Raw genomic sequence first — 72,089 nt, forward strand, 5'->3', positions numbered from 1 at the left:
CTTGAAGCTTAAATCAAGAGGAAGACACCTACTTTGATCAACCAAGTTTAGATCTAAGGTTAGTAAGTTGTTTCCTCTTGTTTCTTGCTTTGAATCTTTGGTTTTTATGGTTGAAAAGTTTGGTTTCCCTTAGGGCAAGGTGCTGGAAGAAATTAATAAGAGTTAAGGGAGGATGATTTTGATGTTAAACTTGGTTAGAACACATTGATTAAAGGTTGTTTCAAGTGGATCTATGTGGAAATTAGAAGAATTATGTGATAATTTGATGCCTGTTTCGAATAAGTTACTCTTTGTATATGATTCTGAAATTTGGCATGCTTAAAGTACACTCTGTAAGCTTTAAATCTATGGATAGAACATTTCATTTGGATATGTGTACGATTTATGGTGATTTTTCAAAGTTAGGGTTTGAAATCTGGAAACAGTGTTGAACTTTTGGAAGAGTGTCGAGTTCCGTACAATTCTGGTACTGTTCGGCATGGAATTGGTTCCTAAAACTATTTTTCCTTTAAATTTAACTTAAGGAGCTTTCAGTGGGACTTGGAACCACTCATTTTTTATTTTTCTAAAATTAATTATGAATTTTCAAAGTTGAGCAAAAATTCTGGAGTTTTTGCGTGAATAGTACCCGCGAACCAAAATTTCCAGATTTGATATTCTTGAATCTAAGGCCATCTAAAGTGGTCCTGATTGATAAAAAATAGATCTTAAGGATGGGAAATGATGAGATTTATGTTAGAAAAGTTAGAAAGAAAACCCTAAGACTAAGAGAAAGGGTTGAGGTTCAAGAGAGCTAGTCTTGAACTTTATGCAATCTAGTGGTCCTAATGGATTGTATGGTCATTATGGTTATGTTTAGGATCTTTGGAATATCCAAGAGGATGTTTGGTGATGTTAACCGAATGCCCACATGGTTGGAAAGTCAAGGGATTCAAAGGAAAAGCAAGAGGAAAGCTTGAGATGCAAGGTAGTGAACTTACCTATTTGTCATTGCTTGATGTTGTATGCTTGTGTGTTGCCGTGTACATGTTATTGAATGTTATTGTGACATGTTTTAGCTACTGTAATTGCTATTCATGATGAGTAGACTATGTCTCCATGTCCATGCATCAAGAAGTTAGCCTTGAGCATGCTAATATGTCACTAATTAACAAGAGAATAAACAAGTTACGTGTAGTGCATTAACATCCATCTAGCATGATTAATATAGTATTGTTTGCTACTGAGATTCCCCCGAATCTCAGCCCTCCCTAACCAACCATTTAGGTCAATCAACGATGGGCACTAATGGCATGAGAAGCAAGGAGAAGAAAGCGGACCATTATTGATGTTAATGATTGAGATTATGTTCAATGTATAATTCTCCTATGTTGTAAATTTATGTTATGAATGACATCAATTCAATGTATGTGTTTAGAATATTTATGGCATGAATAAAAGTGTATGGGTATGAATGGGAAAGAGTAAACCCATGTTATATGTCAAAGAAATTAAAAGAATTAATGCAAAAGTTAGTTAAGGGATAAAACGTAGGTCCTGCAGCAGTTAGTTTTGGACTTCAGTTTGACCTATCAAATGAATGAGTTAAGTCACAAGTTTTGGCAGATTCACATTACATATCCCAAGATTTAAAATGAGAGGTAAATCACCTCTTTTGGATGTGTACATAAGGAGATATGAATTTCCAAAGTTTAGGCACAAAATCTGGAAAGTCCAGATTTTACCAAATAAACAGTAATATTCATTGATTAAACTATATGAATTGGGAAAAGATAAGTCCAATTGGATATTTTTCCCTTAAAGAGAATTGAAAGATCTTTCCATAGAATTTTGGAACACCTCCATATGATTTTTTTAGAATTAGTTATGATTTTTCAAAGTTTGACCTGTCATCTAAAATTTGCACAGTGAATAGTAATTTCAGAAAAGTAACGTCCTAAAGGAGATTTTGAGCTCAAGACCATCCAATATAGTCAAAAAAGATTCTAAATGGATTCTAAGATATTATATAAGTAAGGTGTGATAATGTGAGACCTTCAACAGCAACAAAAAATGTCACCACTGAATGTCTTTAGAGGGCATACATTTAGTGGTGACATTTTTTGTCACTGTTGAAAAGCATACTTTTAGCAATGACTTTTTAGGGTTGTTACTAAAAGTCTTTGTGGTCTTTATTCTGCCTTAGACTTTTAGTGGCGACTTTAGAAAATCACCGTTGAAAATCGAACCACTACAACATATTTCTTAATATTTGAAGTTATTTCTACTCGTATTTGACAGTTCTGAACCGTCAAATAAGGACCTGTCATGTTTGCTATGTATAATATTTGATCGCTTTTAACTGTTAAATAAGGCTACTCTTACTTGACAGTTGTTCATAAGAACTATCAAGTAAGGGTACCTTTACTTCATAGTTCTAAAGGTACTACTTGACAGTTCTTATGAACAACCGTTAAGTAAGGGTAGCCTTATTTAACAGTTGTTAAAAAGAATAGTCAAATAAAATGATTTAATATTTTTTATTTGTAATATTTATTATAACATGCATTATAATCAGAATGATGGCAAGAGAACAATATAAAATCAAAATGTTATATTTATGGAATTCAAAATCCAATACATCACTGATAAACACTATATAATTCAAAAGATATTAATCATTTAAGCACTCCCTATATAAAAATATTGTCCAATAAATTATTTGAAATAAAAAAAAACTTATCCTAAAAAAATTTCCTAAATATTGTTGTTGATCAAATATCATAATCCAAGCTCCTCTATTTTCATATGCATATATCCATAACTATCTGAAGAAATCTGACTTCTCTTGCCTAAAACTCCAAAAACAAAGAATTCCTAAAAATCATCACAAATATAATTAACCGCTATGTGGCTAAATATAAGGAACAAATTTTGACTGAAACAAACTACTAATTTTATTTTTTTAATCAGCAAATAATTCCTAAAAATATGTAACTAAATGAAATGTTGCTGCTGCTGCTGCTAATGTGTCATATCTCAACAAACTAACTAAATGAAATTGAAAATCAAATTTGATAGTCCATGAAGGATAAACGAAAAATCAGCATGTGATCCAGCCTTGTATAAAGATCTTGTTCTTCAAACATTAGGTTTATCAATATCTGAAGCAAATATCAACATCAATAGGTGATTTTTTAAGTTCAAGTATTAAATTTGATTCACAATTCATGATATAAAAATAATAGTATGCAAATTAACTAGTCTAAAATTATTTCAACTGACAGACTTTGCGGCACAACAAATGATTGGTGATAAATATATGCAAAAATCACCATCAACATCTGCAAATTGAAAATAAAATAAAATCAAGTTTAATCTCCACCAAAATATGATAACAAGATGAAAATTTGGGTTGATGAATATCTATCAACAGCTAAAACACTCTGTCAAAGCATAAGGAAAAAAAAAAAGAATTAGTTTTGCTATCGAAGTATATATAAGCGCATCACACCCACTCTGCTATATATAGATTCTAGCTCTACGATAAGGAGCAAGACAAATTAATAACATGTCAATCATGCAATATTTAATTTCAACACTAAGTTTATTTCAACATAAGTCGTGCTATTCTTTTGTGCTCTTGATGTTTTACTTCTCTGGTTAGATAAAGAAATAGAATGATGAACCAAACATATAAAATTCAATGAATATAGGATCGACGCTATAATTTGCTTAGAAGTATTTAAAGTTCAAATGAAAGCAGTGGTAATGTTATTAAATACCTATGTAGTAGGTATGCAAATGCAGAAATAGTTTAGTGCAATTTACTTCTTCCAATAATTGTCCCTATCTCTTGTGTGGCTTTAAGCAACTCTAGTGCAGTTTCTCAGACTTGGTTTATCCTTGCAAAGCAGTACAATCCTATCAAAAAATATTTATGACAGTTTTATGTTTAAGCAATAAGAACTCTTCTTATAATAGATATCCAATTATTCTCCAAAGGAGAAAAATAGTTCATATTAGCACATATCAGCAAATGAAAGAGCAATATCCCAGACAAGTCCCACCAAGGTACCAATTCGATAAAGGTCCTGCACATAAAAGATAGTGTCCAGTGAAGAAAAGCTTAGGAAACACTACAAGCATGAGTTAAGGAGTAAACTTATGCAAGAACTCTAGAATAGCATATTAGAAAAAAGTTTCAAAATAAAAATTAACAGCAAAATTTAATAGCACACTACTACAAAATTAGAAATACTTGACGGTCACTACTACAAAATTAGAAATACTTGACGGTTATTTTTATTCATATTTGACCGTTTAGAACCGTCAAATAAAAAGGCATCAAATATTCACAATTGACGGTTCTGAATGGTTAAATATTCTAGGAATATTTGACGGTTCTTAGTGAAGAACAGTCAAATAAGGTCACTTTATTTGACAATTGTTAGCAAAGAACTGTCAAATAAGGTCACCTTGGTGAATAACTGTCAAATAAGGTGACCTTATTTGACTGTTCTTTAGCAAAGAACTGTCAAATAAGGTCAACTTATTTGACAGTTATTCATTAATAACCGTCAAGTAGGGGTAAAAAAGTGTCAAATAAAGTGATTTTATTTAATTCTATATAATTATTTTCAACTATTTGTTTCTATTTATTTTTTACTCTTAATATTTATTATGATACACAATAGAATTATTGAATAATAACAAGAGAATAATATTAAATAAAAATTATATTTATAGAATTTAAAATCCAATACATTATATATAAACATCATACAATTTGAAAGAAATCAATTACTTGAGCACTCCCTATACAAAAGAACATTCTCTTACAAATTTTTTGAATTCTAAATTAAAATTCTATTAATAAAAAATTTCTAAAAATTTGTTCTTGATCAAACACCATAGTCCAACCTCCACTCTACCCATCACTGCAACATTAAATATAAAAGCAGTGAATGCAATGCCCAAAGAAATCTGCCTTCTGTTGCCTCCATCTACCTGAAAGAAATAAATTGGATGCATGAGAAATAAAATATATTACAATAAGTTGAGTGAAATACTTGAAAAAGCAATACAACAAAACGTATTTGCATTACTAATAGACAAAGCAATACAACAACACAAAACAACAAAACATGGTATAAAAGCAAACTGACAATGCCAAAGGGATGAGAACAAAATGCTAACATCACAAACAACACCTAGAAGCTACAATTGAAATCGGCTAACAGGTTGCTTTATTCAGTTGAAAAACCACACATGAAAACTGCTAAAAAAAGGGAATAAACCACAATCTCCATAGGTTGCTTAATTTTTCAAGACTCTGATGAAGAGGTCCTCCAAGATGATTATCTTCCAAGACCCTATGTAGTTCCATGCAAGACCAAACTTTGGGACAAGGTAAGATCATGGTTTTTAATGTAGTTCATGATGCTTTGTGTTGCAAAGGTTGGCTATGATTTTTGATGAGTTTTGAAAGCATGAAACCCTAAGGAAAGATGCTATTCAATATTGTTTAAGCCATGAAAAAGATTGATTGATGTTACATTAATGATTAAGAGGAAGAAAAGAGTTGCAATCAAGTGGTTTTGTGATGAAATTGGAAAGAATCCAAGTTCCCCTTATGTTGTGTATATTTTCAACCAAGACTAGGGATGGTTTTAGGGTTGAATTTTGATAATTTTGACGGTTCCAATGTGTTTAGAATGAAAAATTGTGGGATTAAACTAAGAGAGCAAGTTTGAAAGCATTAGAATTGGAAATGAAAACTTTGGACCCTAAGACTCTAGTATTTGACCACATTGAGTTCATAGGAAAAGAGTTAGATTTTGTTTAATTTTTGCTTTAAAATAGATTCTACATGCAAAATTACAGGAGAATGACATGTGAAATTAATTTTAGAAGGATTGGATTCAAAACTCAAAAGTTAAGGTTAAAAGGTTAGAGTATATTCAAGGGAGCTATGTATGAATGTTGTTTGTTACAATCACTCTAATGAATGAATAACAATGATGTGTTGATGTATCAAGGGCTGCAAGACATTAAGGAAGAGAAATGAAAAGGTCGATCAAGCAACCTTGATGGTTGGAAATAAAAGTGGTTAACTTATCTTTATTATGTGCTTGATGTCTATGCTTGTGTGTTAATGTGTATGATGTTAATTGATAATGAAATGAGATATATGTGAATGAATGATGCTCTATTTCTAGTTGTGTCATGGCCATGCATGAAAGTATAAAATATTAAGTATAAGCCATGAGATTTAGCAAACTAAGAGTGCTCACAGTAAGCTTCAAATAAAGTGGTAGCTCACCCAATTTGGAGCTACACATGAAAATTTGAATTTCTGAATTTATAACAAAAATGTGAAAAGCAAAAAATTCACCAAATAAACAGTACTTTTTCTACAAGATATGGAACTCAAGTGGCAAAGTAATGAAATCAATGAATATTTTTCCCGTGTAGAAAATTAAAAGATCTTCAAATAAAACTTGGAACTACTTTGTTTAAATTTTTTTAGAATTAGTTATGAATTTTTAAAATTGCCCAAAATCTTAGGGTTACCAAATAAATAGTATCCTGGGAAGAAAATTTTTGAAAATTTGATTTTCTAATCTTAAAGCCATGAAATGTGGTTCTTTTGCTTCTATTTGATAACTTATATGGCAAAAAGTAGAGATGTTACATTAGACGTGGCTGAGCTTCCATTCTCTTGAAGATGGGTTAATTGGCATGATTCCAAAAGCTAAAAAAGAGAGTGCCACTCATCCATAGTTCTAGCTATTTTATTATGATTTTCTAGTTCTTAGATGTTATAATTTGTCGTTGAACTACTTTGGCTATGGTTGTAATCTTTGTTAGATGATTAACTTGTGTATTGGATTAGTTAATATTAAATTTGAACTTCAATATATGTAGTTACATATATGTTTCTATGCAACTCTCTTGATTCTATACTTTCTTGCTTCGTATTTCTTGATTGTTGAGTTGAACTTGATTACATTGAACCAACTGTATTAATTAATCCTAATATACATACTAATTGAGCTTAATAGGATTTTATGAGGTCGGTGGTTATTGATTAAAATCCTAGACTTAAAAGGTAATTTAAAGTTTCTCGTTTGGAAAACTTAGTGATTTTCACTTCCAAAATTGTTTTGAATTATGATTTCCAAAGATCCATTTTCAAGAGGTTTTATCATCTATTTTCAACTTGTTTTGCATCCACTCACTTATTTCCCCAGAAATCTGGAAAAAAAAATACTTACCTTGAATTTCATTTCAATTCATAGTTTCTACATTTTCCCTAGTCAATTTACATTTTAATGGTATTAGTTAATTTAGGATCAATAACTTAAGGCTACAACCTAAGTTTGTACGTATAGTGCAATTCGTAGTTTTAATTTTGATTTCAACCCCGAGGAGGAAGACAAAAATGTCTGTATTAGAGTCTGCTTTGTAATTGTTTGAGGTGTATAGAATTAATTATGAATTTTTGAAGTCACACTACTGTCGTCATGTGTTGTCCACGATGAAGATGCATAATTCAAAATTTTACTTTTGTGTAATTCGTTATAGTGAAATGTGTAGTTTACCATAACAAATGACCCAAAATATTGATACATAACATCATCAAAACATGAAAATAGAAGGGTTTTCAAAAAGGAGTGCTTTCTTCTCTTCTAAGATTTGTAAGTTTCGACTTCTAGGAGCATTTTTTAGCTTTTAAACACCCAAGTAAATATTTCTAACCTCGTTCCTACTTTTTTCTTTTAGATTTTTTGAATATATGAATAGTTAGGTTTTTGCGTGATTTCAAAATAGGGATTGTTTTTACCATATCTTTTATGTTTGAATGGGTTTTTTTTTTGTCATTATGATTTAGATGAAGTGTTTAAGAGGTTTAGTTCTCTTGTGTTTGGAGTTTTGAGGATCCTAGATTTAGAGCTTGCGGGATATGCCGGTTTATGATAGTTGATGATAATGTGGTGGTTTGAATTTAGGTTTGATTATTGGGTTATGCTGTTATCTTTGAGAATTGATGTTTAATCGGTTTTAATTGTTGATAGAGCTTGAAATTCCTAAATAGGTATTTTGAGGTACCTGTGTGTGAAATTGGGGTTTTTGTTTAAATTGTGTAAATTAAAATTAATTATTGGTTTAGACGAGTTAATTGAGGTATGGGAAAGTTAAGTTTGATGTTGGATTGGTTAAGCTTTGGTTTTTGGTGAGGTTTGGGTTGTTAGAGGAGTAAAGCCTCTACTTTGTCTTGAATAACCACTTGATTAATTAAATTACTAATTGTGGTTATTTAAATTGTATGGATTACTTGTGAATTGTGACTTGAGCATGGGGTTTTCTTGTGGTAGTATCTTCTTTTTGCTTTGGCCAAAGGTAATCATTTTTTACTTGTTATATGTATTAATACGTTATTTGTGAGTATTTTGATATTTTTAGATAATGAATGCTTTTTTAGAACTTGATGATATATAATATATCTTTTGAACTATAAATTGTCCAATGAGACTTATGGGTTTGTGAATGAGAAGTTTAAAAGTGCATATGATATGATTTATACCATTGAAGTTTGAGGTGATAGAAGTACTTTGGGAAAAGGAACATTATATCATTGGTTTTGGCAATGTTTGATTGGATGTGATATGAGCCTTGTTCTATCATGTGGTAAAGTCATTATTAGTACATATTAGTTCACTCTTTCAGCCCTCATAGTAAGGGATAGGTTTTTGTGGCTTCTTATTTGTCCCTAAGAGCTAGGTCCATATGACTTCTTGACCCCCATGGTGAGGGATAGGTGCATGTGGCTTATGTTCTTAGCCCCATAGTAAGGGCCTTGTTGATTGTGATTTCCCTTTGCTACACACACACATACTTGAAATTTGATAACTATATCACTTGATAGCCTACGAGCACATATTGGTATTATGATGGGTTAGAAATGAAATTAGAGATAATCAAAATATAAAAATGAAATTGGAGATATAAATATAAATAACACTACCTGAGTAATTACTCCAAGCTTTGGCACAGTCTCAGCTCTAAGGGGAAATTCAAGCTCAGTTGTTCATGATAAGATTAACCATTCCACGAAGCCCCATCGATTCGGCTATGACTACAATAACATTGAAGAACTAAAAGAGAAACTGAGATGAGGAGAATGGAAGATGGAGGCCATGACGTCGATGACAGTGATGATGAAGATAGTAGGGGTCGCAGCTTTAAGATAATGATTGATAAGATAAAAGCTAGAGGTCACTTCTGCTCTCCTAAGTGAGTCGATATTCCGGTTATGGAAAAGGTTGGTGAAGGATGGCATTAGTGGAGGATTAATGAGCGTGGATGGAAGAAATTGCCGATAGTGGTGGCGATGGGTTCAAGAGATAAAGATGGTAATGATGAATGATTGGAAAAGAAGTGAAGATGGTGAGTGAAGAAGAAGTAAAGGTTGTTCTCTCCTTCTACCGTCTTCCTTCTCACTGGTTCAAAGATTATGGTTATTCAATTCCCTCTTGTGCCCAAAATTGAACACATCGTTTCATCTCATCTTGCATTTTTCTATTTTTATTTTGTGGTCCTTCTCTGCCTTTTCTCAAATCCTCTGGTCCTTCAATAGCATTATTTTGGATCCTTAAGTGCCAATTTGCTAATCCTTTTATTTGATTTTGATTTTCTAGTTTCACCCAAATGACCAAAATGCTCTGCAAAATAATTTAAACCCTGTAATACCATTTATCTATAAAATAGGAAAGTGATAACATTTGTACCATTTTTGTCATTAATTCATGTACTCAATCTTTATTAATATTCATTCATCAATAATGCAATTTATAACCAATAAACACACTATAAAAGCTGAAAAAGTGCACGAATTAACATGTCAATATTGAAATACATCAGACTCATCCTATGATTGCTAATGTTTTCAAGTAAACATTCTATTGTGGGACCATTGAGGAAGGCTCCAAAAGTATAGGTTACCGAGTTATTTTGTATAGCCTCTTCCCTTTTGATCATGTGATGTAATGTTGTACGTTGCCACTTAAGACTCATCTACTTTGTTTTTGAAACTAAATACTTTTAATTAATGATTTCTGAAGAGAGTGCTTTTAGAAGGCCAGAGGCCTCTAGGATTTATATGTGACACTCTTTTAAAAATATTAAGTTTGGATCAATGAAGCTCCATAGCTTATTTAGGAGAGATTTATCAGTTTATATGTTTCAAAACGGTTGATTTTTGTTTGAACTTGTGCTTGAATGTTATTCCTGGATTTCGAACGTCCATGGCCCAAATTGTAGATTGATATATACATGGTTATGTCTGTTCAATCAAAGGCATGTTTTATTTTAAAACCATCTTAGTTTGGTTGAGCATTTTCTAATGCATTGCTTGTGATTCAAGTTTCTTCTTTTTAACTATTATTTTTATAATTTTAAGGTTTTTTCTTTTTCTATCATGGTTAATATTTCAACTAAATGACTTGGTTTAACTTAAAGCAGGTTTTAGAAGATTAATTGTTACACAAAATTAGCTATAAACTTTAAAATGAGAGAAAAATGACATTTCCGTTATTTTAGGATACTTCGACTACTAGAGAGAGGTTTCGACCGAAAATATTGATATGGAAGCTAACTTGGCTTAATATGTCCTAGCTAGCAACACATAATCATTCTACATGGCATTTGTATAAAATCATAAAACATAATAAATCGCATTATGGGCCCTGACAATTTTTTTCCTGAAATTACTCTCTCCTCCACGGCTCCTCCCGACCCTTCTTTTCTCTTGCTCCATGTTATCTTTCCGTCAAGGGAGCTAAGACGCAGGGAGCCATTTCTATATGTCCTATGGCACACGACAGAGATCTTAAATGGTGGTTGAGGAAGCAAATAAAATCTATAGAAGTGCTGAGTGTAGGTGACAAGAAAATCTGTAACAGCCATTACGATGAAAATCCATTTTAGTTTTAAGCGATGAATCAATTGAGATGAGAACATGGTTTTAAGTCCAAAATAAAGATAATCCAAGAAACAAAGATCATAGCATGATTAAAATAAGGAATGATGGTTTTACTTGGTGACCCATTATTACTGAAACTCAAGCTCAAGCTCCAACAATCACCCCTCCTCCAACATCCATCATTAGATCTGAAACGAGGGTGATTCCAACACCGTCGATCGGTGCTATTGAGCTTGCCATTTTCGATGCCTCCTTCTCTCTTTGTTTTAGTAGATCTGAAAAAGGGACTGAATCCCTCAAAAAAGAAGAAGATTCAGTTGTCTAGTAAATCGAGGATGCTTCTACTCTATACTCTATTGTTTCTTATTGGTGTTGCATCTTTCTTCTTCTTAATACATGAGGAGTGAGAAACAGCGTCATGCTCGTCTTTGACCTCCGAAGCAAAGAACATTAACCTTGATGATGTGGCTTCACGGACCTATTGTGTATGGGATCCCAGATCATTGCGGAGAAGGCGGTGCTAGAGGAGTAGTTCAACAAGGTCTTCATCCAAACGGTGGAAATTTCGAGACCTCTTGAATTTGAGACCATTATATCCTTGTTGAGAAAGCGGAACAGTGGTCAGGAACAATGAAATCTGAAAATCAATGACACATATCCAATTTGACTGAATAAGACATCACACCTGGACATCACACCTGGACACCACATTGGCATAAACCAAAAAGAATTAACGAACGTTAGCTCTACTTAACAGTGTTGTCATTTTTTCACCGATTTTAAAGCTGCTTACACTTGAAAAAAGTATATGGCGTTTAGTGTACATTGAGTATAGGTTCATTAGTAGATTTGCACATCAACTCAATAATAAATAATGCTTACTATGTATCAAAGACTTAATGCAGAAATAGGCATTACAAAACTTCAACCCTCTAAATTTATCCACTTTACTTGTGAGTTTTACAACAATATTAGAAAATTATATTATCCCTTCATTTGTCCCATACATTTTGTTCTAAATATAATATCTCAATCTATTTTATTTTTCATATTCATCATTCTTTTCTAAACTAATTTACTTAGCTTATAAATCTATATATAATCTAACATTACATAGGGCTAACTTTTAAGAAGATCATGTCATATGTTAAAATTAACTAATTTATTTAACTATCTTAATCTTTTAAATTAGCTAAGTAGCTTTTATGCTAGTAATAAGAGGAATTACTATTTTATACTTCTGAAAGTATCTTGTATTAAAATAGCATCATTTGTTATATCAATTTAAGACTTAATGCGAGAGATTGATATATTTGCATTGATATTTCATAGTCAATAAAACTTGATATAAAAAATATGTAATTAACCATTTGCCAAGCCACTAAATCCTCTTAATAATATAATGTAAAGTAATATAGAAGATAACTTTCAAAATTTAAGATATATATGTCGTGACTATAACAATACATCAAATAATAATATAATTGACTAGAAAATGACTAATAATATTAGAAAATAAGCAGATGACTCATTGGTGTAATTGACCTCGCTCGTGATTTTGACACCAATATTTTTTTCTACCTTGAGTTTGACAACAATCTCAAAAGAGTATCAATTATTAACATACTCAATTAATTAAATACAAATAAGTTATACTCAACATCATTTGTTATATCCGTTTAAGATAGGAAAATACTTAAATCAGGTTTCTTACGTTTATTATGTCAAGTTCTTTAATCACACATGATTACGCGTCTTACTTTTAAACTATTGGTATTTATTAATATTTAATTATAAATCCATATGAAATAAATAAAAAATAAAAAAAGGGACACATAGCCCTGTATAATTAGAGAATTTGATATAATAGATACAATAAACTTGACATAAGTATTCTTTTTCTTTTAAGATATATACTTCAATAGAGAGATTGATGCATTTGTTCTCTTTTTCGTTAATGTTTGGCAAAACTATATATATGGTCCTTTAACTTTATATAAGATTTCAATTGGGTTCCTTAACTTTGAAAAATATATTTTAAGGCTCTTAACCCTAAAAGCATTAGTCCTAAATGATTTTTTTTTATAACAATCATAATTACTTTGAGAATTAAATTCAATGTGTTAGAATTTGATAATATTTTATTAACATTCAAGATCTCAATAATAATTTTTGTCAACAATTTTATATTTAAAGGACTAAAAATATATTTTTTAAAGTAAATGGGCCAAATTAAAATATTATATATAGTTAAAAAACTAAAAATGTACTTTAGCCTTAATGTTTCTAATATTTAAGTAATAAGTTAGATTTATTCTCTTAAAAAAGCTAAGGAGAAGAAAAGTTAATAGAAAATTTAATTAGAACTCCAAAAATACCAATATAAAATTAATAATCATACTGAACCAATTATCTCAATTTTTTTTAAATTTTTGAACTTGCTCTTTTATATTTCTATTAAATGAAGATCCATTATTAATATAGTTTATTTCCACTCATATATATGTCGTTGTAATATCTTTAATTTGTATAGAAAAACCATTTTGCAAGTACACATATATTTTTAATTTTTAATTTGGTATTTATAATTTTTATTTCTTGGTCAAATTTTTTGATTTTGTTTTGTTAGTTCCATTAACCCGTGTAACTTTATTAATGATATTATCCTTGGTATAGAAGGCAACAGTGCTCATAGAGCAAAATTAACAAATTTAATAAAAATATATATATGTATCAAATTAAAAATTAAGAAAAAACATAAGCACCTAGCAAGTGGATTTCCCAATCTGTTTTGGAAGTATGTGGTGGTTGAAAAATCCTTGTCTAAGACGGTGTTGCTGTCCACGTGTATATGGATGAGAGGGCTAGACAAAACTGTCTCTTTCATACTGCTTCACTGATGTATTTAATTCACATTATTGTTCCTGCACTTGGATTTAGGGATGGAGGAGGCAACTAAGGTACAAAGGTTATGTTCGTGAGAGTTATCATTAAATTATTTGAATCTTGGGAGGTTATGAATGCTCACAAAATATTACAATATTTACAACAATATCAACGTACCTAATTGATGAAAGAAAGCTAAAAGAAATTATAGACAATATAACCGGTTATATATATATATTTATAAACAATACTTAGGTAAGGTTACTCATATCTATCATGTCAAGTCTTTGAATCACATATAATTATGTGTTCTATTTTTAAAATATTAACATTTAATAACATTAAATTATAAACCCACATGAAAAAAATAATAATAATACATATGGCTATGTATGTTTGTAATTTCCTATTTATATATATATATATTAATATGTCAATTATATTTGTAATTATCTATAACAATATAATCATAGAATTAAAAGTTATTTCATATCCGTGAAGACATTTTTTTTACCATTTATAAACTTAACTATCATTCACATTCACGATGTCACCTTATCAATGATCGCCCATTTGACAATGAGTTTGAGCTTATCTTATCCTTTTGAACCTTATATTGACTAATCATCAGCGCCACAAATATTAATTTACTGATTCCCCCCCCCCCCCTTTCTTGTTGGTATATACTCACTTGTCTGCAGTTGAAGATCAACTAGCATCAAAGAAGGCTCACCCTCTTTCCATCATGGCAAGTGCCTCTCAGATTCCCCCAGCTGCCGTTAGAAGGTAACCAAAAGTTAGAACTTCACGTCTCTCTCTCTATATGTGTGTGTGTGTATGATTGTATGTATGTATATCCTCACTGTGCTTGAAATGTCTTTTGAGAATAAATTTTCTCTAGGTAAAAGCCTCGAGAAACTTTATTTTGAGAGAACATTATTTTTTTCGATTTTTTTTTCAATAATTTTCTGTCTAGCTTCCTGATTCTTTGGTTTTGGGCGAAAAAGTTGAAATGAAAAGTTTATGCAGAAAAATTTTGAAAGAGATTGTGTCAAAACTTTTTCCAAAAGAAATTAATTACAACTTTTTTTAGTGGAAGTTTATTATACTTTACTTAATTGAAAGTTGAATGTTAACCCACTTCAAATTGAACCGCTCGCTCTTAAACAACTGTCTTGCAGTTGATCTAATGACTTCTAGGATTTTTTGTATCTTATTAGTACGTACTCGAAGCTTGAATTAATGTTGCAGGCTTGAAGGAAAGGTGGCTTTGATAACTGGTGGGGCAAGAGGACTTGGCGAGTGCACAGCTAGACTCTTTACGGAACATGGGGCTAAAGTGGTAATTGCAGACATTAATGACGAGTTAGGTCACAATGTTTCAAAAACCATACCAGATTCCACTTATGTTCATTGCGATGTCACAAATGAGAAGGATGTAGAAAACGCAGTGGACACAGCAGTTTCAAAGTACGGCAAGCTAGACATCATGTTCAACAATGCTGGACTCGGAGATTACAACAAAGACAACATCCTGGAAAATGAGTTGTCAGATTTCGAGAAAGTCGTCAGTGTGAATCTCACCGGCGTGTTTCTGGGGACCAAACACGCCGCCAGGGTGATGATTCCGGCACGACGTGGCAACATCATCAACACTGCTAGTGTTTGTAGCATCACAGGTGGGTTGTCATCACATGCGTACACGAGCTCCAAGCACGGTGTTTTAGGGCTGACGAAAAGCACGGCGGTGGAGCTTGGCCGGCACGGGATTCGAGTGAACTGTGTGTCGCCATATGTGGTGGCGACTCCGATGGCAAAGGAATTCTTCAGGCTTGATGATGAGGGGGTTCATAATATTTATTCTCCTCTCAAAGGTGCTAAGATTGAACCTCAAGATTTCGCTGAGGCTGCACTGTTCTTGGCGAGCGAAGAGTCCAAGTTTGTGAATGGCCACAACCTGGTAGCAGATGGTGGGTATACGATCACAAACTATGGTTTCACTATTTTCAAGTAAGTCTCTTAGTGTGAAACGAAGACTTGGATAAGTACTGTTGGGAAATCTGTCCTCGGATGTCTGTGATGGAGTGGTCTTTGTGCTTGTTTATATCCATTTCCAATAATCACGCTAGCTGATGCATGACGTGTACTTAATTCTGGTTTACATACATGTTCCAATAATCTCATGCCGTGTGTTCTGGACATTGACTTTGTTTAATGATGTTATAATTTGGAGTCGTCTTATTTGAGTTGATTTTTTGGGGGATGTGAGTTAAGTGGTCACAGAACAAATTAATGACAATTAAATTCTCAGTAATTTCAAAAAAAAAAAAAAAAGGAGAAAGAGTAACAATTTTTTTTGATGCACAAAATAATTGCAAATTTAATAGTAATGTTGCAATTAAGAAAATTAAATTTTGAAATCTAACTTTCAATTAGTAACTTTTTTCCCAAAAAACAATTCAAGTACCTATGAACCCATCTTGAGTGTTTGGCTTCTACTCCCTTCCGCCTTTATTATGAGAGTTTCTGTATGTTTTATTGCATAATATATTTTCTCTAAAGCATTAATTTTTTAACCTACTATTCTTAACTAATTGTAAAATTTTGTAATTAATTAACCAATTTTCTGAAAATAATTTTAGGAGCATGTTGTGCAGTTTTTTCCCCCTAAGAGCTACTTCTACGTTCACCTGTAAGCAATGTTCTGTTACCCTTTTTTTTGGTTAAGCTTCTGTTACCATTTTTTTCGAAAGCAGCTTCAATCTAGAAATGCGTGTTGGGCTTGAGCTGTGATCCAAACAAAATACTCCTCCGGTCCTAATTATAAGACCCAATTGACTTATTTGAGGAGATTAAGGAAGTAAGTTAAGTTGGTTATTTATAATAAATAAGTGTTGTCATTCCTAAAATATCCTTGTTAATTAAGTATATTGTCTAAAACTATTATTATTAGAAGGATTATCTTGGAAAAAAATGCATAAATATAAGAGAAAAAATAGATTGGGTCTTATAATTAGGATCAAATAAAAAGTTAAATTAGATCTTATAATAAAGACAGGAGGAGTAAGTTCCAAAAACAAAAAATAGGTGCCAAACTCTATACTACCGTGATGACCCACCAAAAGGGGACATCGCTTTTAAGTTTTGTCAGTATACAATGAAATATTAAACTGGAAAACGAGGATAAAACACTTCGGCTTTGAGACAAAATTGCATCACTTTTGGATATTCTAAAAGGATTAAATCTTTATTGGAAAGACAAATCAGCTCATGTCTATTGGGATTGGGGCTCAAGCTCTTAATTATCTTCTTAATGATACTATCAAGAAGATTAATGATGCATCATTGAGTAATCACTTTTTATTATATTTAATTTTAAGGAAAACCATTTTGCAGTTACTTATAGTTTTTATAAATTTTTAGTTTGGTAGCTATCTATTCTTCTCTTCTAATTAAATACTATAATTTTCCTTTATTAGCATGATTAGTTTGTATAGGAGCTAACAATCTAAAAAAACACCGTTACAACAGTTAACAGTGTTAACAAAATAAAATTAGAATGTTTAATTAAGAGCAAAAAAAACACAGATACCAAATTACAAATTTAAAGAAACTATAAATACTTACAAAATGGTTTTCCTAATTTAAAAAAAAAAAGCAAAAGAGAAAATGACACCCAAAAAAAGTACTAAATCCCACAATGGGCACGTAGAACTTGCTAATTTCAAAGGGAGAAGAAAAACTAAAATGAAATTTTGAAATTAATAAAACAACAAAAATGCCCCTTTTATATATATATATATATATATATATTTTTTAAAATAAAGTTTTCAACCCCTTGCCAGAGACCTTTTCGACGATTGGCAATTGGCCACCAGTAGGGGTGTAAGTAACTCAGAGACCGACAGCTTAGCCTTCTTTGAAACTGTCCTGACTTGTTTAATAAATAAGCTAAGGCCAAGCTCAAGTCTATTTCTAAGTCTTAAATAGGTCAGGAAAAACAAAAAAAAAAAAAATGTAAATAGACCAGGCCTCTTTAATTAAAACCTGGCCTATGAGCCTACTGGCTTGTTTATTTATTTTTATTTTTTTTGCTATATGTATTATAATATATGATATAATCTAAATCAATTTTATTTACATCCTTATGTATAATTAAATATAACCTAACCTAAATCAATTCATATTATTACAAAATTAATAAAATTTATTAGCTTATACTTTAACTTTTTATGCCTTTTGTTTATCCTTGGAGGAACTTAATTTTACGAAATTCTACTTATTTTAAAATTTTGGCTAAGCATATTTTTTCCATTATTTTCTTGACATTAAATATATTTTTGTAAAGTTTCAATTTGAAAGTTATGGACTTATAGTAAAAATTTTAATATCGTGTTAAAAAAAATACTTCATGCCTATATGCACACAGATTAGTTGATTAGCATTTTCATAATTTTGTTTAAGAACTCACAGCATCATTGTTAGATTAAGTCTATCTATTGGAAAGTAATAATAAAGTCTCCCGAATACTAATGACTTAATTTATTTTATAAGAACCATCAAATAAAAAGGAAATTATATTGAAATCTTAGATTATGAGTTTGATCATGATCTATTTTTAGAATTGTTTAGATTGTTATAAACAACTTATCATGTGATTGGCTGAAAAAAATATCATATATATTAATGTAGTTGAATCAAGTTTTTATGCGATGTCATAATTAAAAGAATTTTGTTATTTTATTGTAAATTTAAATTAAATTTATTTAAATAACTAAATCATATGTAATTTTTGCAGCCTTAAGCCTTATTTAAGGCACAGTATAGAATTCTAAATAGGTCTGAGAAATTATAAATATATATAGTTGAAGATATAAAAACCTACATTTTAAATAGGCTTTTAAAAAGGTTTTAAGCTTGATTAGGCCTTCCAAAGGCTCAAGTCCAAACCTTAAAAAGACCTATATACAGACTAAAGCTTTATGTTTTTGTTTGAGACTCAAACCTACTTTACTTAAACCTGGCCTATTCTTACCAAAAATTAAAAAGCCTAGCATGTTTTCACCCACAGCCACCGGCACCATAACCCCCTCTGAATATGAGAGATAAAGTTGGTGGTTTGTATCAAAATTAAAGATGACCATTGAGCCGCCAATTTTTTTACTATCAATACAATGCAAAAAAATATGCAAGCTAACTACTTAGCTTTGACTACGATGACTCACAACTTTTGCGTAAATATTAACTACAACATTTCCATAAGTATTAACATCTTCCGTCCAGCTTGTAAAAAGCTTTTCTTTCATGTCATTTACAACTTTTACATAGATATTTATTACAGTTCAATAGGAATTAACAACTTTCATTTAATAAGTAATAAAACTATTTTTTCAAGTCGTTCACAGCTTTTGTCTAAGTATTAATTACATTTTAATAGATACTAACTTTTATTTAGCAAATAACAAAACCACTCTTTCAGGTCATTCATACTTTTGTATAGATATTAACCACATTTCAATAAGTATTAACAACTTTGAAATAGAAATTGACAGGTCACAATTTTAATAACCAAGATATTTGAGAATAAAGATTAAAGTAGATGATCGATCAAACATAATCAACGAAACATGAGGAGCAAATTAAACCAACAAAAATAAAGGAAACATCAGAATGCGCACGGACCAGCAGAATAGGAAGAACCCGAAGTATAAATTTACATAAAACGGTTAATAGGAAAACCATTAAAGTCAGCAGTGAGCACATGCTGACATATGCAAGGGTAAAATAGGAGAAAAACAAAAGGAAACAGACAATTTATATAATTTAGGGATTGAGAAGCAACATCAACAACAAAAGTAAAAAGCCTTATCTTATTAGGCAGGGTACTTACATGGACCGCATGAATTGTACTCTATCAACAACCAAAACTCAGGGTATATTGTTAACCAAATTGTTCCATTCAATGACTTCATTGAGTATTATTTTTTATCTTCTTCTACTCCTTTTCAAAGGAGTCCACATTATCTACCCAGACTACCCTCCTCAGCACACCTCCAACAACCTTTTCTGTACATGTCTAAACAGCTTCAAAAGATTTTCTATCATTTTCCCTTTAATAGCATAATGGAAAAAATGTTCCATTCCATTAAGACCAGCCAATTTCTTTGTCTTTTTAAATTTCAATTCTTTTAAGATCCAACCAACATATCAAACCGGCTCTAGAGACTAAAGGGAAAGCGAGTAATCATAACTACCAAGGTTAACTTCTAGACATCTTTGTACAGTAGCTGGTATTTTGGTATCCGTTCTGGTGGAAGAGGGCACTTCACAATAAGCTTTCCCTTCATTGCTCCTCTGTATATCGCCTGCAATATTTAATTAATCAATTAAAACAGGGGAAGAAAAAGGTTCATGCATCCTGATAGATAATTCCATAATATTGAAAGACTCAGAATAGGAGAAAGAAGAAAGGCATCTATAATAGTATCTTCCGGAGGAAAAAAAGGCCTCCCAGTAATTCTATAACACTTGAATGGTATCAAGAAATACAGATCAATGCTGCTTAAACCCAAAAACTGGACGTAGATCAACCAGTTCCTTTGATCCTCAAAACCAAAAGAGGGAGTAAAATTAGTCAAAAGAAAGGGCTCAAACCATGAAAGTACGTGGATATCGCACAGACTCTATCAAATCCCAATTGCTTATGGAACAGAATTTTGGCATATTATGATAGAGATTCAATCTCCTCAACTCGTCTCACAAGGATTTATTCCTCATGAAAACATGATTTGATTGTTTTTATACTAATAAATATCTACATCTATTGTAAATATTATTTTATAACATATGTAATGATTTAGCCGTAAAATATTATGTGATTTGACTTCAATTCAACTGCAGTTAGACTGTTGAACCATGAATCAAATTACAATAACAATGAAAAGTGAGTAAAGCAGAAAGTGGCCTGATGATAACAAATCGAATCAAAACATGTTTGATCTTTTGTTTTTAAACCAGAAAACCATGTTTGATCAACTCGCAATAGTTCTAACAGAAGGGGGGCTGGATTGCTTTGGCACAAGATGACATCTATATCACACTTAATAATACTCATCAAACACGAAAAAAACCTCCCAGGCATAAAATTATAATGAAACATGTTTAGAGATGGCTAAGCAAACTCAAATCAGTAAAGCAATTTTCAAGCATTCTCTGTTTCTCCCACCATAGTATCATGCATACCAAAACTATAGTAATACATAGAATTGAGGGAGAAACGCCGTTAATAGGCATTGACTTTCTTATCTCTGAACTACAGCCTCATACAGTTAGGACTGTCTTATAGAATTATATACTTCTTCTTAACAGTTTATGTTTAACAAATCCAACCTATCATTCCAGCTCCTTTAAAGGGAATCAGGATTAACTGATATCATTGTTTTTACCCCTCTTTTCCCTTGGCGTTCTTCCAGTAGTCCAGTTATTGGCATTTGAATATTATGTTCTAACCAATTGATTAAGAACTTGCAGTCTTAAGATGCTGGTGTTAAAGTCCCAAATTCAAAACTGGTAGCCATGCCAAGCCATTAGAAATTCATACATAAATGGAATGATTTCGAAGAAATGGAGGATTTACCTCTACAACATCAATGAAGTCTTGCTTTTTGTGAAAAGCGCCAATCCATTTAGTGTGATCTGCATTCCTACATGATATATGATAAAATTAACACAATAAGTAGAATTAATTCTACAATGCGTAAAATTATCACAAGATCTTAAACTCAAAAATGGAGTAGAATGAGATGAAATAAGCATTTACTAGTGCAGATATCATACCCTGAATCCATTTTCATGTGATGCGCATTGAAGAAGAAAACTGTAGATGGTACGAGGGTAATGTCAAAATACTTGAGATAAACTTGAATGTCTGCGGAGTCAACATCTACTAGTGCCACCGTTGCAAATTTGGACACATCCCTCGCTGATTTAGAAAGCTGGGTGAACAATGTCAACAAAATTTTAGGACATCACAGCGTAAAATTCTGAGCATATTCTGAGCATATTATGAATTACAACTAGAATTTTCCGGTTCAAACCATGGTATCAAATTTAAGACTAAGATGGTACCCCTATGCGCCATCACATAATAACATTCTAAATATCAGACAAACAAAATCACGAAACAGATGTCAAATTTGATGAGCATAGAAGTCATGCCCAACTAATTAGATTACCCTATTACCAACTTACAAGCACTAAACACTTTACACGCACCTTGAATGCTATTCACAACATATTTAACCCTAAATATAATAATAAGGTTTCGGAAATTTTGACTCCCTTCCCGCGCAATTGGACTCAAAAAGAGGAAAAGGTTTTCCCTCATAGGCATGAATAGGGTAGAAAGAATTTAATTCTCTATTCCCTATTTTCAGTACTTTTGAACATCACAGCAAACTAGAAATAGATAATGCGGAACCTGTAAACAGGCATTATTTCTAGCACCCAAAGCCTTAAAAAATTCAATTTTCATGCCCAAAGACATAGAAAATATGAGAACGAAACGAAGCCATACAATGTCGTCAAGCACGAGACAGGCAGGGTCGGTGGGGCGGCCGAAACGAAGGACGAGGACCTTCTCTAAGGTGTCTCTGATAATTGAATCCACCTCGTGCTTCTTCGTCAAAGTTGTTAAGAGGAAACTCATTTTGCTTCTTCACTGCAAAAGGGACGAACCACAGAGAGGCGATAGGGAAATCATTTAAGTTCCAAGCACAAAGGCGAACAAGAATCGGGAAGGAATTCGATGAGGAAAGCTGACTCGCAGAGTCATTTGTAATTTCGTTGCAACGTCCCAGTTCCTCGTCTGTGAATCTCGGAAAAACGACACCGTTTCCAATTGATTGTGGGACGGAAATGAAATAAACGATACCGTACTAATTAGGTTGGGCAAAAATTTTAAAATGAATATTAAATTTGGATTAAAACTATCTGTTGGTTTTCATTATATACAATTTTCATTCATATTAGTTCAGATTATATTTTGGAAAAATTAATATACAGATCCCTATAATTTTACCCCATTTTTAATTTAGTTTTTGTAACTTTTTTTATTTTTACTTGGATCCTTATATTTTCTTCAATTATAAGTACTAACCCCTATATTTACAATTGGTTAATTTGTGAGAGAAATGATTTCAATAGCTAATGATATGTTTCTCATTTAGTATATATTTGAATTAATTTTGCTATATAGATCTAAATAAAATCAAAATCAAGTAAATTAAATTAAATACTATATAATACTACCTCTGATTTTTAACATAAGAGCCAGCTAACTAATTTGACTATATTAAGAAAGTTTGTTAAGTCATTTATTTATAATAATTAGGTATTATCTTTTCTAAAATACCTTTACTAATTGTACGTATTGACTAGAAGCATCATTTGATAAAATATTATAAGGATTATTTTGAAAAAATTAGATAAATATAAAAGATAAAATGTATTAATTTATGACCAAATTAAATGTTAAATTAGTTTTTATATTAAACACATGGATGCAAAGAATATAATTGCCATCCATTGGAATTACATAAAATGATTGAGGAATTTTGGCGGGCTAATGCAGAGGGTGATTCTTCTTTACATATCAATACATCCACTGGTAGTCACTCGTCCAGATTTAAGATGTGAAAGATTTCTGAAGGTAATACTATTAAAATTAATCCAGACGGCACGTTCAATTCTGATTATTGTATGCCAGCTGTAATTTATATTGTCAGAGATTCCAATGGATGGATAGTTGACGGAAATGCAAGAATTCCAGAAGGGATTGCCCTCGCTGATGATTTCAATTTTGCTTGGGAAAATCAACTGGAGGATATTCAGTTTGAATTTGATAACAAAGTGCTGATTAGCTGTTTAAACAATGGTGCTTCTTATCCCAATTGGAGGTGTGAAACTCTCTTTAAGAACCTTTGTTTCTCAAGGGAACTAACTAGGAAAACTCGACTTTGGATTCCCGGGGAAGCAAATTTGGCGACTGATTGGGTTGTTAAAGCTTCATTGTTGGGGTCGTCCCAGCTAACCGGGTTTGGAGACCCCGACGCAATTTAGAATGATTAGAAAGGGCTGCTCCTCAAGTCGCTTGGGTGGTCAACAATATCTTTTGCTTTTGTTTTTGATGTTGTTGCTTAGCTGTTGTTTCTTTCTTTACTTTTTTCTTGGGACCCTGTTTTGGACTTTTCTTTTAGGAATGGATTTCTTTGTTGGCAAAAATAAAAAATAAAAAAGTGCATAATTGGAATCTAATAGTTAATCCTTTTTTTTTTGCAACAAAAAATCCATCATTTTATTTTAAAAAATAATTATTTTGTATTTTATGACCACAGCCACTACTACAATTATGCTTTGTAAAAGTTTGAAGTTTAAAAAAAAAAAAAAAGGCCGAAAGAGCAAAAGATCAAAGAGGGAGAATTCCATGCATTAACCTATTGACAATCTAGTTTAATTATCATCCGGCAATTGAGTTACATTTTTATGAAACCTGGCCGGTGAAAAGTAGCCAAACACTTCATAAAATTTTGAAAATTAATTAATTATACCAAAACCATTGTTTCAAGCCAAAACCATAGTTTTCTATGAAGTTAGACCCTATTTAGAAAGTATTAGGAAGTGAAGATTAGAATTGAAATTGAAGAAACCCACTAAAAAATTGTTTGATAAGAGAGAGTGCTTATTACATGATAGTAGTAAAACCCAGGTAGGTGGGATTGAGAAAAAACGAGGAAGGAATGTTACTGAAAATTCAATCCTAGGATTAAAACTCTTCAGACCAAAGCACCCTCCTCAAAGCCCTTGCTGTTCTAACCCTTTAGAGCTGCTGTGTGCATCCTCGCCGCCATTTCTGTCTTCAGCCTGTGTCATTGCTGAGCATACTCTCCAAATCCTAAATCTATTCATTTTTCCTTTTTATTTTTTTTTTCTTTTACTTCAAATAAAGCTAATGGATTTGTCTTCTGGAACGACTTTTGTTGAATAAATCTATTGTGTGATGTGACTAGCGGTATGATTGTCGACCGAAGATGGGTGGATGCAGGGAGATGAGGTTTTGGTGAACGAAATGGAGTTGCAAGCTTTGTTTTTTATTTTTTTTAATGATAAGGAGATTATAGTCTTTTGATAATTTATGTCTTATTATAAAATAAATTTAATATAATATTAAGCCATACCAAACATAAATTTAAAAAGCCCATTTCAACTCCCAATCCCAATATCCCACTCTGATTTCCAATCTCAATTCATTAAAATTCAAGCCTACATACCAAATATGACCTTAGGGTGATGGACAGATGGACTTTTGAGAGTAGGTAATATACTGTAAATACTCTCCATTCAATCACAAACCCTCTTCTTTTTTTGTAATTATCATATTAATTTTTATTTCTTTTAGTGATTTATCTGCCTCTCTCTCTCTGTTTTTTTTTTTCATAACATCTGTTTTCAAAAACCACATAAACTAATTTAAAATCCAATTAATTCTAGAAAACAATCTCCTCTCTATGTATATGCAAGACTCGTGATTTCAAAGGCTTGCTTCCGGAAAAAAAGAAAAAGAAAAAGAAAGAAAATAAGCGCTAAACCACTTAAAGCAATCCCTACTAAATAGTAATATTAAACTCCACTTTATTCTATATTGGACTTGGATATTACAGGTAGGACCTGTCCTTATTTCCACTTACATTTAGTCAATTTAAGCAAACCCAAAAACCCCTTATGAGATATCTATGTGAGAGATTGTGTACAACAATGACAACTTGAAGTTTTTGTTGCGTTGTTGAAGATGCAAGTATTGGTGCCAGGAGGACAGGATGGAGGACAAATTCCATTCAAATCACAATCTCTGCTTGATTTGCATCTTAGGTAATACTTCTCCCCTATCATTCAAAACATTATTTTTAAATGAGAGTTAGTTTTTAAATACAAGACTTCAATCCACTTTATCTTTTATATTTATCTATTTTTCTCAAAATTGTTCTTATAATAGTTGCACATGTTAAAAGTTTCATCAAATGGTAGTTTTAGCTAATACACATTATTAGCAAGGGTTTTATCCATATATAATCATATACATACCTGTAGATGGAGTGGAGAAGACGGTGAGAAGCAACAGCAGTATGACGCAAAGTTGAGATTTGTGTAATGCCATCCTGTGAAGGACTGGCTTTTCCAAAGCCAACACCATATATAGAGCCATAAAATAAAGGATAGCATTAATAACATTGATTTGTTATAAAAAAAAAAACTGCATATTTAGTTTTCTAACCTTCATTCAACATTTTCATTTGGTATCTGAATTTTAAAAAGTTATCAATACTCTAAATCTAACACTATTAATTTTTAATAATGATTTTTATTTTAAAAAATTAAATTTAATATCTTAGTATTTTTGGAATGTTTTGTCAATATTTAAAATTTTAATATTAAAAGAATAAAAAGAAATTTTATAAAACTAAAAAATAAAAATAAAACCTTGTATAAAATTTAAAATATTACACACTTTTACCTAATAATAAATATAGAATATGAAAATGCATCTATATATGGAAGTATAATAATTTTCATTAAATGTTGAAGATTTCATCGGCTTTATATCAAAGGATTTTTATTATCATTCTTGGCTCTTGCTTAATCAGATATACTCTTTTCACTCCCTTTTCCTATATAAATACTCTTTTCACTTCAACTCTAGCCATTTCGGAAGTTTGGTTTTCCTTCCTCTTTTTTTTTTTGGTAAACTCAAAGTATTCTCAACTATCAAGTGACTTTGAATTTGAAACTAATATATATTAGATCATGAGCGTTAAGATTAAAACCCGACCAATAAGTCACTTCCTGAGACTTAACAAGTTGGTTTTATTTTAAATAACCATCACTTTAGATTTAAAACAAAAGAATAAATTTTTTTTAATGATTTCACCTTATGAGAAAAGAATTGTATATTTTAGAAGCTACAATGAATGAGAATGTTTTGGTAAAATACCAGTAAATTTTGTTAAAATTTAGGTTATTTATTAGTTCCCGTGTACTGTGTAAAATGATTTTGTGAACGTAACACCATTTAAACTATCAATAATAGGAATACAAGCTTTAATTAGACAAGAATTGAGCAAAGTTACAAAGATGAAAATCAAAAACCCATTTTGACAGTCACAATCAATGGAATATAAAAAAAAAAAAAAAGAAAGCAAAAAGTTAATGTCAAACAATGATCACTTGAATATAATAGGAAGAATTGCTATGAGATCCAAGAAAAAAATATAAGGCTTGTTTGGTTTCTTGTTTCGTTAAAAAACAAAAAAAACTTGTTTGATAATTTGTTATTAATTAATTGTTTTGAAAAACAAAAAACAGTAACATGTTTTTAAAAACCAAAAAACCAAAACAACTTTTAAATGTTTTCTTGTTTTTGTTTTTATGTTTCTATTTTTTGTTTTAAATATTTTCAAAAATCTTCTCTTTTCACCTACCATCCACCACTTATCATTAGTAAAGACAACTATCATCTACCAAATATGATTTTCTATATTTTTTTTAAAATATGATTTTTTAAAATTATCATCTAAGCAAATTCTTGTGTTTTTGTTTTCAAAACTTGTTCTAAAAAACAATTTTATAAAATTGTTTCAAAAACTAGAAAACAAAGAGAAAAAAAACAGGCCCATAATCACCAAAAAAGTCCAAATAATATATAAACAACATAAACCTATTATCATTTTATCCAGTAAAATTTGTCATTAAATGCTGCTTATCATACAATTTTTTAGTGATTAGATTTTATCCCTAGAATCTCAATGATTCTCGCAAGTATTATATATCTCCATTTTTCTGCAAGTAACCCATTCTCGTGCACAAATCATACAAATCATATAGGCCCAGAGGAACATAGGATAGTTATATCTAGTTCTCACAATTTCTTCCATCAAGACACGAACAAGAGTTGGTTCACGTTATGAGTTCAAATTTCACTACTAATATAAAAACTTTGATAGTAGTCAATCTATAAATATCTCTATAAGTGTTTTCTAAATTTAGAGACATACCTTGATCTTAGTAAACCCCTATGACCCAACTCACCTAAACTTTTTGTAACCAAAAAAAAAAAAAAAATCTCATACCAGGACATTACCTTATAATTCAAACTCACCGTCTTGTTTTTTTCCCCGTCGTCATCAGGGGATAGCTAGCTGTGCAGTGTATGGTAATTACCAGCACCTATTTGTAGGAGGAAGAACTAATAATACATTATTACACCCTATCTTCAATATATCCCAACTTACGATAACCCAATTTGCTGCTACATTTGCTTTGTAGCCCGTCATAGTAGAGGAACATAGAGAAGGCAAGAAAGAAAAGAGAAGGGGTAAATCCACAGAGAACACCACTTTATGATTCTGAATAAAGTCAGATTTACTGATCAAGATATTCAATTCTCCTGAGAAGTTGAACTCTCTGTAAACTTACCCAGCAAGAAACTGAACTGAGAAATTACAATTCCCTAGGTCCATCAAATGACTGAGTCTTTCTCAAATTCCAATGGAGGCCTTCGTGTATGCTTCGCAAAAAGTCATTTGTGGAATCAACCTGACATGCAGTAGGAACAGGCCAGGGTGCCATACTGCACACCAGTGCATCCCCAGGTGCCAGCTGCTTCCGGTCCTTGCCGTCGAAGGAAGCCCATGCAGGGCTTCGGCTATTAAATGGTATTTGCACCCGAAGAGTGACATACTCCGGTAATATCAGTGGCCGAAAAGATAGTGAATGTGGACAAATTGGAGTAAACAAAATTCCCGGTACCTGCAAATTTGGAAAGAGTTTCACAACGGAGGAGCATGTTTAGGCAAAATCATTTCACAAAAATTTGAAAAAAGATAAGGTGATGAAACTTCTTAAATCCGCAAAGAAAGAATTCATTTTCAAAATAAATGAGAAAACCGAAATTACACTCTCATTTACACACTGGCCAGAGACTTTCTTCACCAAGAATTTTGCATCTACAACATGAATTTGGCATAAAATAGTTTTTCAGCCTACTCTATCGTACTGGTAGTTAAACAAGATATTTTAATCCAAAAGCAGTATTAGTTCTCGGGGGCAAGTGTTGAAATCTACTTTCATCCTTCATGTTACACAAAAGGAAAGGACAATACGAGGCAGCCAAGATGGGGGGCGAATAGGGAACAGAGGGCAGGCTGAAACCATTAAACTGTAGTTGGAATTACAAGAATCCTGAATCCATAATACACAGCAATCCTAGAAAACCTAAACCCAACTTGTTGAAAAACAAGCATAACTTGATAGCCAAGTTATCATATTACTCAGCTCACAGAAATCATATATCATTAGAAAACCACAAATACCATGCAAACCATAACTGCAATCAATGATTTTTAATATCCCAAGTAAACAGTCATTTAGTATAAAGAATTCGCCATAAGTTGGATGCATTTCTGGCCGTACGTATTTGTCCATCCATGTTAAAGGAAAGCATGTCAAGATTTTCTCGTGCTTTTAAAGGGAATAAAGGAGGAAAATCACATGGACTCGGGTAGGTGCGCATATCTGCCTCAATTCAGCAAGTTTGGCTAAGCACAAAAGCAGCAACTTTTAGAATCCAATTTTTCAATAAGTATGTTTCCGGTGACTTCCGTATGGATATTCACTTTTAAAATTTTGGAAGGTGCATCTGCGGATTTTCTTCTACTTTCTTCATTGACTTGTTCTCCTCTAACTCATATTTTTGCCAATTTCCTTTCAGCCAAAATTTTAGTGGACACTTCAGGAAAATATATATCTAGCATAGATGAAATCTTACATACAGATCTCATTAAAAGAAAATTAAAGACTACCATCACTTGATAGTTTTGTGCATAAACAAGATGTTCATTTAGGATAAATAAAGCAGAAAAGTTTGAACCTAAGGCCCCATACAACCTATTGAAAGCCCCATTACTAACTCAATACACGTGACTTAAAAGAGGAAATAATTTTAAATCTGGGGAAGCTTAACTTTTCTCAAATCCAATTTTATCCATTTGCAGGTGTTAATCGGTTAGAAATATGTTGGGCTCACTGCTCCAGAGCTAGCAGTCAAAACTAACAAGAGATAAACGGAAGAGAAAATAGGAGAACAAGGTACTGCTGGTCCAATAATATATACAGAAGTATATACAAGAAAGAAGAAGAAATTAGAGAAGCAAAACAACGGAAACAATGATATAATATAGGAGGTAGCAGTTAGAAAGAAATTGACGAGAGCGTATGAAAGGAAAGGCTCAGAAGGGAAGTGGTTTAAGGAGATCTTTTGTCTGACTTTGGTGGACAGCCAACCTCTCAGAAACTAGGAAGTGTCTTGTGTTTATTAATGTTTGGTTTCACATTTTTTCTGTGTCATACGCACATACACAGAAGCAGACTCAGGTAAATACACAAATCCGACTAATTGTATTTTATAATTATCTTATTGAATTGTTACATGAATTATAAAACAAAACAATGTATAAATAGCTTCTCAGTTTCTCCATTCCAACAGTTTGCTCTTAAAATATTTTTATATGGAAGCCCATTCCATGCTCATTAGTGCTCATCTTAATCTTTAACCATTTAGATTGATTTTAAATGGTTTATATTCAATTTAAATGTTTCTTATGTTCTAAATAATTTTTTATTTTAATAGATACAAAATTGAAAATAAAGATAATCATAAAATTAACACTACATAAAAAAATAAATATATCATCGAAAAAATTGCATATTAAAAATTTTAAATCTAGATCGTTTATATTAGATTTTGAATAGCACAGATTTCATTATAGTGATGAGCACACCGCAGTGATGAGCACACCGCTGTGATGAGGACCTTTTTCAAGTAGTCCAGAATGCAAAATATTGATTTATTCATAAATTTTATTGCCTTGCCCCAGTAACTTACTCTAAGGCTCTGCCGTGTCATTTCTTTTGACATACAAAAATCCATTCCCCCTAACATGGTTAAAGCCTGATGTACAATAACAAAGCACCCTAATGCGGATGGATTTGGATTCTCTCCACTACGCTTCCCATCCTCTTTCCTTGCACTACCCCCTTTTCTTTTCACAACCATTGGATAAAAATTTCAATGGTCCAGATTTAACATCTTATAAAAATAATGTTATTAAAAAAAAATAAATAAATTTACAGTTCACAACTGTAATAAAAAAAATTTGAAAAAAATTTGCTCTAGAATAACAGTCTGTAGTTATGATCTCTGTAGTTATGATCTGTTCAGATTAGATCTTAACAGTTTAAATTTATTTATCTATTTTTTATAATAATATTTATTTTTATAAAATGTTATAAAATATTAAATCTGGACCATTAGAGTTTTGATCCAATGGTTGTGAAGGGAAAAGAAGGTACTAGAGGGAAAGAGGATGGGAAGGGTAATAGAGAGAATCCAAGTCCGATGCGATCAAAAGCACAAAACAATTTATGTCAATACCATGGCATATCAAGGACTTCCTGGCAATGCTAGCTAGTAGAGGAAGGAGAACAGGCCAACCCTTAATTGGCTTGAGCCTAAACGGGCCAAGCTTGAGAAGCCTGCTTACCCTAAAGCACTCCTAAAGTTGATCTAGCCCTTGAACTCACGGGCTCGGGCCTGGCACACGAGCTTCAGGCCCTTTTAAAATTTTTAAATATTTTTAATAAATAGACAAAAATATAAAATAAAAGATCTCAAAATTTCTAATTCAAATCATAAATATTAGCAAATTAAAGTATCAAATTAAGTCCAAATAACCAGAACCAAGTCAAATCAAACTGTTATCCCAAACTTTAATAGAAATGTGATGCATAATCGCATAAATACCTTGATATTTTTGCATTATGTTTGATCATAAGATTTATAAAGGATTAAAATAATTTCAAATGACTCCTAGCTAAAGAAAAAGTTGCACAAATATAACTATCAAAATGGTTAAAATACACCTAATATATATATATATATATATATATGTATATATATATTAGGCGAGCTTAAACAAACTGGCCCTTGACAAGCTTGAACTTAAAAGGGTCAGGCATAAAGGCCCGCTTACCCTAAAATCATTTATTTTTGGAAGCTCGGCCCTCAATTTAAACAGGCTTAAATAGGCCAGGCTGAGTTTGCCAGCTCTACTAGCTAGGTAGGTCCACAATGGAAATTAGTTCAATATCAAGTTTTAATTCTTGCAGGTTGCATTTGCTGCTACTTGCACATCTAGCACAACATAGACCTATGTACTAGGCAAAGCTTCTTTGTAGTTTATAGTATAGACCTGGAAAATAAATTACCCTATTTTCTTGAAACTGAAAGATATTAAAGAATTTACTCAGCTGATCAGTTTAACTCTGAAAAAGAAACGTTAACAAGATTTTCTTCAAGTACCTGAGGATGGACCATTGATCCGCCAGCTGCCAGAGAATATGCAGTACTTCCAGATGTTGTGGATAAGATTAATCCATCTCCTTGTACACACGTGACGAAAGAATTGTCACAGTAACATTCCAAATTTGTGAGGTAAGATGATGTACCACGATCAATAGTGACCTCATTTAAAACAAGAACTGGGTCTTCAGTTTCATATTCATTTTTAGCTGCATCTCTTATGACATGGCATAGTAAACGGTGCCGAAGTGTTATGCTAATGGGGCCCTTTAATATCGATTCAAGGTACTCTCTGTAATGTTCACTATCTGAAGGATATTAAGTTAAACTTTCAGTCAGATAAGAGAAAAGGATGTTATATCAGAGAAGATAAAATAAAATGTAGATAAAGATGGAGGATACGGAAAGGGGTCATAAAGCCAAGAGAACCCAAGGAAAATGGGACAACAGGAGGAACTGGTCCTTTGAACATAGATGCTGCCTGCACAGTTTGTAGAATAACGTCAGATATTATGTCATTATTGTAATTCATTAGGCATAGAATCAAGGAATTAGGAATCCCTAAAACATCAATTTGTCACAGCATTTATTTTCTTTCTCAGGATAGTTTTATCTCCTTTTGTATAACCATGTATGCTTATTATTTGAGTCATCAGAAAAAATTATTTTTGGCATTTGTTGATGAATATAACTACTAAAGAAATTCATAACATAAGGGGGTCGTTTGAATTAATTGCACATACCCATAGGACGGTGCCATCCCCACCAAGAGTAATCACAAGGTCAACTTTAGTGTGCAACAGTGCAATTTCTTTATCTGCAACCAATTGGAATTTAGTTTAAAATAATGAAAACCGAAAGAACTCTTAGTAGGTATCAACACTCATTAAAAAAAATTAAACATATAGGGTATAAGACAATACTAGAAAACTTCACAAAATTACAAGAAGCATTTCTGATGATACATCCTTCATGCTAAATATGGCTTGAATTAAGATTATGTGATCAAAAAGTTCGTTCCTCACCATCTTTCCAAGTTTCTACAAAGCTATAGTATGATGACTCTTTTAGAAGTTCTGTCCTAACACGTGGTTCCACATAGATGTTTAGCTTCTGCAGCTCCCTCAACCATCTGGGAAGACAAATAAAGATAGGAGAGTAAAACCACTCGAGCAAGTTTGACAAATAACATTACAACAACAACAACAAAGCCTTATCCCACTATCTGGGGAAGTTTGACAAATAACATTAAATTAAGAAAAAGGATAACAATATACATAGCTAGACCTTGGAAGGCAAAGAAAAATAAGGACACAAAGATGGGATTGCTAAGCATATTACAAATGACAGGAAAAACATTTCAAGCCCTTAACACCAGTGCATAAAAAGCAAGATTCAGGCTAGAGGCCAGGGTCAAGATGAGGATCCACCCTTCAAGATAGATCATTGTATTCATCTAAAAATTGGATAATATGCAAGTAAATTACAGTTTTAAATACGATTTTTCAAGACCAAAGCACCAGAAACTCCAATACAACATGATGAATCTATAACTCGAGCCACTTATAATTTTTACTAGATCCTTTAATCCTCCATCAGCCTGCAATGCATTATTTATAAAAGAGGAAAGAAAAAACTATCAAAACGCATAAATCTCTTAGGTTTCATGACAACACTAGATCCCTTAACCTTCCTAAAGAAAGAAAGGGAGGGAAAAAAGACCAGTAGAAGTAGCAGCAAACTAAATCAAGTTCTCTGATGCAAATGCCTTTCCTTGATGGCATATTGCGTAGTTTTCAGAAGTTCTCAACATGCTGAAATCCAGCATTGTATGCAAGACTAGGAAGAACCTTTTTTTTTTTTTTTTAATTGAAAAGCAGAAATGCTGAAGAAATAATAAAATAGGTGATATATTGGGGTTCAGACCTAGTCATCTCTGCACACAGAATTCGGACAGAAACTGAATTTGGTTTGGTCAATATGAGCACCGTCTGTGGGCATGATTCCCACTTCAAAGATATCTGAAATTAAGAGGACTTTTTAGTTAAAGAACATATAAGTATGCAGACTTCAATATTTGTACAAGGGAAAACTTTAAGATCAAGAATATAAGATCAATTGTAAGAATTCTTTAAAAGCAATAAGGCCTCTCCTCACTGGCAGAGCTGATACCTGCTTACTGCTGCGCTCAGCAGTGGTTATGTTTCCTCTTTCAAAGGAGACAATGTCATGTTTGTGCTGATCGCTTTGCTCACCTTTGCAGCACCACGAAAGTTTAAATGAAGCCTGGCTCAAAAGCAAACAACTCCAATTGAGCTTTTTAAGAAGGGGAGGAAGATTTGAAAAAAATTCAGTTGCAGTTGACTTTTTATGCCGTACAATATTATTGGGATGAAAATGCATTAGCTACTGGCAGAACAAATTCCTCAAAAACTAAGATTACATACACCTTTTTATGGCAAAGAGATGCACAGAATTAAAAAGTAATAAATACAACCTCGTACCAGTAACAATATAAGACAAAATGACTATTTATGCAGCATACAATTGCACACACATCTTCAAAGCACCAATAAGCAACCCCCCAGCCACCAGCTAAAGATTCATCATAACAACTTATTTTAAATCAAGCAGGGATATATAACAGACCTTTCTAACCATCTTGGCATCAGAATCAGGACTCCCATCCCTTAAAACCTCATGAGAGCAAATCCCATTTCTTGAGCAACATCTTTCAGACACCTGACCAGCTTCATTGCAAAATGCAGGCTTGTTGGCTGGGTTATCCATCTTCACATCACCATGATCACCTTGATTCACTAGGCATGACTGCACTGTTAAAGAAACAAGAACCAAAGAAATATTATAAATTGAAGAAGGGGAGAGCAGGGAGGAGAGAGAAAGAGAAGCAGCACAAGAAGCAGCAGTTGAGGTGGAAAGCATGCCGAGAAAGATTGGAATATAAGCCACAAAATAATAGCATAATGAAGATTACAAAAATAAAATAAACAATTTTCTTTGCTGTGTTTCCACAACAGTATCTTTGAGAAAATGACAATGAAACGGCCCCTCCTAGATGTTGGAAGGCAAGGCATAATGGTTCACATCATATAAATTTGAAGACACAATCTATAACTCAAAGTTGAAACAAAACAATCAAAACAAAGGATTAGCTCATGGATCTCCAAGTGAAAGAAACAAAGAAAAGGACTTTTGCAGTTAAGACGGACACAGCTGATTAAAAATATTGTTCTTTTTGCATGATCGACAGCTATGAAACTGAAGTGTGAACACAGAAACTGCATCTTGCAGTAATTTAATTGTTAGAACCTTTATAATCTAACTTCAGATTCCGTGCCCTTTCCAACTCATATTTTCGTTTCCATTCTGCAGCCTCAGCTTGAGCAGAAGCCTTTCCTTCTGCAGCCCGCCTCAAGGCCTTTGCAACAGCTAGAAGGAGTTTAAAACAAATTAAGGCTAAGATCATTATATCAAGATCATGTCTTACTGCAGAAGATATCAATAATCTTATCAAAATATGAGCATACTTCTCAGGGCTTCAGAAAATTCTATAAGATGACCATCTGATTCCTGTATTGAAGACTGAAGAAGCTCATGGTCTGCCTCGGCAGGAAAGAGAGAAAAGGAACGGGCAAAACCATTCTCAGATGGTGAACATGACCCATTTGCATTTCCCTGTTACATACAGAACATACAAGGGAAATTATGTGAACAGTTGATAGCGGAAATTGACACTGCTACATGAGATTGATCCCCTCAAAAACAGACAACTGTCATAATACAGTCTATCTTGTGGCTATAATAAATAAATCACAGAACTTGTAACATTCATCTATTCTGTTTCTCCTCTATCAGAATACCAGAAATTTTCCCCGTTCCAGAAAAATGCATGAGAAATAGCTTCTTCTTTTTTTTGGGGGGTGGGGGGGTCCCAATGAACAATATATAAAATAAAATTCCTATAGCTGCACTATTCATGAGCCATGAACAATACAATCTCATTTCTTGGACTCCATATAAATGGGACCCACATTAATCAGATTCAACATATAATTAATAATCGATTCTCTAGTGTCCCAAATTTTCTTGAGATAAAATTAGCGTGCATGAAAATGGGTAGATTCAAACAATTAAGGGAAACCCATATGAAATCGAACAGCACCGAGTCCCATTTGTAAGATCGCAAATAAATGAAATTTAACTTAAGCTTCATGTCATACACATGCCTTGATTTTCGTCTGCAATATGTAGGTAACAGCACTCAATACTTACATTATATAAAACACTGTCAATTCAATCACATATTCATTTACAGGTTTCGGCAGCACAAGTTCTCAGTTTGACCGTGTATAACCAACGGTAATCAGTTCAAGTGTTGAACCAATAAATATTAGGAAGCTCCAAGCGAATTGGGATTCCAAGCACATTAACATCAAATTTGAAGACCACTGAATCCCACTTGTAAGCTCGCAAATAAATGAAAACTTGACTTGGGCTTCAAATCTTAGAAACGCTGGGATTTTGGTCTGCAGTATGTAGGTAACAGGACTCCATACGTACATTATACAAAAAACTAACAATTCAATCAGGTTTCTGCTGCTTTAAAAAAACAATTTTTTAAAAAAATCTCAGTTAAGCCCAGTTTGACCAATGGTTATCAGTAGAAGAGTCGAACGAACCAAAAGTTGGGAAACTCCAAACAAATGGGATTCCAAGTACATTTACATCAAATTTGAGTCCATGTTTAGATTATTAACAAAACAAGAAGGCGTCAAGAAAAATATATCCCAATTAAACATCCAAAACCCTGGACCAAATGCCAGGGAATTACAAGGATTCAATTAAAAAAAAAAAAATCTCATTCTGACAAACGAAGTTCAACCAAGCAGGCCAACAAACTAAGAAAACTACACCAACTATTTGTACAACCCTAATTGTGAATGGTAGATACAAATTTACAAAAAAAAAAAAAGTGAATTACCGCAGAATCCAGCTTGTTCGGTGCCATAGTCATAGCCCGAGGATGGAGAAGACGGAGAGGAAGAGAGAGAGAAATGGAGGATCAATTGGATGAAGAAAGCCTTCCCAACTTCTGGTTGAGCCTTCAAGGGTCATATATATAATAAATTGTGCTAGGATTGGGAGGGATTTTGACCTCATGGATGATCAGACGCATATAAAAATTGATGGGGTTTGATTCTTGAGAGCAAGAGGGATTGAATTTTTAGTTGGAAGGCTCAACATCTACATTTCTTGATGGAGATTTGTTAGGTGGGCCCCACTTGAACAACGCGTGGCATGTTAAGTGTTCGCTTCGCAGTAAACTTGGTACCTCACGCGGCCATGGCCTCGGAGTCAACCAAGCCAACAACTCCTGCACGCACCAACCCAACTCTCTTCCTTCAGTTTCCTTCTGACTTTTGTCTTGGAACCCTTTTCATTTTTCTCGTTTTTCTTTTAATTTATTAAGTTAAATTACATAAAGGTCTACTGAATTTTAAATAATGTATAAATAAATTGGAAAAATATTTAAAAAGACCACAAAAGATATAAAATTGCAATTTGAGTTTTTCAATTCACATAATTGCCGTCAAGTAGATCTCAAATATGAATCATAAAATGCAGGAGAAAAAAACCAAAATACCCCCTTCTTTTTATCTTTCTTCCATCCCATCCCCTCCTTCTCTTTTCTTTTGAAACTCTAAAAACTTTTTTTTTTCTCTTTTTGAAAACTTTCTTCCTAAACTCTGGTTTATTGAGCAAGAGCATAAAATTTTATCATGTAATTAATTACTCCACCTCGCATATCACTCTCTTTTCCGGCTTTTTTGCTGATTTCGCCAAGTTTGAATCAACTGTCAGGAGTTTCGCTAGCAAGCATGAACCCTTGCCTCTATCTTTCTCTACAATCAGGTGCCTACCAAAAGACAATAATGTACTCTTTCTTTCACTGACCCCTTTAATATGGCTGTAACATCCTGAAATTTTAGGTTGTGGAGTACAAAAAGTAGTCTGATATAGATAGATTACTAGATCCCTTCTAGTAAGAGTCCTAAATGTTCTCTAGATGGACAAAGGGATTCTCAGCGACTAAGAAGGTGTTTGACAATTGCTCTAGAAGTACTTCTGAGTCCCAAACCAAGGTTTGGGTTCAGTCGTTGCCAAACACCATGTTTTCTTAGAAAACCATGGCTTCAGTCAAAACCTCAGTTTTGGCCAGCCAAATCATAGTTTTCGGACAAGCTCATGGCCTTTGCTTTTGAGATGAAAAATTATAGCTGTTGGGGTAATAATTACTCCTGTCAGAGGTGAAAAATGAAAAACATACTTTCTCTCTCACTCCTTTGCCATCGCCCCTTCTGTGATTTCTTTTTAATCGAAGCCCTTTCTGTGAAATTTCCCAAAACATATCCGAATCATTTTCACAAAATAAAGATGGTACTCCCCTTAGTCCCCTCCCATCTCCACCATTAATAAATATCAACCATCTTACAAAATATGCCTCAGATGCTGGTGCTTATATATAACAATCTTCCAGGCTTCCCATCCTTTTCCCCTCCAATAACCTCAAAATATATGTGCACATATTAATTATTTACTAATTACATTTTCTTATATATTATTAATTGTGTTGGTAAAAAATATATTATCAACAAACTTATTTCTTCAAATTTAAATATATTATAAAATCTATTTTTTATGTAATTATCATATTAGCTTATGTTTTTTTAGTAATTTGCACATATAAAAAGTGTTTCTGATAACAACTATTCAAACACTCTAACTTTATCAGAATCACTTTTTCACAAAATCTATTCTTCACAAAATTTATTCTTTCAAGAATCTATTCTCCAGAAGTTATTCTTCAAACTATGGTTTGGTTTTATCCAAATGCCCCCTAAATCACAAAGCGAAAATTTTTTGGGATTAAAAAAAGAGAAAATAGAGATTACAGTGAAGTATCAGGAGGTTAAATATGAGGATTAAGATGATAAAGGGCCAGAGGTTATGTTAAAACCTCAGCAAGAAGATTCCTCATGTTAAATCCTAATAGGGATCTAATTGCAAATTTGAAAAGTTTCGGGTCAGAAAGGGTAATGATGGAAAGTATGTCTCAAAATTTTAGAAAATTTGAGAGAATGGGAAATGAGGTTTTAAGGCCCATATTTATGACTTTTATTTTTGGTTGTGATTGTTATGGATGGTAGTGGTTGTTATTTTGATGACCTTAAAATGCTTCAGCCTATTTATGATTAGTTTTAGTTGTATTTCTAAAATCCTAAAGTTTCACGATGGATTTGATACATATGTGAAAATCAAGTGTTGGTTATTTCTTACTATAGTAACTATTTTTGCTATTATAGATAGTGACTAGTGCTTTATTATGGATATAAATTTTTAATAACCATAGTAGACTTTTATTTGATTAGTTTTGCTCTTTCTATAATAATGGTTGACTTTTCAAAGGGATTAGCAAAGTCTTTTATAACTATAATAGTTTTCAATTATATGATTTATTCATTCTACCGTAATTATTACTTTTTTTTTGTTAACTTTTTTCTATTATATTAATCTTTAAAGAATTAATTATTGTTTTAGAAATAAGTAATTGTACATGTGTTATGAGGGTTGTTACAAATATAATAGTAAAATTTAAGAAAATTTTGTATAATTTTTTTGCCAATGAAAATTTTTTATAATCTACTCTTTAATATTTTCTATATGTGATTGTGAATAATAATTTTTTTCAATTAGGCAGAAGATTAATAATTTATTCCAGTTTCCAACTAAGTCCCAGCCGGTAAAACCAATTACGCGAAAAACAAAAAACAAATTAAGGACACCTCGTGCTGAATATTGCACGGCTTGAGAAAATGGACTTTGTCTTCTGCAACACACATACATGCTTGTGATAACAATTATTTATGGAGATTCACTAATTTGAAAAAATGTAAACGATTATTTAAATATTATATGACAAAACAACAAAATGTATTATCTAACTCAAATATCTCTACTCATAACATTATTCACAATTTATTTTTTTTATAATCAAGAAAACATTAAATACTACTCTGCATTACAAGAAATATACAAATGAGACTCATCTAAAATACCTAAATGAAATCCAGGAGGCATTGCTAAAGCATGCTTAGCCATCATATCAGCTTCAAAGTTCTTTTCTCGTTGAAGATGTTGACGATCAAAAGACCAATCACATTAGAGCATTATATTGCATGGCTTTCTAGAATCAAATTTCAATTATCATGAACCAACAAGAGTTGGTCCAATTGGTAAAGAGTTGGTTCATAATCTACAAAGTCGTGAGTTCGAATCCTGATGCCGATATGAGGACTTTGTTGGTGGGTAATCTATAAGTATCTCTGTAAGCACTCTCTGAGCCTGGAGGTATGCTTTGCCTCTGGTGAGTTTCCGAGACCGAATTCCCTTAAACTTTAGTGTTCAAAAAAATTTTCAATTAATTTCCATCCTTGATCAACTTAATTGCATTCAAAGAATTGTTCCTCAAACAAACTTGTCTGTAATTCTCATCCCATGCCTTTTTCAGAGCAATAAGATACGCCCAAAGTTCCTCTATTAAAGGGTATCCATTTTGTATATTAAGTATGAAAGCTTCAATTGGATTTCCTTTGGGATCTTTAATAACACCCCCACGTCCCATCATGCAACTCGTATGAGAATAAGCTTCATCAACATTGATAAACGCCGACCATTTCATCTCTATCCGAGTGCGGCTCTCGTTCATAGCTATAATACCTTTGATTTTGACTTGATTATCAATGTTGAGCCTTAGTTGCACTAAAGCTAGGGAGAATGGCTTCAGCTTTGACTAGAAGCCCAAAAACACTAGCGTTGGGAGTCTAAAAAACTTTCTCATTGCGTTATTTCCAAATATCCAACAAACAATGACAAAGAACTCTTTCTAGGGTCCATTATACTGCCCTACTTTTTCATTAAGATTCATACAACATCAAGTCACAGCTGAAGAATCTCCTATGTAGATTGGTTTTAACAATTGAAAGCCATAAAGATTTAATCTCCGCGTAGTCCTACACAAGCATGTAAGGAATCCTCAATGTCTCAACTGCACCAATTGCAGGAGGCTGTTTCACTAATGTCCCTCTTTTTTCTCGCTTCATTGATAAGTAAGTTGTTATGCAACGTCAGCTAAAGAAATGACTTACACCTATGTGACAGGCTTAGCTTTCAACTCAATCTATATATTATACAATTTTATAGATATTAAATACAAATAACAATAGTAAGTATGAAATGACTTTCGTTTTAGTTTATACATAATTCGAACTTGTCATTTACATTTATCTTTTTGTATGTTAAATAAAGTAATAAAGGTTTAAATGCAGTTCATGCAAAGGAAACTACATAATACTACCTCTCGTTCTAAATAAGAGAATTACATAACTAATTTAGATGTTAAGAAAATTAGTTAAATTTGTAATTTATGAAAAATAAGGATTGACTCAAAGTACCATATTTAATCATTTGCATTGCAAAAATTACTCTGTTAATAAAAAATTTGTTAATATGTGCAATCAATAAGGAGAGTTTAAAGAAAAAATATAATTTTAAGAGACAAAATAGATTGATATCTTATTTTTAGAATTACAACAAACTCTTTTATTAACTCTTAGATTTAGGACCGGAGGGAATATTTTGTATTTTTTATTATTGACCCTTTGATTACTATGAGCAGTAGGCTGCATAATGACCGGACCAAATTGTGTTAGTGCCTAACTTGTGGTTTAGTCTAGAAACATGTTCGAGTTTGGGGAGGCAGCCTATGGTCCAGTCCAACCAAAGCTTAGCCAGACGCCAGACCACACCAAGTTTGGTCTGCCACGTTTATGGCTAGTGTGGCAAATTGAAATACATTTTGTTATGAAAAATGTTGGACCTACATAAGGGAGAGCAATGCTAAACCATGAAAATACCATAGATTTGAAACGCTAGACAAGCTCAAACCAGATGACACTAAACTTTAAAAACCATATCGTACAAAAACATCAAAGACCTTCTGCCATTAAAAAAAACTGAAAAGAACAAGAGCATCACATCAAACTTGAGTTGAATCCAGAAAAATCAACCAAGAATGAGGGAAAAGACAAGAAGAAGAAGGAGAAAGGAGAACCTCAATAGTCAAGTTAGAGTCTTTGATGAAGAATTTGAGTTTATTATTACTTAGTTGCTATGTATATTACATAAATAAAATATATATATATATATATAGATTTAAATATCCCAATATAGCTAGGAAAATCTTAGCAAATCCTAAGTAATGATAAAATGTAATATAGGGTTTAGGTGCAATTTTAATAATTAAGTTTTTGGTAGAGAGTATCTAGCACCAATAAATTTTGACTATGGCGGCAGCCTAATCAATGTCACTCTCAGAAGCTTGGACTATGGCGGCAGCCTAATCAATGTCACTCTCAGAAGCTTGGACTATGGCTGTCGTTCTCTCTCCTCAAAATTGTTGGAGCCATCTTCAGAAGCTTCGAAGAGGACTTCAATCTTGTCAAGAGTGTAAGTGAGGCAAGTCATGAGCTTGGTTTTTTTGGAACTCAAGCAGGACATTCTTGTTAACACCCTCGAATTTCACAATGAAGGACACGGGCCCAACGTAGAACTAGCTTGTTGACATTGTACTTGCTAAGCTTGAAGGTGAATGAATCAACTTCGCCATTAATGGTTGGACATAATTACAAAAAAATGAATGAATGAAAAAGAAGGAAACATATAGAGACAATGAGAGTAGAGGAGGCAAGTGTCAAGCCTAAAATTTTGGTGGCATCAGCACACTCTTAGTGAGGTCCTTGACATAAGGATGAAAAGAGTTAGTGTGCCTGGAAGTAAAAGGCTTCAAGTTGAAGGCCTTGGAAATAGAATAGGAAAATTTAAGCTGTCATGCTAATGTCTTTTACATTGTGTTTGGCTCGATGGAGGAAAGGAGAAGGGAGGGATTTTAATCAAAGAAGAGGAGGGGAGGGAAGGAGAAGGGTACAAAAAGGAGGGGAGGGGAGAGCAGGGGAGGGGAGGGAGGGAGAAAAGAGGAAGAGATTTTAATGATCTCCTGTTTGGATTGATTTGAGGGGAGGGGAGGGGATGGAGCAATTTTAATAATACCTTATTTTTCTCTAATAAAAAATTGACTATTTTAACCTCATAAAATTTAAATGAATTTTCTCACTTTTTTGTTTTGTTAAGATACAACTATATATATAATGCAATTCACCAATTTTGATTTACAAGACACAGTCACACACTTATAGGATATCAAGAACAAAAGTCGTGAGTGATAGATTTTAATCAGAGAAAAGACCTTGAAGGTGAAAAAAAATGTCGACGGCCTCTTGGAATTAGAAGAAAAGAAGAAAAAACGGTTCACAAATGCTCACTAATTTTAGAAACAATTATCTCAGCAACCTCTTACTAGATATTCAAAAGAACTCTCTTATGTAGAAATGTTTACGACTGATTAGGGGTTAACAAATCGAAAGGGTATATAAAGAATTAAAATATTATCTCTCATCTCCCCTCCAAAAAATCCCACTTTTGGAGGGGAGGCTAGAAGGGAAGAAGAGAGGAGAAGAGGCCCTTCTCTCTTTAAAAAAATATCTTAACCAAATAAGGGGAGGGGAGTTGCTCCCCTCCACTCCTAAAAAATTGCACCAGCCAAATAAGGGGTCAATGAAGTGAGACTAAGAGAGGGATTTTGTGTTGGGAAAGAAGAGGATCTAGAAATTTCTATTGGTGGCAGCTAAAGAGGAGAGAACATTAATGAGGAGAAAGAAGATTGACTAGGACAAAGAAAGGAGAAAAAACAAGTAGGACCCACTTTAAAATAGATGGACGTTTAGTCTGTTAATGCCTGTAAGAAAATCGCTCCAATTTTTAAAATTTGTATCTAATTTTGCACCTTTTAAAATTTATTGGTGCCAGATGCTTTTCGAGCAAAACTTAATTGTTAAAGTTATATTTTAACCTTGTAATCTAATCTAATCTTGATATAAATAAATGAGAAATAGATAACATTCAAATACATTTAAATAACAAATTATTAAACTAAATAACTATTGGGCTTGACCTATTGGCCTTAAAGTCCTATTTACAACACTTTTCCTCAAGTTGGGAAATAAATGTCCATCATTTCCAACTTGCTTATCAATTCTTTTGTTTTTTTTTTTTGTAAAAGGACAAAATGATATTAAATCAAAGAAGATTACATCATCGCAAACGATACAAACCTACAAGATTCATAAGAAAAATTGAAAAACAAAGGAAGAGGAACTACTCTAGTATTATAACGCTTCACACAAGATAAAAGTAAAAAAATGTCTTTCCAGGGTGGATCAACAGAGAGAGGAGGTTTAGGTGGAATTGTGATGAAACGTTTTTGCACGCAGCTCATAGTTAATTTTCGCTGCACCATAGAAATTCTTGTAATGCTGTTCCATTGAAGCATATAATTCCCTGACAGTGAGTAGTTCTTTGTTTCTTCACTTTATATAGAATAATATCCCATCCTTTCTGAATTGGGAAGTCTTTGCTCAAAACAGATTGCACAGGAGATTTGTAATTATTCATATCAGACTGAGGAAAAAAGGCTAACTGAGATAAAGAGTGTGCCATGTATCTCTGTGATAGTAGCAATTAAAGATACCTTCTTCCCTTGATGTAGGATTAAATTTTGCTTTTACCAGATAGCATTTAAAACATAGATAATTCCGCAAGCAACATTAACATATCCATCCTTGACTAGAGTAGGGAGAGTATTCTTTAGCCAAATAATAAGCTGTTGAAAACTATCATGGTGTAGTTTTATGTTAAGACAGCCAAACCATAGAGCTCTAGAGAAAGGACAGGATATGAAAAGATGCTCTAAAGTCTCCTCCATTCGACAACCAACAGAGCAAAAGCCAGAAATATTAAGGTGATGAGCCTTCAATACATCACAAGAAGGGATAGCATGTTTAATGCATTTCCAAGTAAAAAGCAACATCTTTTGAGGCAAAGGAAATTTCCAAATGAATTTCTAGAAATCATCCAAAACTACAATATCCCCATTAGTTAAAATGGAAGCTCCATCTTTTACCTTATATATACCCAAGGAATTTCCTTTCCATGCCAGTTTATCTGAGGTATCTGTGAAAGAGAGAGGAGAAGACATAATGGCTAAAGCTGAGGAACTAGGATAAAGTTGATAGATCAAGGATGAGTTCCACTCAACATTACTCCAAGAGGAGTTTCTATGCACTAAAAGATCCGCTATATATCGAACATTCGACATGTCAGCTAGATCTTGCTGCATTGGCCACCATAGTCAGTGATTAAGAGGAATGGATTTGCCATTACCAACTTTCCACTTCAGTTTGGATACTATAAGTTCCATACTTTCAGAGATACCTTTCCATATCCATGATGCATTATAAGGTACCTTAATCAAATCAGAAGAAGCAATATCAATGTATTTGATTTTCAAAGATGTTGCTAATAGTGATGGTTCTTCTGAAGTTAAAATTCTCCAAACCTGTTTAGCCAAACGAGCACTATTCATAACTGCCAAAGGCCTTAATCCCAAGCCCCCTTGTTCTACTGGTTTAAAAATTTCCTCTTTCCTAAGAAGATGAGCCCTCTTCTTAGTGTTTGTGGATCCCCAGGAGAAATTGATACAATAGGAGTCAATTTGCTCACATATGTGTTTTGGTATCTTGATGCAAGAAAAGACATGAATATTTACAGCCGCAAGCACTGATTTGATAAGAGCCAGTCTTGAGGCCTGAGATAGAAGTTTTGTCTGCCAATTAGCAATTCTATGCTTCACTGCATTTAACACTTGAGAGTATATTTGAGTCTTGCCTCTACCTGAATCAATCCAAGTGCCCAAGTACCTTCCCAATTTAGATTCAAATGAAAATCCAAGATATTTGGACCAGATACTCTTAGCACTGTAAGGCATATTGAGGCTAAAGATTAAGAAAGATTTGGACTTATTACATTCCTGGCCAGACCAATAACAAAACATATTCAAGATCAATTTGACAGAAGTGAGGCTCTTTGGAGCACATTCAAAGAAAAAAAAGAGAATCATCCGCATAAAAGAGATGAGTAATCGGGTGTGCCTTCTGACAAATTTTGATTCCCTTCCATGACTTACTAGCTTCCAAATGACTAATCATGCATGAAAGAATATTTGCAGAGAGAATATAAGTAAAAGGCGAGAGAGGATCTCCTTACCGTATGCTATTTGTTGGAGTAATTGAAGCAGAGAGAGATCCATTAAGCAGAATTTGATACTCCACTGTTGACAAACACTGTCTAATAAGATTAACCCATTTGGTAGGAAGATTCATTTTGATCATGATAGCAGACACAAAGTCCCAACAAAGCTTATCAAAAGCCTTAGCAAAGTCAATCTTAAGAGCTGTTATTTTCTTTCTTCTTTCCCTTGAAGAATGAATATGTGAGATTAAGTCCATAGCTAGTATTATATTATTTGATATTAGACAACCCTTGAGGAAAGCACACTGATTAGGGGCTATGATGTTGTCCAAAACCCCTTTTAGCTTGTTACTTAAAACCTTTGAAATGATTTTATAAGATACATTACACAGGCTAATTGGATGAAAATCCTTAAAAGATTGAGGCTTGTCAGTTTTGGAAATAAGGGCGATGAAAGTTTTATTCAAACTCTTAAGCAGAAATTCAGAATTCCAAAAATGAAGTACCATTTGGAAGATATCCTCACCTACTATGTCCCAATGCTTTTGATAAAAACTTGCATGGAATCTATCTGATCCAGGTGCACTCTCCTTAGGAAGATGAAAAACAGCTTCTCTTACTTCCTTTTTTGAAATCTGGGCCATAAGCTTTTGAACATCTAAGTCCATTAAAGTAGGTATTGGGATATGAGAAAAACCTGCAAGGATTTCGTCAATAGGAACTTTCTAATCCTTCCTAAAGATTGAGCTAAAATGTTGATCAGCCATTGCAGATATTTCCTTAATATCAGAGGTTCAATTGCCTTGGCTGTCTTCCAATGCCCTAATCTTATTATGAGCAGCTCTTCGATTAACTATAGTTTGAAAGTATTTAGCGTTACTTTCCCCTTCTTTATACCATTTCAACTTTGCCCTTTATGCCCAGTAGCTTGCTTCACAATCAAGAAGAAAGTCAAGCTCATGTTTTGCAGCCAGAAATTTCTAAGAGAAATCCTCTGAGTCTAAAGATGGACAACCTAATCTTAAGGAAATAGTATGAAGAGCTTGTTCTGTAGTAGAAATTTGATGAGAAAGATTGCCAATCTTGTATTTACTCCAACTTGAGAGAGATTTTAATGTTCTACAAAGTTTATTATGCACCTTGAAGGTGGGAGATCCCAACACATGGGCACCCCAACATGCTCTTACAATTTCCTTGCATTTATTGAAGTGAAACCAGTATTCTTCACATCTATACAACTTTTTCCTCACTAGAATATTTTCTGTGTTGAAAACAATTAGACTATGATCTGAGGCAGCAATTGGTAAAGTGAGAACAAAAGATGAAGGAAAGATTTGTAGCCAGTGCACATTACAAAAAGCCATGTCTAATCGTTCCAAAACAAAATCTGGACCAGTTTTGTTGTTAGTCCAGGTAAATGAAGGCCCATGTTGAGTAGTAGGGATCAACTACGCATTATTCAAACAATCAATAAAGTTGGCGATGTTTGAAGATGAACCAACCTTTCCATTTTTATCTTCTGCAGAGAGAAATTGGTTAAAATCACCTAAAATGAGCCAAGGTAGGCCAACAGAGCAACAAGTATTCTTTATCCAATCCCAAAGCACATATTTTAGGTTTGATCTTGGAGGGCCATAAACAAAAGTTATGGAGCAGGAAGGGAAGGTATCATTTCCATTAATCAAACAATGACAAAAGAAGGGGGATTAATCACAATTTCAACATTGAACAGGTCAGACCAAGTAATAAAAGTTGCCCCACCCTTAGAGACAGCATCAGTACCTGAAAAATTACCAAGTCCTAAACTCAAGAGAAGAGCAAGCAACATCAATACTAATCTTAGTTTATGCAAGAAAGAGAAAATCAGGCTTGTGTTTCAAAAAAAGCTGCTTGCATCTATGAACTGTCGTGGCCTTCCTGAAGCCACAACAGTTCCAACTTAATATCCTCATGGCTGCCCAGGAAGCTTTTCCTGGGCCAGTTCCCTAGCCACTTTCCTTGACATAGAATTCATGATGGTTGTAATCTTTGTCACCTCTTGAATGGTAAGGGAGATCTCCATCTGGTTCTCACAAGAAAGCATTTTTTGCATAAAGGAATCAGTCGGATCCTTTCCTTTAATTGCATTTTCCTTCCACTTTTGCTTACAAGTGCTTCTAAAAAGTTTTTTGACCAATGACCCGGTGCATGTCAAATCTTGAGACTTGAAATCGTTGAAACTTATCAATTCTTTATACTTCTTTATAGTTAAGGCTTTTGTTTGAATATTAGTTGTTTGTCATTTGTTTGGTGTGTGTATATAGACATGAAAATAGATTAGGCCTTGGTCAAATAAGCTTGAGCTTAAGCCCTATCCTGTATACTGGATTTTTTTTTAAGACTAAGGTCTAAGCCTTATGAGGCCTACCTACAATAAAGGCCTTGAACAATGCCTCTCATTTTAGGCCTTGAACGCTATAAATGCTTTGAGCCTGTTGAGGCTTACATAAATGTAGTTTTTTTTTTTTACAGACTTTAAGGCCTTCATATTTATAAATTGAGAATATTTAAAGCCTATACAAACCCTTTTTTTAATTTTTCAAAATTAAAATTCACTAAAAAACTAAAATTCATTTTTTTAAAACAAAACCTCAGCCAATAAATCTTAGTGCCTGTTTGGGTGACTCCCAAAACCATGGTTTGGGTGGGATGTCACCTAAACAGCATCAATTTTGGGCCAATAATCTGAAACCATGGTTTCAAGAGAAGTGAATCCATTCTGCTTCTGACTCAAATTAAAGAGTATGATTGTGCCTGTCAGAATAGATCTCAACAATAATATGATTTTAACATCCCTCGATTATTTTTTATAAACATATTTAATCTTATATCTTATAAATATATACACATATTAATTATTTATTAATTACATTATCTTATGTATTATTAATTATGTTGGTAAAAAATATATTATTAACAAGTTTATTGCTTTAAATTAAAATATATCATAAAATCTATTTTTTATGTAATTATCATATTAACTTATACTTTTTTTTAGTAATTTGTATATATAAAAAGTATTTCTGATAACAACTATCTAAACACTCTCACTTGTCAAAATCACTTTTTCACAAAATCTATTCTTCCTAGAATCTATTCTCCATAAGCTATTCTTCAAACTATAGTTTGGTTTCATCCAAACACCCCCTTAATATTTTTGTTTCCTTGTGGTTCTAGAAATAGTAGCATTGAGCTTAAAAATCATTGAAGAAAGAAAATGAACGAAGTAGTGAAAAGAATCCAATCATAATTACTTTTCTTCCTATTTTGCAGCAAAGGTGAAAATTAAAGAGACACCACTAGAAAAATCATAACCCTATGTTTAGTATGAATGAAATGAAGGAGAAGGAATGGGAGGAAAAGTTTTAATGTGTTCGGTTTAAAAAATTAAAGAAGTGAGGTTATAAAATTTTAATTAAGAAAATATGTACAATAAAAGATTAAGAAAAATTAATTTAAAACTTTTAACCGCACTTCTTCAATTTTTCAAATCGAGCCTATTAAAATTTTTCCTCCCCTCTGATTTCCTCTTACCAAACACACCACAAGGGACATGCTTTCAGGAGAAATTCTTGTACGAACCTAGTGTGCCACTTCATTTGTGGTCTTACCAATCACAAGTGAATAACTCAAGAGCATTTTAATCTGATGTGGAAGAAAATTTTGACTTATAAAATTATAAAAAAAATGAGAGAGAAAAAGACACAAGAGAACAATATAGAACCCTAATCCTTCTCTTCTATTTGGCATAGCCTCTTCTTGACAACTCCCTTGTATTTATTAAGTGGGGACTCAACAATAGCCATCATGTTTTGATCCGATTTGTGGCTTCATCTTTTAATTTTTTTGTTCCCAAGCGATTTCATTTTTGAATGGTAATTCATGTTTATTTTCTGCTATTTTTAGGGTCGTTGTAATAGATATATGATCTCTTTTCCTCATATTTTTAAGTGCCAATGTTTTAGCATAAGATGTGATGCATACCGTAATATCGTTTTTGGATATGAAAAACTTTTTTCTATTTTCACTAAATTACTATTGTGAATCTGATATACATAATGGTTTTATATTTTTGGTAGAAGACAGTCACATGTAATTGATTCGGGAATTTTGCAAGTCGTCTTTAGCCTACTTAGGTTTAGAGGATACTATCATGTAATCTTGATTTTTTAGTAAATTACAGCAAGAAATTCAGAGTTATAGTCAACATACATTCCAATTTGGTCACAGTTTATCAAATGCCTTTAGTTTATTGAGCAAGCTGCATTTCAACATACCACCATTACTGTAGGTTCATAAGAGACCACTAAATAATAAAGAAATAGCAAAGAAAGAGGAGATACAATCACCATGGATTTCAACGCTGTCACGGTTCATGAAAGGAAACTTAAGGTGACTAACTGTGTTGTGGGTTGTCCTAAAGAACCTAGCTTTTCATAATATGAAATATGGTTTGAATTTGTTAATCCTATGATATATAATCACGAACTAGTATTACTTGCTACATAAATGTGTTTTGCCATATGCCACTAAACATATGTTAATCTTTATGTGACTAAAAGCTCTAACTTGAAGGAGAATCATGCTTAAGAATTATAAATTCTAAGAGAGGCTTATAAGTGCCTAAAATAAAGAAAGATAAATTCTAGTGTATCTAATTTATTGTTTAAGCATCCTGCACTGCATAGGGTTGAACACTAGTTATTTGATAGTTTAATTTCTATCCACTTTAGCCTGTGATGAACATTTTTAATTTAAGGATTAAACAACTCATAAGCTAACCTAACAACATAAACAACATTTTTTATCAATTGTATTGACAAGTTAAATAGCATTCAGTTGAAGCAAGGAAAGGTTTACTAGTAATGAGATTATGATGTGTAAAGCTTTTGAGTAGGACTACACAAAGATTGAACCAGACTGGGTTTAGCCTTAACCTAAGGTCTGGTCAAAAATTACCTGGGCTAGATTTTGTGACCTAAGGTTTGGTTTGGTCTAAGACAAATCAAGGTAGACCAAACTAAGTTTGGTCTTTCAGGCTAAAAACTAGTCTACTAGACTAGACTGGTTTTAAAAAAAATTTTAAATTTCACTCCATACAACTTCCTTCCTATTTCCAAACCTTCTTTATCCCACCAAAACTCCCATCATATCAATCTTTTATTCCTCTTCATTCTTCTTCCCTATTCCAATCTCAAAAACAATAATGTAGAAGAGAGATAAAATAGAAGGAAGTCAACAAATCTTTAATTTGGCAATGAAGTTTTACAACATTCAACCTCATCAACAATCTTCATAGCAAAGTATAAAAAAAGATGAAGATGTCACATCGAACAAAAGACATAAAAAAAGAAAAAGAAAAACAAGCCTTTGTCTTTTGTTTTGCTAGATTTGGTATGGGGTTTTCATTTTTGGCTTAGCAAGCCTAGAAGATGTTGCCTGCAAGCCAAAGAACATCAACACATCAATTTGGCTCACCTTCTCCCTGCTTTGCAATGGCATGTCTTCCCTCAATCTGACACATACCCACTCTGATTTTCTGATGTCTTAGTTCAAAATAAAAAATCAACAAGAAAAACATGGAACAGGGAAACAACAAAGTTGAGGAGGAAGGATAAACCAAAGGTAGAGTCAAGGAGATAAAGGACCCATGAGCATGAGGAGATTAAAGAAGGTGAGTAGAAGAGTTCAAGACAGAGGGCAGAGGCAAAGTCACAGTAGATTGAAAGTAAACAAGTGGAAGAGGGGCTAGGAGGTAAGGGCAAGATAACATTGTGGAAGGGAAAGAGATAGTGTATTAGAGTTAAAAATTTAGAAATCTTTTTTCTAATATAAAAAATACATGTACACACCAAGTCAGACAAGACTATCTAGTCTGGAATGCCAGCCCCATAACCTGGTCTAACCCAAAGATAAATCCAGTCTAGTCCAGTCTATTTTTTTTTTTGTTGGGTTGCTTCTCTTCCGAGCTGGACTAGACTAGGTCCTTCAAGATAGACTGGGTAGATCAAGTATTTTATGAATAACCCTACTTTTGATAATTGAAGTTAAGTTGAAATTTTAATAGTGTAGTTAGCTTTGGATACTTTAGTGTGAAGATTGTCACAATGTACTACTGCACTCTTGCATCTTTATATTTTAGGTGTTTGAGTGGTTTACTTGTGAAAATATGCTTATTTTAGCTTGTAGCCTCTGTGACCTTAGCACTTTCTTCTCTCAATTATGTTATTACATCTATACTAATTCAAGAGCTTTAACAATCAATATGTTGCAATGAACTTTTAAAATAACAATTTCAACATGTAACATATTTGTTTTAGCATGTAAAATGGTTGTTGTGATGATCCTGAAAAAGCAAAAACGACATAATTTTAGACAACCTATTTTGTGTATTTTACAGCTAAGTGATGCACAAAAGGTTATGAGATGTTAAATTTTACCTAATGTTAGGCTTTAATGCATTGAATCATCAATTATATAGTAAAGTTGTTAAGTTGTGCAAATCTTTGCCCAAAATATTACTTTAATGATTTTTGCCATATATGCATAAAAGAGATGGAGCATAAAACAAAACATTTCTTCTCAAAGCAACTTGACAGAAGTAACTTGTGGAAGAAAATTGCATAAAAACTTGAAGATATCATAAAATAATATTCTACATGAACATTGCCTATTTCTTATATTGGATCTTGCATCCATGGATTTGATGCCATGAGAGGTACAATACTAGCACATTTAATGAATAGATTACATCAAATTGGTCCTAGTAATTAGCAACAATAGTTACATCGTATTCCAGTAAACAAATAATATTATGTTGCATAAGGCCTTGTATTGCCTTATTTTTCTCTAAAACTGTCTTCTTTCTATCTGATATACATATCTTACTTGAAAATCCTCTTTTGCTTGTGCTTTTTATGACCATATATTCTCTTTAATTTCCTTTTACTGCTGTTTCATCATCTCTGTACAATCTACATAATTCAGTTATATTAGAAACTCAAATGCAATCACTATTATGTTTCTTCCAGCTAATTTAAGTTTAAAAAACTAATGAGCATCACAATAAGAGAGAATGACATGTATAAAGATTGATAATGGTTACTATAAATATTTCTCTGAGAGAATTAATATCAAACACCTAGTGATCATCACCCAAATCTTGTCAATAAGCTAAAGATGCATTAAACATAACACTTTCTCATAAAAGATAGAAACCACTTGAAACTGGTAAGGGCATATATATATGTAACTTGAAAGGATGACGGAAAACATCATGTTGAATATATGTGGTTTCCTAATTCATAATACCAACCTCATGAATTTATGAAAGAAAAGGAGCTTCTCAATTTTTTAAAATGTAAGGCGATAGATCATGAATATCCTTTATCAATCCAAACTCAAAATTTTATCCACAATGAAAATACAGCTTCTTCACCCATACAAGACCAAACAAATTAAAGAAGAAAAAGATCTCATTATTACCACTTGCAATAAAAGTAGACTACAAAGTGGTAAAATGTACAAATAATTGCCAGGTAAAGACGACAAATGGTCAAGAAAGTAGGAAAAAAAAAAAGAGCTAGCATGTGACATGAAAATATTAGACATACTAAAAAATTCAAACCTTTAAACCGTATTAGCCACAGCTCCCGCCCATAAATGTTTAGTCATATTCATAGCACCCAATCCCTTCATTAAACATTCTGCTTCTCTTTACATTCATTGGACTATTCAAAACTTTATCCTCATACTAGCCTAGAATTTCTTGTGATTTTGAACATTGTTCTAACACTTTTTGCTTACGCAATGGATAAAATAGCCTACAAACAAGATAAGGATCAAAGCAAACTGAAAAATAACAATAGAAGATAAGCCAAAAATCGTATCAAAATATGATGGTTCCTGTCTTATCTCCAGCCACCAACTATATGGAATCGTGGGGAAGAGGATAAGCTGAATGGAGAAGAAGGATTAGGGTTCATCAAATCTCTTTTTTTTTTTTTAATTTTAGAAGTTGAAAATGTCTTCTTTTAATTTTTTATCTACTAGCTAACATTTAGATGGTGTAATACTAGATTAAAATATTCTTAAGTTGTTGGTTTATGATTGGTGAGACCACAAATGACATGGCATACCAGATCTATACAAGAATTTCTCTACTTTCATATCAAATAAGACACCACAAGAGCATCACAATTTGATAACATTTCTGGAGAGAGGCAAACCCAAATCCGTTACAAGTTGCCAAGAATAAAACCCTCGTGGGCTTGTCTTATTATATATAATCATACTCCTTATATTGCTCTATGTGAAAATGAAAGAATAGATGGGGATGTGGTATAGTGATGACATGAGGTAGGGAAGAAGAAGGTTGATAAGTAAAATAAACCCTAAGGATGTTAAAGTAATTTTACAACTTATATATATATTTAAAAACAATCAGACTAAGCCTACAAGATTTCAGGCTATGCTTTAAAGTTTTTTTTTGGGCCAAGCACAAGTATCCTCTTATTGGAGGCAATCCAGTTCGAAAAACTAAAATAAAAAGTTTAGCCTGATTACTTTAAAAGGCCTCTAAATAGGCCTTAGGCCCTGCCTATATGCTAAATAGGCCAAGCCATACAATGCTCCAATTAGGTTGGGCCGTAGGCCCTTGATAAGAGCTTAGCATATTTTTATCCTTACATGTATGTCACTTCAATCACCTTGGTGTCAATCTTCTCTTTAATGAAATGGCGATCAATCTCCACATGCTTAGTTTTGTCATTGTGAATTGGATTTTTAAAAATTTGAATGATTTCCATATTGTCATAGATTAATTTCATAGGGATTTCAATCAGTCTCCACATGCTTAGTTTTGTCATAGTGAACTGAATTTTTACAAATTTGAATGGTTGCCATATTGTCACATATTTTTTATGCAGCTCCTTGAGCAATCTTTTGAGCTAGATTCCTCCACAGATGCATTGACCTAATGCTCTAGGTTCTTATTAGGAGCTACTATGTGACACAACTGATTGCTTCTTGCTTTGCCAAGTTACTAAGTTGGCCCATACAAATAGGCAATAGCTTGTAGTTGATCTTTTTTTCTTTTTTACAATGGGGTCTCTTGAACTATCATCAGTGTGTATCTTGAATCCCTTTTACGATACTTTTTAAAAGACAATCCTTTGCCTAGGGTAGACTTTAGAAAATTTAGGATTCTATAAACTGTTGTCAAATATTTTTCATTTGGTTGCTTTGAGAAATAAATTATCACACTAACTGAATAGGCTATATCTAGTTACTATGGGAGAGATAGACCATTTTTCCAACAATTCGCTAGTATACACCCTTATCAAATAAAGCCAGAGGTTTTTTCGCCTTTTTGTCGCCTTTCGTCATTTTCTTTTCTTCAAAGTTGAGATTGACTTTTATAAGGGTAGTAGCATGCCTACACCTTGACATGTTTGTCTTCTTAAGAAGATCAAGAATATATTTTCTTTGTGACACAATTATCCCCTTTTTGATCTAGAAACTTCCATACCTAGGAAATATCTCAATTTTCTTAGTTCTTTTTTTTTTAAAATTCAATTGCTTCAATTTTAAAGTGTCTATGGTTGTGGATTTATAATTCATTCCTTTGATATTGCTTTCATGGTCAAATGTTGTATTGTGTTTATTAATATTCTAACTCTAAAGTGATATGAATATATTTTGTACACACCAAATCTTTGTTTTGTCAGTTTGAAATTGAGTTAGTGAATGAATTGTAACAAATTCAGATTGTTTTGGCCTTTGTTATTTTTACTTTTTTTCAAGTTTTTTTTCGTTGGATTGCTTTTCCCCACCTTGAGAGGGCTTAGACGATTTTTGAGTGTTGGATGCATGTAATGATCAAAATTTGATCATGATATCTACATACAGTAAATGCCCAACTCTTTTCGTGAGGATGACAAACCTCTTGGTTGGGGTAGTAAAGGGGAAGATTTCTTGCTTCAAGAAGCTCAACATAATAGAGTTGATTTGGGATTTATGAGTCACATTTGTATGATGGATATGTTTAGATAGGGCAATTCTTGATCAAGAAGGAAACCAAACTGAAGGGCTCCCTCCCTTTACTTTGGTTTTTTTTAATGGTTATTTTGGTTTTCTTTACGATCGAAACCTGCTCTACCCGATCATAATCAAACATATGAAATGTTGTTGGCAAATTCAAAATTAAGTATGTTATATTTCATTAAAATAGTAATCTTCCTTTTTGTTGCTTTAACAAGAGTTTCGCCACATTATACGTTCCTCTTTAACATTAGAATGGTCTAAATATGGTCGATCTAAAAGGTTACTCTTTGCACACTCGTTTTACAACCAGTGTAAAAGGTGGGAATTTTTAAATTGGCCACGACTTCAATCTAAAATACACGTTTTACCTAATCTAAAAGACTTTTTCTTAATAGTGCATCGAATACCCTTAATCTTGGGTGTTTGAGAAACAAGAGAATCAATTAAAAAGAAAAAGAAGAAGTAGCTCTGTTGAACTCTATAAGATATCATTTCTCTCACATATTTATCTTATACAACACAAAATTACTTAAAATAAAATTATTCAAATAGCCACTCATGATTATGGGTTTCCAATTCCAAACAAAAACAAAGAAAACATAGTTGTAAATTGGGAAAATTACAGTCATTTGTATGAGAAGATAACTTGAGTTGCTTGTAAACTAGAAAAACCCAATTACAAGGTCCATTGGACATAGATCCAATTTTTAAATTTTTTGGATTCCGTAAAATTTTTTTTCTTTTACTGTTCCGAGTGGTATCAAGATGCTACTGCGTCGGGATATCTTATCCATCTCTCAACGAATATAGATATCTCCTAGAAAATATTTTTAATTCAATCCTTTGTTTAACCTTCTCCACTCAAACCAATCCGCCTACTCGACTTTTTTATATTAACAATGATTTTATATATATATATATATATATACAACCATCTCTCTTGAATTTACTAGTGAAAGAATTAGAATCTAAATTTCATAGTATTTTTTGTTCAACTGAACAGCTCCATTTACAAGTACCTTAGTAAAATTCACAACTAGCTATGCTATAGCAATTTCATCACTATATTTTTTTTGAATTTAGTAGAAATGACCTGAACATCTCAATCAAGAACCTCAAAGTGACATAATCACAATGAAAATCTTTAGGACTAGTTTGGATTAAATTTTATAACAAAATTACTTAAATACCCTTGATTTTGAAATCTGAAAATTTTAAAAATGAAATGATTGACAAATTAGGGAATAACGACTTTAACATATTAAATGATAATAACAACTACCGCATTGATAGTTAACTTTACATAAGGTATTTATATCATTTTAAAAAAAAACTCAATTACATAATGGGTCGTAAGAATTTCATAAGAATTATGCTATTTTGACGGACCTTTGTTTTTTTTTTATAACTCTCATAAAATTAAAATTTCCCTAAAAAATAAATAAAGTCTAGAGACCGAAAATAAAATTTACCTTGAAAGGATATTAAGCAAGTGGCCAACGAAGGTTACCGCACTGAGGCATGGTTCATTAGTGCCGTCAGGATTGAAGAATGAAGACTCAAATCTCAAAAGATCGGCTTTTGACTTTTGTGAATTAATTAATAATTAAAGACTTCGCCATTCAAAATCAAACATGCCTTTCATACAATTTCAAACATGGCACTCCATCCAAGCAATTCCTATTCTCTTTTTCTTTGGGGATTCCCCGTGTTCTCGTTTAACTTTACCACTTCTTCTTTTTGGGTACATTAACTTGACCACTTCAATTGATTCATGATTGCATTGTACCAGAAAATTCCACATGTTTTCTCCAAAAAAGTTTATTATTTAAATTTAAATTTAAATTTTATAATTAAACTGTTTTAGTTTAAAATAATTTTATTCAATATTTATTTATTAATCACTCTTATTCTTAATATAAAAGATAGAAAATTAATTTGTAAGGATTAAAAAAGTTAATTAAATTAATTATTTGTTAAAAAATGTGTTAGTCTTTCTGTCAAAACTATCACATGATGAATCTCTCTTAATATTTACTATCAATATGGATAATTTAAAAAATATTCATAAATATGAAAGACAAAGTAGATTGATGTACTCCTCTTGCCCTTTCTATAAGATCTCCAAATTTAAATTAATTTGGTCTTTTTTATATGATCATACTTAGGGGCGTATGAATATTAAATATGTTTTTATCAATTTTGCTCTCGATTAATTCTCTATTCTGTCTCCACATCTTTTTCTCACACTTCATTCTTTTTTATCCATTATCTCATTATCAATATTTCTCTCTGTTATTTGCTTGCTTCTTAAATAAGGATATACTTAAAAAGGGTTCAGTTTTTAATATTTATTGTTTTTAACTAATTTTAACTATTTTTATAAACTTGATAATTTACTTAAAAGAATATTATAAAAAGGATTGGAGGGATTGGAGGGAGTATTTTATATATATATATATATATTATATGATAATATGATATTACTAAGTTGAATTCAAATATTAGACCTTCATAAAAATTAGGCCTCTTCCACTCAACGTAACTATCATTAATTTTATTGTTAATTTTATTAATATTTTATTTCACGGCCGAGATCAACTGGATGATTTCAACAATCGAGAGACCATTTTTTTGGGTATAGGAATGAGCTTTTTTTTTTACTAATATACTGCAAACAATAAAAAATATTATTAAAATCCTGCAAAATGAAAATTATTTATCAAAATATTATACTTAAAATCGTTTATGTAAAGAATGAGTTTAAGATTGTAGAAAAGTCATTCATGTCAAGATGAATTTTACTTTCACTATTTGTCACATTATCCTACCAACTCTGACACATATATTTTTTTGAATAAAAAAGTAAACTTCACCACGCATAGAACGATTTTGCCTTCCTCTCTCCTGTCTCCTATCACTGGAATCAAATGGAATGCTTGAAAAATTGATGAGTATGAAATAGTTTGCAAAAAATACGGTGATGGCTATTTGGGGGAGAAAGAATATGATTGATAGAGTTAATATACAAATTATGGGATAGAGCAAAATAGGCGAATCAAATATACACTGTTAATTCTTAATATATGATCTCTTTATCTAATTTAAATAGATTAAAGAAACTAAATAAATTACTTAATTATGAATGTGAGAAATAAAGTAGATAAATGTCTTAGATTTAGTATCAAAATTTACCCTCAGACTAAGTCCTACATTCAAGACGGGAGAAGTATATTATATCAAAAAATGTAAAAGTAATTTTTTCTCAAATGTAAGACTTTTATCTATCTTAATTCTTATATTTATTATTTTTTCTAAATATAAGATCTGTATCTAATTTATTTCTCATGTTCATAATTTTTTCCTAAATGTAAGATCTTTATCTATCTTACTTTTCATATTTATATCTATCTTAATTCTTATATTTATAATTTTTTTAAAATATAAGACCTTTATTTATTTTATTTTTTATATTTATAATTTTTTCTCAATATAAGACATTTATCTATCTTATCTCTCATATTTATAATATTTTTTTCAAACTAAAACACTTTTATATTTGTTGATGCAATATACTCCTCCACTCCAAAATGTAGGACTTAGTCCAAAGGTGAATTTTCATCTTGAGTGTAAGATCTTTATTTATCTTATTTCTCATATTTATAGTCAAATAATTTATTTAATTTTTTAATCTATTTATTTAAATTGGATAAATAGATCTTATATTAAGAATTAAGGGAGTGTATATTTGATTTGCCTATTTTGCTCTATCAATCATTCTTTCTCTCCCAAATAGTCATCACCGTATTTTTTGCAAACTATACCATACTCATCAATTTTTCAAGCATTCTATTTGATTCCAGTGGTAAGAGAGAGGAGAGAGCAGAGAGGAAGGCAAAATTGTTCTATGCGTGATGAAGTTTATTTTTTTATTCAAAAAAAATGTATGTGTCAAAGTTGGTAAGATAATGTGACAAATAGTAAAAGTAAAATTCATCTTGACGTAAACAACTTTCTTACAATCTTAAATCGCTCTTTATATGAATAATTTTAAGTATAGTATTCTGGTAAATAATTTTTATTTTGCAGGACTTTGGTAATATTTTTTACTATTTGCAGTATATCAGTAAAAAAGCCATAGGAATGACCTAAAGAACTTTCATGAAAGTGATGAAGAACTTTTTCCACAGTACTAATTAATCACTGTACATTTGTCCTCTTTATTTGCCTCGAACCAAATGGAAAGTCAAAACGCGGATTGTTGTTGACAAATTTAAATTCCGTTTCTCACTGCCTTTTTAAAGTATCATTTAATTTTTTTGAATCTATATTGTTTCACCCAGGAAAGTTAAGGCATTTATCAAAGTCAAAATGTTCAGGAACATGTAGAAAGTGTTGCAAACATGAAATTGTGTAATAAAATAAGAGTAAATTGATGTTGTAGCGAAGAAAATTAACTAATAATATATATCATGTTATTTTGAAAGAGCGTAACATCTTTATTTTTATCTAATATTTAATTAAATTTATAAATAAATATATTTTAATATTAAGTTAATAAAAAATTTAGATATAGGCAAATTATTATTATTATTATTTTAATAATGTTTTTGTGTGTGAGTGCATGTGTAAATATGTGTGTGGATGATATTTTAGAAAATTATACCATGGTATGGAAGTCCCACATCGGCTAATTATTTGAGTGAAGGAGTTTGAGGAACCTATATATAGGAGATAGTAGGTGGAGCTTGAAGTGAGTAAATAATTTTCGCATATATCAGATGTAGTCTCAGAAAAGTGCTATTTTTGAGTTTATTAACCGTTGGATCGGACTAAAATTTGGTCAGACCATTTGGGACATCCAAATCATTAATTTCAACGGTTAGATCGTCATTTTGATGTCCGAGTTACAAGTTATTAGGAACGTTTTTAATTTATTTTTTTAGATTTAGCAGATAGAGTCCTAAATAATAAATTAGCATTTTTAAGTTCGTTCACCATTAGATTAAGCTATAATTTGGAGAATAGTATCATAATAGATAGGAAATTAAATTCAATGGTCAAATTAAGGGTTTAACTTCTGTAGTGAGAATAATCTGGCCGTATTAAGTCTATTTGTCTAAGTCCTTCAAAGATAGAACATAAGTTATAAATTTACGGTTTGTCTATTTACGTTATGAATTTGATTATTATAATAATATAATCTAATAATTAAAGGATATTTAAGCAAGAAAAATTTTGGAATCGAGTCTAAATCATATATATATATTCCCATTCCAAACTTTAAAGAAATGTCTTTTAGGCTAGAATTCTGAGTAAAAATTAAAGCTTTTAAAGGAGAAGTTAGATGCTAGAATTTGTGAGTAGCCTACTCTAATACTATAAAGATAACATTTTAATTTTATTTGTAGATATAAACTCTATTGTGGCATTTTTTAGGTTGGACTTTGGTTGTAGTTGACTGCTAACTAGGAGATCAGGTAACTAAATTTCTATCTGTTGCATGCTCTAGTATAAAGTTGGTGAGTGGTTTTATAACTAATTTTATAAAAGTATATTATATTTTGTATGAACTGTCTTGTGGGATGCTATTTGAAAAAAAAAGGATTGATATCGTTTGTATTACGAGAAATTAGTGATCATGATTACAATGTGTTATTATGAAATTTGATTGATTATGCATATAAATGTGTCATTTTAAACCCTGTGCATCTGGTTTGGTTGGAGGAAGAAGATAATTGGAGTTATTAAGATTAATATACTTGCCACGTGGTATTGGCCTCCATACGGAACTCTATGGTTGGCTGCTATTATTGTCCTACTAGTTCTTCGAGGGGGGACCTATGGTTCACTGAGTGCTCTGTGGTCTTTGGCCAGTCCACATTACTCGTGTGGTGAGCTTGTCAGAGTTGCCAGTCAAATGGGAAGAACTTAACTCATGGGTCCAGTCGGCGGAAATAAGGAGGATATAAGGATGGATTTGGGTTCAGAGATTGCATATGACATGGGATGCTCATTGATATTTATATCTCTTAAATAAATGAAAAGTATGTTATTTCTTTTGAAATGACTCAACTGTATGAGATCGATGGAAATATTTGTCTTATATGATTATTGTGAATTTAAATGTTAAATAAAAGTTTATCAACTATTATTAACTTTGTGTATCCCACCTGACACCTCGCTAGCCCATGTTAGGGTGTGTGATAGGTAGAGATTTAGTTACTGAGACATCATTTCACTCTTATTGCTTTACCTTTTTTTAGGAAACAATACGTTAGTGGGACCTTCAGGGAAGACTCTTGAGGCTCAATAGCTGTAGCTGACAGTGTAGAGCATCTTGACCTTATTTTATGTAATCTTTTCGTATATTGCCACGCATCAGGACTGTATTCATTTGGGATGTATTTTACCTTCCCATATTTTTATGTCGTTTGACTTAGTGAACATATTATACCTTTTATCTTTGGTTTATTTTGATTGAACATTAGACTAGAGTGCTGGAGTGGGCCTGAGGCCTTTAGATTGCATGTGATTGAATTATTGTGGATCTATGATGTGATAATGACAATTTTCGCAAGTTTAGATTTTGCTAGTAATGACTATATAGTCAAATCTGAACTGCTATTATAATTTATTGAGGCGTATTGTCTTATAACCTTGTTAGCTATGATTACAGATATAGGTTATTTTTTTCCTAACCATGATAGCCTTAATTGAGGTCGAATGCTTTTCTATCATGGTTAGCCCCTTAGTGATGTGATTGCTTCTAAATAACTATGATAGGGTATGTTTACTAGTTTTATTCTTTTCTATCATGGTTAGTTCTAGTTAGTAAGTGACGATGTTACAAAGAGCAGTACATCTGTCAGAGAAAATGAAAGGACTACCAAGATCTTGATGAAAATATCCCCTAAAAAGTAGGGAGTTAAAATGAAACGAGAATCTCTAGGGTATACTAGTAATTATAAAAGCTTACAGATTATCAACTGTATGTGTAAAATTAGGAAGAAATTAGGGTCATGAGGGCATTTTACCCGTTTGGTATGAGGGAAATAGAGATGAAAGAAAGGAAGAAAATTTTTTATTGAGTTTGATTTAAAAAAGTAAAGAAGGTGGGTTAAAACTTTTTAATTAATTTTTCTTATTCTTTTATCTTACAATTTTCTTTTTATTAAAATTTGTAATCCAATCTCTTTAACCTTTTAAACTGAACTTATTAAAATTTTTCCTCTCCTCTCTTTCCCTTTCCTTCAATGCCTTAATATCAAGCATAGGATAGGTGTAACATCCTAGACTTTAATTCCAAGGTTTAGTGTTGATTAATTGATGATTGGTGATAGAAAATAATTATTAAAGTATTTTAATTTGGAGATTTGAGGCTTAGAAACACTATGATGATGATTTCCCCCCGAAGTGAATATATTACCTGCAACATGACAAAAATAAGTTAAAATTTATACAAGCTAAATAAATATGAGTGATAACTACTGATTTACATATACATCATATAAAGAACACCATAGAATAGAAGTTCAAACCCCAAAAAGTGTACTTGTTGGTAAAATTTTAACCATAGCACTCTCGATCTGATAGAGATTAATTTTAAGTAAAAAAAAATGTGTTTAAGAAAAACCCATGATGTTTTGGGATTAATTACATGGTATAAGATTAGACTGCACATAAGATTCCCTTAATTAAAAGTGGAATAGCTGCATCATTACGAAGAGTGCAGTATTCCCTTGAGCCACCATCTACAACTCTATAGACTGCATCATAACGTCCATCCTAGCACCCTCTAGCTCTGTGTCTGTTGGCTCCACCAAAACACGAATAGCTTGTAAACCAACTAGGATTTAGATCACTTTCAAATAATAGAGTAACAATTGTTTGGAAATATCCTAAACAATCTAATGGTATTTGAAGTAATGGACTATGACAAGTTAATCAGAAGTATCTTTTTCTCCCCATATTGACAGCAACATAATATGGAAAATGTAACTTTCTTTTTGTTGGACAAAAACCTGTTAATAACATGCTCCATCCTTTCAATTTAGAGATAAAACTGAGAAACATAAAAAGCTGCAACATAAGTTATAGAATTGATTCCACCGTATTGTAAACAATTCTAAATATATCCTTCTTCTAAACTAGGGATGCAAAAGGAAAGAGTGCAAATGCAAAAAACAAAAAGAAACATAGAAGATAGTAGGCTCATTTGTCTAAACCTTACCTTGATGCACGATTGAAAAAAGACCACATTGCGCACCCAACAATTAAAAAACATACCCTAAAAAAGGACCTTGATTCTGAGCATGAACATAATCATGATGCTGAAATGCTCCTTCAATCTTTGCATAGGTTACTTTATCTGTGCTGCTTTCTGAGGCAAGGCCAGGTGTAATAAACGAATGTGTCAGTAGAATTAACTCATATATACATATCTTTTTTTTTTGTGTGTGACAAAACTCATATTCATATCTGGGTCTTTTTCACTGATGCATATATGTAAATAACTATTAAATATGTCACAAAAGTCACTTCTAAAGTAATGTAGCATATACACACACACGTTTAAATGAGAATGTATGAAGACTTTTTTTCCCTTAGAAATAAAGTGCATTTTTAGGATTCAATTGATAACAGTTATTATTTTACGCTTCATCAAGAAATCAACTTATCCAATAAAAAAGATCTTTTTGATTAGATGGGAATAAATGTAGAAATATTAAAGACTTTTTGTTGATTTATAAGAGAAAGTACCAAATTAATCAAATATACTGAGAGAAAAGCTACATTGATAAAAAAAAAAATTTCATGAGACATAGGCGTGTCCATGAACAGATAACCATCGCTGCCATATCTTGTATTCCTTTAATATTATATCAAACAACAAACCATGATAAGATGCTAGAAAGAATAGAGCACTCTTTCTACAAATAACAAACCTTTATTCATTGAAATTTTGCACTCCCTTTCTCCAGCAAAATCAAGCTTCTTTCAATTTATAGTCAAGATTTGCTGGCAGCTCCTAAAATTACGGAATCATCAAAGTGATTTAATTCAAGAATAACGGTTCATGTACTGGTATATGAAGATGAGGAGATGTTCTGTAACATCTTAACTTTAGATCATATATAGAGCTAAAATAAGTTAATTGGAACCACATTATATGGCATTCAACTTGGGAAAAGCTTACTGTGAAAAATTCATTCTCAAGTTACTATTTACTTGATAACCTTAGAATTGTTGCCAACTTTGAAAATTCATAACTAATTTTAGAAAAATTAAAATGAAGTGGTTCTAAGTTCTATTTAAAGCTTTTTGAATGGCCTTTAAAGGAAAAATACTTTCTGCTTATAAATCTATTACACTTAAGCCCAATTTTCACCTAACCATGCACTGTTTATATATTAAATTTTAAACTTTTTAGAATTTATGCCTAATTTTAGATAAGCATAACTTTTTACACAAAACTCTAACTCCAATTTTAATGAACTATAACTCATTTTAAAGCAAAAAATGAGATATATTAAATTGCAAAGTTTTGTTATCAAACTTCCTTATTTACTCAGAATCACATTGACCCCAAAAATAGGTTCAAGTTAGGTCATTTTTATTATTTGTAATCTTGATTCTTGCACCATTATGTCACATCATTTCATAAGGATCATTTATTATGCCAAATAACATATAACTATACCCCAACTATACTATACAACATGTCAAAGTCATCGAGTCATCCAAACATAATTAATACATAATTACATAACACTATCCAAAAATCCACAACAAGTAATTCTTCAAGCAATTGCTACCTTCTTGCCTTTCCTTTTAGCATTTTCATCCTCTAAATGGTTATGATTTAAACATAATAGAGGTAAGATTTTAAAAAAAATTCTAGTAGCAAATAACATCAATCATAGTATCAAAATGCAATGTTGATGTGTGTCATATGCAAACATTTAACTTATGCATTATCATGCCATTAATATGCTATTAATATGCTGTGGAAAGGGGGTATATAACATACCATTCAACAACTTAACTATACATACTTGTCAAGATGTAATATCCTAAATTTTATTTTAGGATTTAGAATAATGATATTTTTTGAAAAAAAAGAAAGGGGAAGTAGCTTTCCACATAAAGCTGAGGCTTTGACTATGGAGAAGAAATTTGGGGAGAAGGAATTAATGAAAGAAGACTTTGGTAGAGGGGGATTTAATGTAAGAAGAAAATTGAGGAAGGTGGCTGGAGAAAATAGAGATAAAAAGAGGGTGAAAGGGAAAGAAAGAAGGGAGAGCGAGAGAAAGAATGCGAGAGAGAGAGAGAGTAAGGAGCAGATCGTGATTATTGTGAGGGAGAAGACAAGCTTTGGAAATAATTTACGTACATAAAATTACTTCTTTTCATCAAACTTTCTTTATGAATACTTCCTATATATATAACACACACACACACATATCATATTTTTACCAATCAAATTTAAGTTAAATAATTTATTTGGATTGTTTGACATATTATTAAAATTTTAATCAGTTTAGTTTTATTTATTAGATGATTAAAGGTTTTAAATTAATTATTTTAGCTAAAAATTTTATTATTTATGGAAATATATATACATATATGGTAGTTATACCATTAAAGTTTTGATTAGATTATTTATTTATAAATATTTGAGATATTATTGAATTTTTGATGGGTTGGTTTTCAGGTTTAAATTTAAAATGAGTTTTTTAGAATTTAAAATATAATAATTTCATATTTTGGAAAATTCTTTTTATTAGGATAAATAATTTGGAGGATGTAAATAAATATTTTGGCTTGTTAAAAATTAATAAGGTGGTTACAAAACACTTAATTTTGGGTTATGAGAGTTACGGAAATTTAGAATAAAAATTAAATTAAATTAAATATTTAAATAATATATAGAAGCTTAATTAATTAATTAATTAATTAGCTTATATTAATATGTGGTTATATTAATTGTGTAGATTAATTATTAGTTGAGCAAAGGATTGACCTTGTAATAATCCTTTTTATTACTTTGACGAGGGGTAACTACTTTCCACTTGTTATATGTGCTAATATATTGTTTGTGAGTATTTCGCTATTTTAGAATAATGATTTGTTATTTGGAACTTGAGTAGATATGTTATACCTTTTAAACTATGAAAATTTTCTAATGGGATTTTTGAAATTGTGATTGAGAAGTATAAAAAAAATGTGATTTATATCTTATGGATTATACTGAGAAAAGATTTAGACATTTTTCGTTACATTGTGAATAATTGGTTGTTATTTGGATTTTGGATTGAACCCTATTCTACCACTTAGTAAGGCCGCCATTGGTGCACATTTGTTGGTTTTTTTGGTCCCTAGCATAAGGAATAGACTTTTGTGGCTTCTTATTCGTCCCCCAAAATGTGGGATAAGCTTACAGTAAGGGATAGACCTTTGTGACTTCTTATTCATCCCCCTAAGTATGGGATAGGCCTAGATGTCTGATTGATCCCCTATAGTGAGGGATAAACTTATATGGCTTGTGTGTTAGCCTCAATAACGATAGTTTGGATGATTAAAATTATCTGAATATACATATGTTATATTTCTATTGATATATCTATATTTCTTGAGATTTAATAATTGTTCCATTTAATACCTCACGAGCACATGTTAATATGTATGATGAGTTGGAAAGCTAGTTGCTGAGGTGTTTGTCTCACCTTGTGGTTTTTACTATCTTCAGGTGATAGTTCAGGTGGTGGCCTATCAGGAAAGGCTCCAGAGGTATAGCGTGCTGTCATAGCTCCTATAGCCTCTCTGCTTTTGTTCTATGTGCTGATTTATTATATATTGCCACATAGAGCTCATCTACTCTAATGTTGTAAACTAATACTTTAATTATGACTAACTGATATGGGGAAGCTGTTAAAAAGCCAGAGGTCTTTAAGATTTTGCGTGTTACGCTTTTTTGAAAGTGTTGACTTTTAACTAATGGGCTCTATAGCTTATATTAAAATGATTTGTCAGTTAGTATGTTTGAAAATATGAGTTTGGTTTGAGCTAATAGTTAAATAATATTTCTGGATTTTGGAAATCCAATACCCAAGTTAATGATCGATATTGCTCGTGATATAATTTTATTTCTTTTAACCATGATAGTAATTTTAAAATTTTAAAGTTTCTTCTTTTCTATCATGGTTAATCTTTCAAATAAATTATTTGATTTAATCCAAATAGGTTTTGAAAGAACAGTCTTCACACAAGGCATCAATACAAAGAGTTAACATATTTTAACATTTATAGCTCAGTCACATCATAGCACATACACATAATATAAATAACCAATGCAATTCAATACCAAAATTATAAGTTCTTGCTACATCTTTACAAACTTGATTCCTTGGTTCTTTCCTCTTGTTCTTGAGCCCACTCTTGCTCAATACCAATGCCTATCAAGCAAACAACAATGGCATTCCAATCAACTTAAACAATTCAATTAAATACTTTAACCTAAAACCCTATCCCTTTAAACATTTATTTTAGGGTTTTAGTTTTATCTTCAACTTAATTTTTACATTTTTTCCTACATGATTTTTCATGTAGAATTCATATATGAATTTAGACTTATCAAAATCGAATTTCTTCTCCCATAACTAAGCCTGGCCAATAGGTACCTTTGGAATTCAAAATTTTAATTTTTAATTTTAATACTTCCAAACACATGTTCTTAACATATCCCTACACAATTTCACCATTAACTTTTACTCTAAAACACTTGTACACATCTTGCTTCTTCTTCCCTTAAGATCACACCACATTAGCCTCTTAGGAGTCCTCCTTATTCAATTCCCAAGCTATCTCATAGAACACCTCATATGCAACCTATCACATAAGTGAAAAATTAACAATTTTTATCCAATAATTTCATTCTTCCAAGCTTAACCTTCAACAATATATATTATTCCATTCATATCCTCTTCCCCCTCATTTGGCGCCTCTATACAGAAAGAATTGAGAAAAACTTTTTCCCACTAAGCTTTTGACTATTACATTGTGCAAATCCAATACTTCCAAAAATTTATTTCTTCATGCCAATAGCTTCTTTTTAATGAGGAGAGGTTTCCCTGGTTTTCTCAAATTTAATTTTAACCTATAATTTCTTTAATTAAAATTTTCCTAAAATTAGCTTTTTACCAATATAATTCAACTTTAAATATTTTAAAGCTAACCTCTGCATCTTTAGAGACCGTGAACTATTTTAAAATTTATAATAACCTCTCAAATAATTTTTCTTATTTTTTATGAACTATTTAGGGCTCTACATATTTTAAATAATTGAATTTAGATAATTTTTTTCCTAATTAGCCAAAATTTTCTGAAATTACAAAAATTTTAAAATAAATTATTTCTATGCTATTTTTAATTTTCACATCTCGAACGCTGTCCTATGTAGCACTCCAAATTTTCTGACCTAGAAAAATTAAAAATGAGAAAATTTACTTAAAGTTATTTAGTGCCTAAATAAATTGGAAAAAATATTGAATATAAATTTTCAAGACGTATAAATTTTATGAAAAATTTTATTTTCCCAAAAATAGCTTAAATAATTTTAAAGTTATTTTTTAGAGCCCAAATGGCCTATTTTCATAGAAAATTAAAAAAAATAGTGAGAGGTTTATATTTGATATGAAAATATTAGGATAATTATTTGATGAAGAGAAGAAGCTAATTAAGGCATAAAATCCTTAAAATGAGTTAAAGATTAATTTCTAAAATTAAAGGCTATTTTTTTTTGAAAAATCCAAAAAAATAGTTGGGAATTGATTTTTAACCCGGAATTTTTATGAAAATTATTTAGGGGTCAAGGAAGCTATTGGATAAGGAAAAATTGATATAAAATATTATGGACTAATTTTTGGGTTTGTTTTACAATTTCAGAAAAATAGGAGAAGTATGAAATTGGAAGCATAAGTATACTAGAGGGGCAAAATGGTCCAGAATTCTTTTACGACATGCCACACGTGCTATCTCCTTTATTTAACCCATTAGATAATTATCTTCTTCCTCGTTTTCATCTGCACTGCATCTAGAGAGAGAGAGAGAGCTAAGAGAAAAGTGAGAAACCGAGAGGAAGTGGGTGGCCAAAATAAGTTCGTTAGAGGGAGTTCTCTCGCATGCAACACTAGATTCTAACTAAGGTGAGGATCTTAAGCCTCTTTCCATCTTCACTTTTCTCTTACTGGTGACTATTTAGGTCTAGTGAGAGAAAGTAAGTATCTAAATGGATTAAAAGTCAGAGATCGTTGATGGATGTTTTGTCACATCTTACTTTTATACCTCATTTTATATTAATTGGAACTATTTGGAATCACTTATCAAGGTCTTGGGTTGGAAAAAAATTGAACTTTAAATTTTCTTAAATTCAGGTTACTATTTATTATAACCCCTACAAAGATCAAACTTTGAAAATTTATAACTAATTTGAAAAAAAATCAAAATGAGATGATTCTAAGTTTTATAGAAAGCTCTTGACATGCTCTTTGAAGGAAAAATACTTATTGGTATCTAAATCTCATGCATCAACCCTAGATTTGGTTCAAAATGGTACTGTTTATTTGGTTATCTTTTAATTTTTTAGGATTTATGCTCAACTTTGGAAGAGCATAACTTTCTGTACAAAACTCGAAATTTAGTAAATTACCACTTATTTTAAAGCTAAAAATGATATCTATAGGCATACCAAATTTCAGATCAAGAATCATCCAATTGTTCAAAATCACATTGGTCAAACCTGACCCTTGAAAAGTCAACTTTTATCCCTTTTTTATGAGATTCTTGGTTTCTCTTTTCCTTTCCTATCATATAAACTTTCGAATCATATAACACATACTTAAACATAATTTCTTAGTCAATTGCCCATAGGTAGAGGATCCTTAATCATCGATACAATATTCTAGCATAGTTCACAATTATACATAACAATGTATATAATTTCAAAACATCATTTCAATAACAATAAACTCCATCATCCTTTAAGTGAATCCCTCTTTTTTTTTCTTGCTTGATCCAACCCCTAGTTGGTGAATATTGGAATATAAAGGAATGAGATTTTATAGAAATCTCACTAACAATGAACCATAATTATCATGTTAATCATGCTTTCCAAAATGTGACATGTCACAATACATAATAATCAATTCCAATTCCAGGAATAGCACATTATTCCATCAAGGAAATTAGTACATATTCATATTTTATATCAATATGCATTTGGCCAAAGCATGTCAAACATCAAAGGACATTCCATACCATAGTATAAATCAATAATTTCATAGCAAGGCAAAGCAAGCAATATATACATATTAAGTAAGCAAGAAAACAATCAAATTAGAT

General features: G+C 31.8%; 4 protein-coding genes across 7 annotated transcripts; 1 reads left to right on the forward strand and 3 right to left on the reverse strand.

Moving 5' to 3' along the window:
- Nucleotides 1-14,538: 14,538 nt before the first annotated feature.
- On the forward strand, nucleotides 14,539-16,103 carry LOC114759771 (secoisolariciresinol dehydrogenase). The gene is made up of 2 exons (XM_028949022.1): nucleotides 14,539-14,638; nucleotides 15,104-16,103. The coding sequence occupies exons 1-2, from the start codon at nucleotides 14,598-14,600 to the stop codon at nucleotides 15,864-15,866; spliced, it is 804 nt and encodes a 267-aa protein (XP_028804855.1). The 5' UTR covers nucleotides 14,539-14,597; the 3' UTR covers nucleotides 15,867-16,103.
- A 3,547-nt stretch (nucleotides 16,104-19,650) lies between these two features.
- On the reverse strand, nucleotides 19,651-22,666 carry LOC114759770 (thioredoxin-like protein 4B). Its single transcript, XM_028949020.1, has 4 exons — nucleotides 22,428-22,666; nucleotides 21,689-21,846; nucleotides 21,489-21,555; nucleotides 19,651-20,217 (listed from the first exon to the last, which is right to left on the reverse strand). Exons 1-4 carry the CDS (start codon nucleotides 22,557-22,559, stop codon nucleotides 20,119-20,121), a joined length of 456 nt encoding a protein of 151 aa, XP_028804853.1. The 5' UTR covers nucleotides 22,560-22,666; the 3' UTR covers nucleotides 19,651-20,118.
- Nucleotides 22,667-25,516: 2,850 nt separating this feature from the next.
- On the reverse strand, nucleotides 25,517-37,712 carry LOC114759767 (NAD(H) kinase 1). Of its 4 annotated transcripts, XR_003741951.1 has the most exons (13): nucleotides 37,324-37,712; nucleotides 35,870-36,017; nucleotides 35,652-35,771; nucleotides 34,971-35,158; nucleotides 34,494-34,607; nucleotides 34,248-34,342; nucleotides 33,347-33,453; nucleotides 33,065-33,138; nucleotides 32,724-32,802; nucleotides 32,322-32,629; nucleotides 28,379-28,711; nucleotides 25,991-26,078; nucleotides 25,517-25,791 (listed from the first exon to the last, which is right to left on the reverse strand). XR_003741951.1 is itself a non-coding variant. In XM_028949014.1 (12 exons), the coding sequence occupies exons 1-11, from the start codon at nucleotides 37,354-37,356 to the stop codon at nucleotides 28,403-28,405; spliced, it is 1,575 nt and encodes a 524-aa protein (XP_028804847.1). In that variant the 5' UTR covers nucleotides 37,357-37,469; the 3' UTR covers nucleotides 28,004-28,220; nucleotides 28,379-28,402. The 4 variants fall into 4 exon arrangements, 3 of the variants coding, with proteins under 3 accessions (XP_028804847.1, XP_028804846.1, XP_028804848.1); XM_028949014.1 differs by lacking the exons at nucleotides 25,517-25,791; nucleotides 25,991-26,078 and adding an exon at nucleotides 28,004-28,220 and having other exon boundaries at nucleotides 37,324-37,469; XM_028949013.1 differs by lacking the exons at nucleotides 25,517-25,791; nucleotides 25,991-26,078 and having other exon boundaries at nucleotides 28,076-28,711; nucleotides 37,324-37,469.
- A 7,705-nt stretch (nucleotides 37,713-45,417) lies between these two features.
- LOC114759766 (uncharacterized) lies at nucleotides 45,418-47,272 on the reverse strand. Its single transcript, XM_028949012.1, has 3 exons — nucleotides 46,620-47,272; nucleotides 45,820-46,330; nucleotides 45,418-45,687 (listed from the first exon to the last, which is right to left on the reverse strand). The coding sequence occupies exons 1-3, from the start codon at nucleotides 47,270-47,272 to the stop codon at nucleotides 45,418-45,420; spliced, it is 1,434 nt and encodes a 477-aa protein (XP_028804845.1).
- Nucleotides 47,273-72,089: the final 24,817 nt, after the last annotated feature.

This window comes from Neltuma alba, unplaced genomic scaffold, assembly GCF_004799145.2.
Source record: "Neltuma alba isolate B1F8T4 unplaced genomic scaffold, ASM479914v2 tig00010899_pilon, whole genome shotgun sequence".
NCBI classification, from domain to species: domain Eukaryota; kingdom Viridiplantae; phylum Streptophyta; class Magnoliopsida; order Fabales; family Fabaceae; genus Neltuma; species Neltuma alba.

Excerpts from the sequence above, each read along its gene's own strand:
- LOC114759771 (XM_028949022.1), top strand. The coding sequence starts at position 14,598 with ATGGCAAGTGCCTCTCAGATTCCCCCAGCTGCCGTTAGAAG. Across the intron at positions 14,639-15,103 it reads CCCCCAGCTGCCGTTAGAAG|GCTTGAAGGAAAGGTGGCTT; the intron begins GTAACCAAAAGT and ends TTAATGTTGCAG.
- LOC114759770 (XM_028949020.1), bottom strand. The coding sequence starts at position 22,559 with ATGAGTTTCCTCTTAACAACTTTGACGAAGAAGCACGAGGTGGATTCA. Across the intron at positions 21,847-22,427 it reads GTCTCGTGCTTGACGACATT|CTTTCTAAATCAGCGAGGGA; the intron begins GTATGGCTTCGT and ends TTGTTCACCCAG. Across the intron at positions 21,556-21,688 it reads CACATGAAAATGGATTCAGG|GAATGCAGATCACACTAAAT; the intron begins GTATGATATCTG and ends TATATCATGTAG.
- LOC114759767 (XM_028949014.1), bottom strand. The coding sequence starts at position 37,356 with ATGACTATGGCACCGAACAAGCTGGATTCTGCG. Across the intron at positions 34,343-34,493 it reads CTGAGCGCAGCAGTAAGCAG|ATATCTTTGAAGTGGGAATC; the intron begins GTATCAGCTCTG and ends TCTTAATTTCAG. Across the intron at positions 32,630-32,723 it reads TGGCTTTATGACCCCTTTCC|ATAGTGAACATTACAGAGAG; the intron begins GTATCCTCCATC and ends AATATCCTTCAG.
- LOC114759766 (XM_028949012.1), bottom strand. The coding sequence starts at position 47,272 with ATGGACTTAGATGTTCAAAAGCTTATGGCCCAGATTTCAAAAAAGGAA. Across the intron at positions 46,331-46,619 it reads ACTCCAACAAATAGCATACG|TGCTAAGAGTATCTGGTCCA; the intron begins GTAAGGAGATCC and ends TATGCCTTACAG. Across the intron at positions 45,688-45,819 it reads CTTCTTCTGATTTGATTAAG|CAAGATCTAGCTGACATGTC; the intron begins GTACCTTATAAT and ends TGGCCAATGCAG.